Below are 69,885 nucleotides of genomic sequence, written 5' to 3'. Positions count from 1 at the left end.
ACGAGGCTTACCCACAGGGCTGTCCCACGTGCCACCATGGTGGGAGGCGATCCTAAGCATGAACGTCGAGGCAGTGTAGGGAAAACAGGTTCTTCTGGAATGGACTGAGACATCTGGGGGACCCTTGGTATGGTAGCCCGACACTGGATTTCCTCTCGCCTTTCCTGTGGAGAGCGCCTCCTCATGAGATGGGACGGGAATGCCCAGAATTCTTTCCCGAAAAAGCAGCGAAAGGATCCCTCATCTCGAGCTACCAGGCGGATATGGTGCTCCTCTGCATGTGGGCGAGACCCTCGTGCTTCCTCTGGAGGGGATAAGGGTATGTCGGGGAACTTCTTGAGTTGCAGCCAGGGTGTTATGGACCCTTTGGATGTTCCAGAGGTTCGATGTGATTAGCCTCGAGACGCCTCAGCTGAAATTGTCCTCATCTAACCTGAGGGGAAAAACCTCCTGGATTTTCTGGAGTTGTGGCAGGTGTTCTGGTCTTACAACGGTGACTTAAGGACCCGCTCTGGTGGCCTCAGGACTGGCCAGGCCCCATTCGATTTGTTCGGGGGCCTCTCGGGATTTCTCTCCCGTCGATGCCGGGGCCTAAGACCTTGTGTTGAGTCGGAGCCAGAACCTGAGGTTTCCTCTCCAGTGGTGACATGGATTTTGGGGTACTTTTGGAGTCTCCCCAGGGGAGCGAGTCGTCGTCTCGAGAGGGGGCATGCACGTGCGCTTTCCTCCCGATTTGTAGCAGCAGTGTCACGCTTCCCATCTAGTGAGTCATGGGGTCTGTGGCTTTCCCTCGAGGATTTTCCACGAGGCTTTCCCACGAGGCTTTCCCACAGGGCTGTCCCAGGTGCCACCGTGGTGTGAGTCTATCCTCGGCATGAAAGTCGAGTCAGTGCAGGGAAAACAGGTTCCTCTGGTATTTTCTGAGACATCTGGCAGACTCTGGGAATGGTGGCACGACCCTGGAGTTCCTCTCGCCTTTCCTATGGAGAGCGCCTCCTCTTGAGATGCGACTAGAACGCCGGGAATTCTTTTCTGACCAAACGGGGAAAGGATCCCTCATCTCGAGCTACGAGGCGGAAACGGCGCTCCTGTGGATTTTCCTGGGATTCTCGTGCTTCCTTTAGAGTGGAGACGGGTATATCAGGGAACTTCTTGAGTTGCAGCAAGGGTGTGAAGGACCTTTTGGAAGTTCCAGAGGTTAGGTGTGATTAGCCTCGAGAAGCCTCAACGGAAATGGGCCTCATCTCGCCTGGAGAGCAAAACCTCCTGGATTTTCTCGAGTTGCGGCAGGTGCTCTCGACTTACGACGGGGACCTCAGGGACCCGCTCTGGTGGCCTCAGGAAAGGCCAGTCCCCATGCGAGTTGCTCGGGGACCTCTCGGGATTCCTCTCCCGTCGATGCCGGGGCCTAAGTCCTTGTGTGGAGTCGAGGCCGGAACCTGAGGATTCCTCTCCAGTGCTGACATGGATCTTGGGGTACTTCTGGAGTCTCCCCAGGGGAGTAAGTCCTCGTCTCAAATGGCGGCATGCACGTCTGCTTTCCTCCAGAACTGTAGCAGCAGTGTCACGCTTCCCATTGCCTGGATCAAGGGATCTGTGGCTTTCCCTCGAGGATTTCCCACGAGGCTTTCCCACAGGGATGTCCCTCGTACCACCGTGGTGTGTGTCGATCCTCGGCGTGAAAGTCGAGGCAGTGCAGGGAAAACAGTTTCCTCTAGAATGGACTGAGACATCTGGGGGACTCTTGGAATGGTGGCACGACGCTGGAGTTCCTCTTGCCTTTCCGGTGGAGAGCGCCTCCTCTGAGGTGAGACGGGAACGCCAGGAATTCTTTCCCGACCTAGCGGCGAAAGCATCCCTCATCTCGAGCTACGAGGCGGAAACGGGGCTCCTCTGGATGTGGTCGGGACCCTCGTGCTTCCTCTCGCGAGGAGACGGGTATGTCGGGGAACTTCGTGAGTTGCAGCAAGGGTGTGAAGTGCCTTTTGGAAGTTCCAGACGCTAGATGTGATTAGCCTCGAGAAGTTTCAGCCGAAATGGGCCTCATCACGCCTGGAGGGGAGAATCTCCTGGATTTTCTCGAGTTGCGGCAGGTGCTCTCGACTTAGGACAGGGACCTCAGGGACCCTCTCTGGTGGCCTCAGGAAAGGCCAGTCCCCGTGTGAGTTGCTCGCGGGCCTCTCAGGAAACCTGTCCCTTCGGTGTCGGTGCCTAAGACCTTGTTTGGAGTCGGGCCCGGAACCTGAGGATTCCTCTCCAGTGCTGACATGGATCTTGGGGTACTTCTGGAGTCTCGCCAGGGGAGTAAGTCCTCGTCTCAAATGGGGCATGCACGTGCGCTTTCCTCCCGAACTGTAGCAGCAGTGTCACGCTTCCCATCGCCTGGATGAAGGGATCTGTGACTTTCCCTCCAGGCTTTCCCTCGAGGCTTTCCCACAGGGCTGTCCCACGTGCCACCGTGGTGGCAGTCGATCCTCGCAATCAAAGTCCAGGCAGTGCAGGGAAAACAGGTTCCTCTGGAATGGACTGAGATATCTGGGGACTCTTGGAATGGTGGCACGAGGCTGGAATTCCTCTCGCCTATCCTGTGGAGAGCACCTCCCCTTGAGATGCGACAGGAACGCCCAAAATTCTTTCCCGACAGAGCAGTGACAATATCCCTCATCTCGAGCTGCGAAGCGGAAACGGTGCTCCTCTGGATGTGGGCGGGACCCTCGTGCTTCCTCTAGAGTGGACACGGGTATGTCGGGGAAATTCTTGAGTTGCAACAAGGGTGTGAAGGACCTTTTTGAAGTTCCATAAGTTAGGCGTGATTAGCCTCGAGAAGCCTTAGCGGAAATGGGCCTCATCTCGCCTGGAGGGCAAAGCCTCCTGGATTTTCTCGAGTTGTGACAGGTGCACTCCACTTACGACAGGGAATTGAGGGACCCGCTCTGGTGGCCTCAGGACTGGCCAGTCCCCATGCGAGTTGCGCGGGGGCCTCTCGGGATTCCTCTCCCGTCGATGCCGGGGCCTTAGACCTGGTGTGGAGTCGGGCCCGGAACCTGAGGATTCCTCTCCAGTGCTGACATGGATCTTGGGGTACTTTTGGAGTCTCCCCAGGGGATAAGTTCTCGTCTCGAATGGGAGCATGCACGTCCGCTTTCCTCCAGAGGGGTAGCAGCAGTGTCACGCTTCCCGTCGCGTGAATCAAGGGATCTGTGGCTTTCCCTCGAGGCTTTCCCATGAGGCTTTCCCAGGAGGATTTTCCACAGTGCTATCCCAACTGCCACCGTGGTGGGAGTGGATCCTGGGCGTGAAAGTCGAGGCAGTGCAGGGAAAACAGGTTCCTCTGGAATGGAATGAGACATCTGGGGGACTCTGGGAATTGTGGCACGACCGTTGAGTTCCTCTCGCCTTTTCTGTGAGGAGCGCCTCCTCTTGACATGCGACAGGAAGACTGGGTATTCTTTTCCGACCAAGCAGGGAAAGGATCCCCTCATCTCGAGCTAGGAGGCGGAAACGGGGCTCCTCTGGATGTGGGTGGGACCATCGTGCTTCCTCTCGAGTGGAGACGGGTATGTCCGGGAACTTCTTGAGTTGCAGCAAGGGTGTGAAGGACCCTTTGGAAGTTCCAGAGGTTAGATGTGATTAGCCTCGAGACGCCTCAGCGGAAAAGGGCCTCGTCTAGCCTGGAGGGGAGAACCTCTTGGATTTTCTCGACTTGCGGAAGGTGCTCTCGTCTTACGATGGTGACCTAACGGACTGGCTCTGGTGGCCTCAGGCCTGGCCAGACCCCATTCGAGTTTCTCTGGGGCCTCTCGTGATTCCTCTCTTTTCGATGCCCGGGACGAAGACCTTGTGTGGAATCGGGCCCGGAAACTGAGGATTCCTCTCCAGTGCTGACATGGATCTTGGGGTACTTTTGGAGTCTCCCCAGGGGAGTTAGTCCTGGTCTCGAGAGGGGGCATCACGTGCGCTTTCCTCCCGAGCTGTAGCAGAAGTGTCATGCTTTTCGTCACGTCGATAATGGTATCTGTGGCTTTCCCTCGAGGATTTCGCACGAGGCTTTCCCATGAGGCTTTCCAACAGGGCTGTCCCACGTGCCACCGTGGTGTGAGTCGATCCGTGGAGTGAAAGTCGAGGCAGTGCAGGGAAAACAGTTTCCTCTGGAATGGACTGAAATATCTGGGGGACTCTGGGAATGGTGGCACTATCCTGGAGTTCCTCTCGCCTTTCCTGTGGAGAGAGCCTTCTCTTGAGATGCGCCAGGGAAGCCCAGAATTCTTTCCCGACCAAGCAGCGAAAGGATCCCTCATATGGAGTTACGAGGCGGAAATGGCGCTCCACTGGATATGGGCGGGACCCTCGTGCTTCCTCTAGAGTGGAGAGGGGTATGTCGGGTAACTTCTTGAGTTGCAGCAAGGATGTGAAGGACCTTTTGGAAGTTCCAGAGGTTAGGTGTGATTAGCCTCGAGAAGCCGCAGCGCACATGGGCCTCATCTAGCCTGGAGGGGAGATCCTCCTGGATTTTCCCGAGTTGCGGCAGGTGCTCTAGTGTTACGACGGAGACCTAAGGGACCCGCTCTGGTGGCATCAGGCATGGCCAGACCCCATTCGAGCTTCTCGGGGACCTCTTGGGATTCCTCTCCCGTCGATGCCGGGGCCTAAGACCCCGTGTGGAGTTGGGCACGGAAACTGAGGATTCCTCTCCAGTGCTGACATGGTTCTTGGGGTACTTCTGGATTCTCGCCAGGGGAGTCAGTCCTTGTCTCGAATGGGGGCATGCACGTGCGCTTTCCTCCAGAGCAGTAGTAGCATTGTCAGGCTTCTCGTCGCGTCGATCATGGGATCTGTGGCTTTCCCTCGAGGTTTTCCCACAAGGCTTTCCCATGAGGCTTTCCCACAGGGCTGTCCCATGTGCCACCGTGGTGTGAGTCGATCTGAGGCGTGAAAGTCGAGGCAGTGGAGGGAAAACAGGTTCCTCTGGAATGGACTGGGACATCTGGGGGACTCTGGGAATGGTGGCACGACCCTGGAGTTCCTCTCGCCTTTCCTGTGGAGAGCACCTCCTCTTGAGATGCGACGGGAACGCCGGGAATTCTTTCCCTAGGAAACAGGGAAAGGATCCCTCATCTCGAGCTAGGAGGCGGAAACGGTTCTCCCCTGGATGTGTGCGGGACCCTCGTGCTTCCTCTCGAGTGGAGACGGGTATGTCGGGGAACTTCTTGAGTTGCAGCAAGGGTGTGAAGAACCCTTTGGAAGTTCCAGTGGTTAGATGTGATTAGCCTCGAGAGGCCTCAGCGGAAATGGGCCTCATCTCGCCTGGAAGGCAAAACCTCCTGGATTTTCTCGAGTTGCAGCAGGTGCTCTGGACGTACGACGGGTACCTCAGGGGCCTGCTCTGGTGGCCTCAGGAAAGGCCAGTCCCCATGCGAGTTCCTCGGGGGCCTCTCGGGATTCCTCTCCCGTCGATGCCGGGGCCTAAGACCTTGTGTGGAGTCGGGGCCGGAACCTGAGGATTCCTCTCCAGTGCTGACATGGATCTTGGGGTACTTCTGGAGTCTCCCCAGGGGAGTCAGTCCTCGTCTCGAATGCGGTCATGCACTTGCGCTTTCCTCCAGAGCGGTAGCAGCAGTGTCACGCAGTCCGCCGCGTGGATCAAAGGATCTATGTTTTTCCCTCGAGTCTTTCCCACGAGGCTTTCCCACGAGGCTTTCCCACAGGGCTGTCCCACGTGCACACGTGGTGGGAGTCGATCCTCGGCTTGAACGCCAAGGCAGTGCAGGGAAAACTGGTTCCTCTGGAATGGACTGACACATCTGGGGGACTCTTGGAATGGTGGCACGACCCTGGAGTTCCTCTCGCCTTTCCTGTGGAGAGCGCCTCCTCTTGAGATGCGACGGGAACGCCGGGAATTCTTTCCCTACGAAACAGGGAAAGGATCCCTCATCTCGAGCTAGGAGGCGGAAACAGGGCTCCCCTGGATGTGTGCGGAACCCTCGTGCTTCCTCTCGAGTGGAGACAGGTATGTCGGGAGCTTCTTGAGTTGCAGCAAGGGTGTGAAGGACCCTTTGGAAGTTCCAGTGGTTAGATGTGATTAGCGTCGAGAAGCCTCAGCGGAAATGGGCCTCATCTCGCCTGGAGGGCAAAACCTCCTGGATTTTCTCGAGTTGCGGCAGGTGCTCTCGACTTACGACGGGGACCTCGGGGACCCGCTCTGGTGGCCTCAGGAAAGGCCAGTCCCCATGCGACTTGCTCGGTGGTCTCTCGGGATTCCTCTCCCTTCGATGCCGGGGCCTTACACCTTGTGTGGAGTCGAGGCCAGAACCTGAGGATTCCTCTCCAGTGCTGACATGGATCTTGGGGTAATTCTGGAGTCTCCCCAGGGGAGTCAGTCCTCGTCTCGAATGCGGGCATGCACGTGCGCTTTCCTCCAGAGAGGTAGCAGCAGTGTCACGCTTCCTGTCGAGTGGATCAAGGGATCTGTTGCTTTCCCTCGAGGTTTTCCCACGAGGCTTACCCACAGGGCTGTCCCACATGCCACCATGGTGGGAGGCGATCCTAAGCATGAACGTCGAGGCAGTGTAGGGAAAACAGGTTCTTCTGGAATGGACTGAGACATCTGGGGGACCCTTGGTATGGTAGCCCGACACTGGATTTCCTCTCGCCTTTCCTGTGGAGAGCGCCTCCTCATGAGATGGGACGGGAATGCCCAGAATTCTTTCCCGAAAAAGCAGCGAAAGGATCCCTCATCTCGAGCTACGAGGCGGATATGGTGCTCCTCTGCATGTGGGCGAGACCCTCGTGCTTCCTCTGGAGGGGATAAGGGTATGTCGGGGAACTTCTTGAGTTGCAGCCAGGGTGTTATGGACCCTTTGGATGTTCCAGAGGTTCGATGTGATTAGCCTCGAGACGCCTCAGCTGAAATTGTCCTCATCTAACCTGAGGGGAAAAACCTCCTGGATTTTCTGGAGTTGTGGCAGGTGTTCTGGTCTTACAACGGTGACCTAAGGACCCGCTCTGGTGGCCTCAGGACTGGCCAGGCCCCATTCGATTTGTTCGGGGGCCTCTCGGGATTTCTCTCCCGTCGATGCCGGGGCCTAAGACCTTGTGTTGAGTCGGAGCCAGAACCTGAGGTTTCCTCTCCAGTGGTGACATGGATTTTGGGGTACTTTTGGAGTCTCCCCAGGGGAGCGAGTCGTCGTCTCGAGAGGGGGCATGCACGTGCGCTTTCCTCCCGATTTGTAGCAGCAGTGTCACGCTTCCCATCTAGTGAGTCATGGGGTCTGTGGCTTTCCCTCGAGGATTTTCCACGAGGCTTTCCCACGAGGCTTTCCCACAGGGCTGTCCCAGGTGCCACCGTGGTGTGAGTCTATCCTCGGCATGAAAGTCGAGTCAGTGCAGGGAAAACAGGTTCCTCTGGTATTTTCTGAGACATCTGGCAGACTCTGGGAATGGTGGCACGACCCTGGAGTTCCTCTCGCCTTTCCTATGGAGAGCGCCTCCTCTTGAGATGCGACTAGAACGCCGGGAATTCTTTTCTGACCAAACGGGGAAAGGATCCCTCATCTCGAGCTACGAGGCGGAAACGGCGCTCCTGTGGATTTTCCTGGGATTCTCGTGCTTCCTTTCGAGTGGAGACGGGTATATCAGGGAACTTCTTGAGTTGCAGCAAGGGTGTGAAGGACCTTTTGGAAGTTCCAGAGGTTAGGTGTGATTAGCCTCGAGAAGCCTCAACGGAAATGGGCCTCATCTCGCCTGGAGAGCAAAACCTCCTGGATTTTCTCGAGTTGCGGCAGGTGCTCTCGACTTACGACGGGGACCTCAGGGACCCGCTCTGGTGGCCTCAGGAAAGGCCAGTCCCCATGCGAGTTGCTCGGGGACCTCTCGGGATTCCTCTCCCGTCGATGCCGGGGCCTAAGTCCTTGTGTGGAGTCGAGGCCGGAACCTGAGGATTCCTCTCCAGTGCTGACATGGATCTTGGGGTACTTCTGGAGTCTCCCCAGGGGAGTAAGTCCTCGTCTCAAATGGCGGCATGCACGTCTGCTTTCCTCCAGAACTGTAGCAGCAGTGTCACGCTTCCCATTGCCTGGATCAAGGGATCTGTGGCTTTCCCTCGAGGATTTCCCACGAGGCTTTCCCACAGGGATGTCCCTCGTACCACCGTGGTGTGTGTCGATCCTCGGCGTGAAAGTCGAGGCAGTGCAGGGAAAACAGTTTCCTCTAGAATGGACTGAGACATCTGGGGGACTCTTGGAATGGTGGCACGACGCTGGAGTTCCTCTTGCCTTTCCGGTGGAGAGCGCCTCCTCTGAGGTGAGACGGGAACGCCAGGAATTCTTTCCCGACCTAGCGGCGAAAGCATCCCTCATCTCGAGCTACGAGGCGGAAACGGGGCTCCTCTGGATGTGGTCGGGACCCTCGTGCTTCCTCTCGCGAGGAGACGGGTATGTCGGGGAACTTCGTGAGTTGCAGCAAGGGTGTGAAGTGCCTTTTGGAAGTTCCAGACGCTAGATGTGATTAGCCTCGAGAAGTTTCAGCCGAAATGGGCCTCATCACGCCTGGAGGGGAGAATCTCCTGGATTTTCTCGAGTTGCGGCAGGTGCTCTCGACTTAGGACAGGGACCTCAGGGACCCTCTCTGGTGGCCTCAGGAAAGGCCAGTCCCCGTGCGAGTTGCTCGCGGGCCTCTCAGGAAACCTGTCCCTTCGGTGTCGGTGCCTAAGACCTTGTTTGGAGTCGGGCCCGGAACCTGAGGATTCCTCTCCAGTGCTGACATGGATCTTGGGGTACTTCTGGAGTCTCGCCAGGGGAGTAAGTCCTCGTCTCAAATGGGGCATGCACGTGCGCTTTCCTCCCGAACTGTAGCAGCAGTGTCATGCTTCCCATCGCCTGGATGAAGGGATCTGTGACTTTCCCTCCAGGCTTTCCCTCGAGGCTTTCCCACAGGGCTGTCCCACGTGCCACCGTGGTGGCAGTCGATCCTCGCAATCAAAGTCCAGGCAGTGCAGGGAAAACAGGTTCCTCTGGAATGGACTGAGATATCTGGGGACTCTTGGAATGGTGGCACGAGGCTGGAATTCCTCTCGCCTATCCTGTGGAGAGCACCTCCCCTTGAGATGCGACAGGAACGCCCAAAATTCTTTCCCGACAGAGCAGTGACAATATCCCTCATCTCGAGCTGCGAAGCGGAAACGGTGCTCCTCTGGATGTGGGCGGGACCCTCGTGCTTCCTCTAGAGTGGACACGGGTATGTCGGGGAAATTCTTGAGTTGCAACAAGGGTGTGAAGGACCTTTTTGAAGTTCCATAAGTTAGGCGTGATTAGCCTCGAGAAGCCTTAGCGGAAATGGGCCTCATCTCGCCTGGAGGGCAAAGCCTCCTGGATTTTCTCGAGTTGTGACAGGTGCACTCCACTTACGACAGGGAATTGAGGGACCCGCTCTGGTGGCCTCAGGACTGGCCAGTCCCCATGCGAGTTGCGCGGGGGCCTCTCGGGATTCCTCTCCCGTCGATGCCGGGGCCTTAGACCTGGTGTGGAGTCGGGCCCGGAACCTGAGGATTCCTCTCCAGTGCTGACATGGATCTTGGGGTACTTTTGGAGTCTCCCCAGGGGATAAGTTCTCGTCTCGAATGGGAGCATGCACGTCCGCTTTCCTCCAGAGGGGTAGCAGCAGTGTCACGCTTCCCGTCGCGTGAATCAAGGGATCTGTGGCTTTCCCTCGAGGCTTTCCCATGAGGCTTTCCCAGGAGGATTTTCCACAGTGCTATCCCAACTGCCACCGTGGTGGGAGTGGATCCTGGGCGTGAAAGTCGAGGCAGTGCAGGGAAAACAGGTTCCTCTGGAATGGAATGAGACATCTGGGGGACTCTGGGAATTGTGGCACGACCGTTGAGTTCCTCTCGCCTTTTCTGTGAGGAGCGCCTCCTCTTGACATGCGACAGGAAGACTGGGTATTCTTTTCCGACCAAGCAGGGAAAGGATCCCCTCATCTCGAGCTAGGAGGCGGAAACGGGGCTCCTCTGGATGTGGGTGGGACCATCGTGCTTCCTCTCGAGTGGAGACGGGTATGTCCGGGAACTTCTTGAGTTGCAGCAAGGGTGTGAAGGACCCTTTGGAAGTTCCAGAGGTTAGATGTGATTAGCCTCGAGACGCCTCAGCGGAAAAGGGCCTCGTCTAGCCTGGAGGGGAGAACCTCTTGGATTTTCTCGACTTGCGGAAGGTGCTCTCGTCTTACGATGGTGACCTAACGGACTGGCTCTGGTGGCCTCAGGCCTGGCCAGACCCCATTCGAGTTTCTCTGGGGCCTCTCGTGATTCCTCTCTTTTCGATGCCCGGGACGAAGACCTTGTGTGGAATCGGGCCCGGAAACTGAGGATTCCTCTCCAGTGCTGACATGGATCTTGGGGTACTTTTGGAGTCTCCCCAGGGGAGTTAGTCCTGGTCTCGAGAGGGGGCATCACGTGCGCTTTCCTCCCGAGCTGTAGCAGAAGTGTCATGCTTTTCGTCACGTCGATAATGGTATCTGTGGCTTTCCCTCGAGGATTTCGCACGAGGCTTTCCCATGAGGCTTTCCAACAGGGCTGTCCCACGTGCCACCGTGGTGTGAGTCGATCCGTGGAGTGAAAGTCGAGGCAGTGCAGGGAAAACAGTTTCCTCTGGAATGGACTGAAATATCTGGGGGACTCTGGGAATGGTGGCACTATCCTGGAGTTCCTCTCGCCTTTCCTGTGGAGAGAGCCTTCTCTTGAGATGCGCCAGGGAAGCCCAGAATTCTTTCCCGACCAAGCAGCGAAAGGATCCCTCATATGGAGCTATGAGGCGGAAATGGCGCTCCACTGGATATGGGCGGGACCCTCGTGCTTCCTCTAGAGTGGAGAGGGGTATGTCGGGTAACTTCTTGAGTTGCAGCAAGGATGTGAAGGACCTTTTGGAAGTTCCAGAGGTTAGGTGTGATTAGCCTCGAGAAGCCGCAGCGCACATGGGCCTCATCTAGCCTGGAGGGGAGATCCTCCTGGATTTTCCCGAGTTGCGGCAGGTGCTCTAGTGTTACGACGGAGACCTAAGGGACCCGCTCTGGTGGCATCAGGCATGGCCAGACCCCATTCGAGCTTCTCGGGGACCTCTTGGGATTCCTCTCCCGTCGATGCCGGGGCCTAAGACCCCGTGTGGAGTTGGGCACGGAAACTGAGGATTCCTCTCCAGTGCTGACATGGTTCTTGGGGTACTTCTGGATTCTCGCCAGGGGAGTCAGTCCTTGTCTCGAATGGGGGCATGCACGTGCGCTTTCCTCCAGAGCAGTAGTAGCATTGTCAGGCTTCTCGTCGCGTCGATCATGGGATCTGTGGCTTTCCCTCGAGGTTTTCCCACAAGGCTTTCCCATGAGGCTTTCCCACAGGGCTGTCCCATGTGCCACCGTGGTGTGAGTCGATCTGAGGCGTGAAAGTCGAGGCAGTGGAGGGAAAACAGGTTCCTCTGGAATGGACTGGGACATCTGGGGGACTCTGGGAATGGTGGCACGACCCTGGAGTTCCTCTCGCCTTTCCTGTGGAGAGCACCTCCTCTTGAGATGCGACGGGAACGCCGGGAATTCTTTCCCTACGAAACAGTGAAAGGATCCCTCATCTCGAGCTAGGAGGCGGAAACGGGGCTCCCCTGGATGTGTGCGGGACCCTCGTGCTTCCTCTCGAGTGGAGACAGGTATGTCGGGAGCTTCTTGAGTTGCAGCAAGGGTGTGAAGGACCGTTTGGAAGTTCCAGTGGTTAGATGTGATTAGCCTCGAGATGCCTCAGCGGAAATGGCCCTCATATCGCGTGGAGGGCAAAACCTCCTGGATTTTCTCGAGTTGCACCAGGTGCTCTCGACTTACGACGGGGCCCTCAGGGACCCGCTCTGGTGGCCTCAGGAAAGGCCAGTCCCCATGCGAGTTCCTCGGGGGCCTCTCGGTATTCCTCTCCCGTCGATGCCGGGGCCTAAGTCCTTGTGTGGAGTCGGGGCCGGAACCTGAGGATTCCTCTCCAGTGCTGACATGGATCTTGGGGTACTTCTGGAGTCTCTCCAGGGGAGTCAGTCCTCAACTCCAATGCGGGCATGCACTTTGCTTTCCTACAGAGCGGTAGCAGCAGTGTCACTCAGTCCGCCGCGTGGATCAAAGGATCTATGGTTTTCCCTCGAGTCTTTCCCACGAGGCTTTCCCACGAGGCTTTCCCACAGGGCTGTCCCAAGTGCACACGTGATGGGAGTCGATCCTCGGCTCGAACGTCAAGGCAGTGCAGGGAAAACAGGTTCCTATGGAATGGACTGACACATCTGGGGGACTCTTGGAATGGTGGCAGGACCCTGGAGTTCCTCTCGCCTTTCCTGTGGAGAGCGCCTCCTCTTGAGATGCGACGGGAATGCCGGGAATTCTTTCTCTACGAAACAGTGAAAGGGTCCCTCATCTCGAGCTAGGAGGCGGAAACGGGGCTCCCCTGGATGTGTGCGGGACCCTCGTGCTGCCGCTCGAGTGGAGCCGGGTATGTCTATGTCGGGGAACTTCTTGAGTTGCAGCAAGGGTGTGAAGGACCCTTTGGAAGTTCCAGTGGTTAGATGTGATAAGCCTCGAGAAGCTTCAGCGGAAATGGGCCTCATCTCGCGAGGAGGGCAAAACCTCCTGGATTTTCTCGAGTTGCGGCAGGTGCTCTCGACGTATGACGGGGACGTCAGGGACCTGCTCTGGTGGCCTCAGGAAAGGCCAGTCCCCATGCGATTTCCTCGGGGGCCTCTCGGAATTCCTCTCCCGTCGATGCCGGGGCCTAAGACCTTGTGTGGAGTCGGGGCCGGAACCTGAGGATTCCTCTCCAGTGCTGACATGGATCTTGGGGGACTTCTGGAGTCTACCCAGGGGAGTCAGTCCTCGTCTCGAATGCGGGTATGCACTTGGCTTTCGTCCAGAGCGGTAGCAGCAGTGTCTCGCATTCTGCCGCGTGAATAAAGATTCTATGTTTTCCCTCGAGTCCTTCCCACGAGGCTTTCCCACGAGGCTTTACCACAGGGCTGTCCCCCGTGCTCACGTTGTGGGAGTCGATCCTCGGCTTGAACGTCAAGGCAGTGCAGGGAAAACAGGTTCCTCTGCAAAGGACTGACACATCTGGGGGACTCTTGGAATGGTGGCACGACCCTGGAGTTCCTCTCGCCTTTCCTGTGGAGAACACCTCCTCTTGAGATGCGACGGGAATGCCGGGAATTCTTTCCCTACGAAACAGGGAAAGGATCCCACATCTCGAGCTAGGAGGCGGAAACGGTTTTCCCCTGGATGTGTGCGGGACCCTCGTGCTTTCTCTCGAGTGGAGACGGGTATGTCGGGGAACTTCTTGAATTGCAGCAAGGGTGTGAAGGACCCTTTGGAAGTTCCAGTGGTTAGATGTGATTAGCCTCGAGAAGCTTCAGAGGAAATGGGCCTCATCTCGCCTGGAGGGCATAATCTCCTGGATTTTCTCCAGTTGTGGCAGGTGCTCTCGACTTAAGACGGGGACCTCAGGGACCCGCTCTGGTGGCCGCAGGAGAGGCCAGTCCCCATGCGAGTTCCTCGGGGGCCTCTCGGGATTCCTCTCCCGTCGATGCCGGGGCCTAAGACCTTGTGTGGAGTAGGGGGCCGGAACCTGAGGATTCCTCTCCACTGCTGACATGTATCTTGGGGTACTTCTGGAGTCTCCCCAGGGGAGTCAGTCCTCGTCTCGAATGCGGGCATGCACTTGGCTTTCGACCAGAGCGGTAGCAGCAGTGTCACGCATTCCGGCACGTGAATACAGATTCTATGGTTTTCCCTCGAGTCTTTCCCACGAGGCTTTCCCACAGGGCTGTCCCACGTGCTCACGTGGTGGAAGTCGATCCTCGGCTTGAACGTCAAAGCAGTGCAGGGAAAACAGGATCCTCTGGAATGGACTGACACATCTGGGGGACTCTTGGAATGGTGGCACGACCCTGGAGTTCCTCTCGCCTTTCCTGTGGAGAGCGCCTCCTCTTGAGGTGCGACGGGAACTCCGGGAATTCTTTCCCTACGAAACAGGGAAAGGATCCCTCATCTCGAACTAGGAGGAGGAAACGGGGCTCCCCTGGATGTGTGCGGGACCCTCGTGCTTCCTCTCGAGTGGAGACGGGTATGTCGGGGAACTTCTTGAGTTGCAGCAAGCTTGTGAAGGACCCTTTGGAAGTTCCAGTGGTTAGATGTGATTAGCCTAGAGAAGCCTCAGTTGAAATGGGCCTCAACTCGCCTGGAGGGCAAAACCTCCTGGATTTTCTCGAGTTGCGGCAGGTGCTCTCGACTTACAACAGGGACCTCAGGGGCCCCCTCTGGTGGCCTCAGGAAAGGCCAGTCCCCATGCGAGTTCCTGGGGGGCCTCTCGGGATTCCTCTCCCGTCGATGCCGGGGCATTAGACCTTATGTGGAGTCGGGGCCGGAACCTGAGGATTCCTCTCCAGTGCTGACATGGATCTTGGGGTACTTCTGGAGTCTCCCCAGGGGAGTCAGTCCTCGTCTCGAAAGCGGGCAAGCACTTGGCTTTCGTCCAGAGGGGTAGCAGCAGTTTCACTCAGTCCGCCGCGTGGATCAAAGGATCTATATTTTTCCCTCGAGTCTTTCCCACGAGGCTTTCCCACGAGGCTTTCCCACAGGGCTGTCCCACGTGCACACGTGGTGGTAGTCGATCCTCGGCTGGAACGTCAAGGCAGTGCAGGGAAAACAGGTTCCTCTGGAATGGACTGACACATCCGGGGGACTCTTGGAATGATGGCAGGACCCTGGACTTCCTCTCGCCTTTCCTGTGGAGAGCGCCTCCTCTTGAGATGCGATGGGAACGCCGGGAATTCTTTCCCTACGAAACAGGGAAAGGATCCCTCATCTCGAGCTAGGAGGCGGAAACGGGGCTCCCCTGGATGTGTGCGGAACCCTCGTGCTTTCTCTCGAGTGGAGACGGGTATGTCGGGGAAGTTCTTGAGTTGCAGCAAGGGTGTGAAGGACCCTTTGGAAGTTCCAGTGGTTACATGTGATTAGCCTCGAGAAGCTTCAGCGGAAATGGGCCTCATCTCGCCAGGAGGGCAAAACCTCCTGGATTTTCTCTAGTTGCGGCAGGTGCTCTCGACGTATGACGGGACCTCAGGGACCCGCTCTGGTGGCCTCAGGAAAGGCCAGTCCCCATGCGAGTTCCTCGGGGGCCTCTCGAGATTCCTCTCCCGTCGATGCCGGGGCCTAAGACCTTGTGTGGAATCGGGGCCGGAACCTGAGGATTCCTCTCCAGTGCTGACATGGATCTTGGGGTACTTCTGGAGTCTCCCCAGGGGAAAAGCCCTCATTTCGAATGCGGGCATGCACTTGCGCTTTCCTCCAAAGCGGTAGCAGCAGTGTCACGCATTCCACTGCGTGGATCAAGGGATCTATGGCTTTCCCTCGAGGCCTTCCCAGGAGGCTTTCCCACGAGGCCCTCCCACAGGGCTGTCCCACGTGCACAGGTGGTGGGAGTCGATCCTCGGCTTGAACGTCAAGGCAGTGCAGGGAAAACAGGTTCCTCTGGAATGGACTGACACATCTGGGGGACTCTTGGAATGGTGGCACGACCCTGGAGTTCCTCTCGCATTCCTGTGGAGAGCGCCTCCTCTTGATATGCGACGGGAACGCCGGGAATTCTTTCCCTAGGAAACAGGGAAAGGATCCCTCATCTCGAGCTAGGAGGCGGAAACGGGGCTCCCCTGGATGTGTGCGGGACCCTCCTGCTTCCTCTCGAGTGGAGACGGGTATGTCGGGGAACTTCTTGAGTTGCAGCAAGGGTGTGAAGGACCCTTTGGAAGTTCCAGTGGTTACATGTGATTAGCCTCGAGAAGCCTCAGCGGAAATGGGCCTCATCTCGCCTGGAGGGCAAAACCTCCTGGAGTTTCTCGAGTTGCGGCAGGTGCTCTCGACTTACGACGGGGACGACAGGGACCCGCTCTGGTGGCCTCAGGAAAGGCCAGTCCCCATGCGAGTTCCTCGGGGGCCTCTCGGGATTCCTCTCCCGTCGATGCCGGGGCCTAAGACCTTGTGTGGAGTCGGGGCCGGAACCTGAGGATTCCTCTCCAGTGCTGACATGGATCTTGGGGTACTTCTGGAGTCTCCCCAGGGGAGTCAGTCCTCGTCTCGAATGCGGGCATGCACTTGCGCTTTCCTCCAGAGCGGTAGCAGCAGTGTCACGCATTCCGGCGCGTGAATAAAGATTCTATGGTTTTCCCTCGAGTCTTTCCCACGAGGCTTTCCCACAGGGCTGTCCCACGTGCTCACGTGGTGGGAGTCGATCCTCGGCTTGAACGTCAAGGCAGTGGAGGGAAAACAGGTTCCTCTGGAATGGACTGACACATCTGGGGTACTCTTGGAATGGTGTCACGACCCTGGAGTTCCTCTCGCCTTTCCTGTGGAGAGCGCCTCCTCTTGAGATGCGACGGGAACGCCGGGAATTCTTTCCGTACGAAACAGGGAAAGGATCCCTCCTCTCGAGCTAGGAGGCCGACACGGGGCTCTCCTGGATGTGTGCGGGACCCTCGTGCTTCCTCTCGAGTGGAGACGGTATGTCTATGTCGGGGAACTTCTTGAGTTGCAGCAAGGGTGTGAAGGACCCTTTGGAAGTTCCAGTGGTTAGATGTGATTAGCCTCGAGAAGCTTCAGCGGAAATGTGCCTCATCTCGCCAGGAGGGCAAAACCTCCTGGATTTTCTCGAGTTGCGGCAGGTGATCTCGACGTATGACGGGGACGTCAGGGACCCGCTCTGGTGGCCTCAGGAAAGGCCAGTCCCCATGCGAGTTCCTCGGGGGCCTCTCGGAATTCCTCTCCCGTCGATGCCGGGGCCTAAGACCTTGTGTGGAGTCGGGTCCGGAACCTGAGGATTCCTCTCCAGTGTTGACATGGATCTTCGGGTACTTCTGGAGTCTCCTCAGGGGAGTCACTCCTCGTCTCGAATGCGGGCATGCACTTGCGCCTTCCTCCAGAGCGGTAGCAGCAGTGTCACGCTTTCCGCCTCGTGGATCAAGGGATCTATGGCTTTCCCTCGAGGCCTTCCCACGAGGCTTTCCCACGAGGCTTTCCCACAGGGCTGTCCCACGTGCACACGTGGTGGGAGTCGATCCTCGGCTTGAACGTCAAAGCAGTGCAGGGAAAACAGGATCCTCTGGAATGGACTGACACATCTGGGGGACTCTTGGAATGGTGGCACGACCCTGGAGTTCCTCTCGCATTTCCTGTGGAGAGCGCCTCCTCTTGAGATCCGACGGGAATGCCGGGAATTCTTTCCCTACGAAACAGGGAAAGGATCCCTTATCTCGAACTAGGAGGAGGAAACGGGGCTCCCCTGGATGTGTGCGGGACCCTCGTGCTTCCTCTCGAGTGGAGACGGGTATGTCGGGGAACTTCTTGAGTTGCAGCAAGCTTGTGAAGGACCCTTTGGAAGTTCCAGTGGTTAGATGTGATTAGCCTAGAGAAGCCTCAGTGGAAATGGGCCTCATCTCGCCTGGAGGGCAAAACCTCCTGGATTTTCTCGAGTTGCGGCAGGTGCTCTCGACTTACAACAGGGACCTCAGGGGCCCCCTCTGGTGGCCTCAGGAAAGGCCAGTCCCCATGCGAGTTCCTGGGGGGCCTCTCGGGATTCCTCTCCCGTCGATGCCGGGGCATAAGACCTTATGTGGAGTCGGGGCGGGAACCTGAGGATTCCTCTCCGGTGCTGACATGGATCTTGGGGTACTTCTGGAGTCTCCCCAGGGGAGTTAGTCCTCGTCTCGAAAGCGGGCAAGCACTTGGCTTTCGTCCAGAGCGGTAGCAGCAGTGTCTCGCATTCCGCCGTGTGAATAAAAATTCTATGGTTTTCCCTCGAGCCTTTCCCACGAGGCTTTCCCACGAGGCTTTCCCACAGGGCTGTCCCCCGTGCTCACGTTGTGGGAGTCGATCCTCGGCTTGAACGTCAAGGCAGTGCAGGGAAAACAGGTTCCTCTGCAATGGACTGACACATATGGGGGACTCTTGGAATGGTGGCACGACCCTGGACTTCCTCTCGCCTTTCCTGTGGAGAACGCCTCCTCTTGAGATGTGACGGGAACGCCGGGAATTCTTTCCCTACGAAACAGGGAAAGGATCCCTCATCTCGAGCTAGGAGGCGGAAACGAGGCTCCCCTGGATATGTGCGGGACCCTCGTGCTTCCTCTCGTGTGGAGACGGGTATGTCGGGGAACTTCTTGAATTGCAGCAAGGGTGTGAAGGACCTTTGGAAGTTCCAGTGGTTAGATGTGATTAGCCTGGAGAACCCTCAGCGGAAATGGGCCTCATCTCGCCTGGAGGGCAAAATCTCCTGGATTTTCTCCAGTTGCGGCAGGTGCTCTCGACTTACGACGGGGACCTCAGGGACCCGCTCTGGTGGCCTCAGGAAAGGCCAGTCCCCATGCGAGTTCCTCGGGGGCCTCTCGGGATTCCTCTCCCGTCGATGCCGGGGCCTAAGACCTTGTGTGGAATCGGGGCCGGAACCTGAGGATTCCTCTCCAGTGCTGACATGGATCTTGGGGTAGTTCTGGAGTCTCCCCAGGGGAAAAGCCCTCATTTCGAATGCGGGCATGCACTTGCGCTTTCCTCCAGAGCGGTAGCAGCAGTGTCACGCATTCCGCCGCGTGGTCAAAGGATCTATGGTTTTCCCTCGAGTCTTTCCCACTAGGTTTTCCCACGAGGCTTTCCCACATGGCTGTCCCACGTACTCACGTGGTGGGAGTCGATCCTCGGCTTGAACGCCAAGGCCGTGCAGGGAAAACAGGTTCCTCTGCAATGGATTGACACATCTGGGGGACTCTTGGAATGGTGGCACGACCCTGGAGTTCCTCTCGCCTTTCCTGTGGAGAGCGCCTCCTCTTGAGATGCGACGGGAACGCCGGGAATTATTTCCCAACGAAACAGGGAAAGGATCCCTCATCTCGAGCTAGGAGGCGGAAACGGGGCTCCCCTGGATGTGTGCGGGACCCTCGTGTTGCCGCTCGAGTGGAGCCGGGTATGTCTATGTCGGGGAACTTCTTGAGTTGCAGCAAGGGTGTGAAGGACCCTTTGGAAGTGCCAGTGGTTATATGTGATTTGCCTCGAGAAGCCTCATCGGAAATGGGCATCATCTCGCCTAGAGGGCAAAACCTCCTGGATTTTCTCGAGTTGCGGCAGGTGCTCTCGACTTACGACGGGGACCTCAGGGGCCCGCTCTGGTGGCCTCAGGAAAGGCCAGTCCCCATGAGAGTTCCTCGGGGGCCTCTCGGGATTCCTCTCCCGTCGATGCCGGGGCCTAAGACCTTGTGTGGAGTCGGGGCCGGAACCTGAGGATTCCTCTCCAGTGCTGACATGGATCTTGGGGTACTTCTGGAGTCTCCCCAGGGGAGTCAGTCCTCGTCTCGAATGCGGGCATGCACTTGCGCTTTCCTCCAGAGCGGTAGCAGCAGTGTCACGCATTCCGGCGCGTGAATAAAGATTCTATGGTTTTCCCTCGAGTCTTTCCCACGAGGCTTTCCCACAGGGCTGTCCCACGTGCTCACGTGGTGGGAGTCGATCCTCGGCTTGAACGTCAAGGCAGTGGAGGGAAAACAGGTTCCTCTGGAATGGACTGACACATCTGGGGTACTCTTGGAATGGTGTCACGACCCTGGAGTTCCTCTCGCCTTTCCTGTGGAGAGCGCCTCCTCTTGAGATGCGACGGGAACGCCGGGAATTCTTTCCGTACGAAACAGGGAAAGGATCCCTCCTCTCGAGCTAGGAGGCCGACACGGGGCTCTCCTGGATGTGTGCGGGACCCTCGTGCTTCCTCTCGAGTGGAGACGGTATGTCTATGTCGGGGAACTTCTTGAGTTGCAGCAAGGGTGTGAAGGACCCTTTGGAAGTTCCAGTGGTTAGATGTGATTAGCCTCGAGAAGCTTCAGCGGAAATGTGCCTCATCTCGCCAGGAGGGCAAAACCTCCTGGATTTTCTCGAGTTGCGGCAGGTGATCTCGACGTATGACGGGGACGTCAGGGACCCGCTCTGGTGGCCTCAGGAAAGGCCAGTCCCCATGCGAGTTCCTCGGGGGCCTCTCGGAATTCCTCTCCCGTCGATGCCGGGGCCTAAGACCTTGTGTGGAGTCGGGGCCGGAACCTGAGGATTCCTCTCCAGTGCTGACATGGATCTTGGGGTACTTCTGGAGTCTCCCCAGGGGAGTGAGTCCTCGTCTCGAATGCGGGCATGCACTTGGCTTTCGTCCAGAGCGGTAGCAGCAGTGTCTTGCATTCTGCCGCGTGAATAATGATTCTATGTTTTCCCTCGAGTCTTTCCCACGAGGCTTTCCCACGAGGCTTTCCCACAGGGCTGTCCCCCGTGCTCACGTTGTGGGAGTCGATCCTCGGCTTGAACGTCAAGGCAGTGCAGGGAAAACAGGTTCCTCTGCAAAGGACTGACACATCTGGGGGACTCTGGGAATGGTGGCACGACCCTGGAGTTCCTCTCGCCTTTCCTGTGGAGAACGCCTCCTCTTGAGATGCGACGGGAACGCCGGGAATTCTTTCCCTACGAAACAGGGAAAGGATCCCTCATCTCGAGCTAGGAGGCGGAAACGGTTCTCCCCTGATTGTGTGCGGGACCCTCGTGCTTCCTCTCGAGTGGAGACGGGTATGTCGGGGAACTTCTTGAATTGCAGCAAGGGTGTGAAGGACCCTTTGGAAGTTCCAGTGGTTAGATGTGATTAGCCTCGAGAAGCTTCAGCGGAAATGGGCCTCATCTCGCCTGGAGGGCAAAACCCCCTGGATTTTCTCCATTTGCGGCAGGTGCTCTCGACTTACGACGGGGACCTCAGGGACCCGCTCTGGTGGCCACAGGAGAGGCCAGTCCCCATGCGAGTTCCTGGGGGGCCTCTCGGGATTCCTCTCCCGTCGATGCCGGGGCCTAAGACCTTGTGTGGAGTAGGGGGCCGGAACCTGAGGATTCCTCTCCACTGCTGACATGTATCTTGGGGTACTTCTGGAGTCTCCCCAGGGGAGTCAGTCCTCGTCTCGAATGCGGGCATGCACTTGGCTTTCGACCAGAGCGGTAGCAGCAGTGTCACGCATTCCGGCGCGTGAATAAAGATTCTATGGTTTTCCCTCGAGTCTTTCCCACGAGGCTTTCCCACAGGGCTGTCCCACGTGCTCACGTGGTGGGATTCGATCCTCGGCTTGAACGTCAAAGCAGTGCAGGGAAAACAGGATCCTCTGGAATGGACTGAGACATCTGGGGGACTCTTGGAATGGTGGCACGACCCTGGAGTTCCTCTCGCCTTTCCTGTGGAGAGCGCCTCCTCTTGAGGTGCGACGGGAACGCCGGGAATTCTTTCCGTACGAAACAGGGAAAGGATCCCTCATCTCGAACTAGGAGGAGGAAACGGGGCTCCCCTGGATGTGTGCGGGTCCCTCGTGCTTCCTCTCGAGTGGAGACGGGTATGTCGGGGAACTTCTTGAGTTGCAGCAAGCTTGTGAAGGACCCTTTGGAAGTTCCAGTGGTTAGATGTGATTAGCCTAGAGAAGCCTCAGTGGAAATGGGCCTCATCTCGCCTGGAGGGCAAAACCTCCTGGATTTTCTCGAGTTGCGGCAGGTGCTCTCGACTTACAACAGGGACCTCAGGGGCCCCCTCTGGTGGCCTCAGGAAAGGCCAGTCCCCATGCGAGTTCCTGGGGGGCCTCTCGGGATTCCTCTCCCGTCGATGCCGGGGCATTAGACCTTATGTGGAGTCGGGGCCGGAACCTGAGGATTCCTCTCCAGTGCTGACATGGATCTTGGGGTACTTCTGGAGTCTCCCCAGGGGAGTCAGTCCTCGTCTCGAAAGCTGGCAAGCACTTGGCTTTCGTCCAGAGCGGTACCAGCAGTGTCTCGCATTCCGCCGCGTGAATAAAAATTCTATGGTTTTCCCTCGAGCCTTTCCCACGAGGCTTTCCCACGAGGCTTTCCCACAGGGCTGTCCCCCGTGCTCACGTTGTGGGAGTCGATCCTCGGCTTGAACGTCAAGGCAGTGCAGGGAAAACAGGTTCCTCTGCAATGGACTGACACATATGGGGGACTCTTGGAGTGGTGGCACGACCCTGGACTTCCTCTCGCCTTTCCTGTGGAGAGCGCCTCCTCTTGAGATGCGATGGGAACGCCGGGAATTCTTTCCCTACGAAACAGGGAAAGGATCCCTCATCTCGAGCTAGGAGGCGGAAACGAGGCTCCCCTGGATGTGTGCGGGACCCTCGTGCTTCCTCTCGTGTGGAGACGGGTATGTCGGGGAACTTCCTGAATTGCAGCAAGGGTGTGAAGGACCCTTTGGAAGTTCCAGTGGTTAGATGTGATTAGCCTGGAGAAGCCTCAGCGGAAATGGGCCTCATCTCGCCTGGAGGGCAAAATCTCCTGGATTTTCTCCAGTTGCGGCAGTTGCTCTCGACTTACGACGGGGACCTCAGGGACCCGCTCTGGTGGCCTCAGGAAAGGCCAGTCCCCATGCGAGTTCCTCGGGGGCCTCTCGGGATTCCTCTCCCGTCGATGCCGGGGCCTAAGACCTTGTGTGGAATCGGGGCCGGAACCTGAGGATTCCTCTCCAGTGCTGACATGGATCTTGGGGTACTTCTGGAGTCTCCCCAGGGGAGTCAGTCCTCGTATCGAATGCGGGCATGCACTTGCTCTTTCCTCCAGAGCGGTAGCAGCAGTGTCACGCAGTCCGCCGCGTTGATCAACGGATCTATGGTTTTCCCTCGAGTCTTTCCTACGAGGCTTTCCCACGAGGCTTTCCCACTGGGCTGTCCTACGTGCACACGTGGTGGGAGTCGATCCTCGGCTTGAACGTCAAGGCAGTGCAGGGAAAACAGGTTCCTCTGGAATGGACTGACACATCTGGGGGACTCTGGGAATGGTGGCACGACCCTGGAGTTCCTCTCGCCTTTCCTGTGGAGAGCGCTTCCTCTTGATATGCGACAGGAACGCCGGGAATTCTTTCCCTACGAAACAGGGAAAGGATCCCTCATCTCGAGCTAGGAGGCGGAAACGGGGCTCCCCTGGATGTGTCCGGGACCCTCGTGCTTCCTCTCGAGTGGAGACGGGTATGTCGGGGAACTTCTTGAGTTGCAGCAAGGGTGTGAAGGACCCTTTGGAAGTTCCAGTGGTTACATGTGATTAGCCTCGAGAAGCCTCAGCGGAAATGGGCCTCATCTCGCCTGGAGGGCAAAACCCCCTGGATATTCTCGAGTTGCGGCAGGTGCTCTCGACGTATGATGGGGACCTCAGGGACCCGCTCTGGTGGCCTTAGGAAAGGCCAGTCCCCATGCGAGTTCCTCGGGGGCCTCTCGGGATTCCTCTCCCGTCGATGCCGGGGCCTAAGACCTTGTGTGGAGTAGGGGGCCGGAACCTGAGGATTCCTCTCCACTGCTGACATGTATCTTGGGGTACTTCTGGAGTCTCCCCAGGGGAGTCAGTCCTCGTCTCGAATGCGGGCATGCACTTGGCCTACGACCAGAGCGGTAGCAGCAGTGTCACGCATTCCGGCGCGTGAATAAAGATTCTATGGTTTTCCCTCGAGTCTTTCCCACGAGGCTTTCCCACAGGGCTGTCCCACGTGCTCACGTGGTGGGAGTCGATCCTCGGCTTGAACGTCAAAGCAGTGCAGGGAAAACAGGATCCTCTGGAATGGACTGACACATCTGGGGGACTCTTGGAATGGTGGCACGACCCTGGAGTTCCTCTCGCATTTCCTGTGGAGAGCGCCTCCTCTTGAGATCCGACGGGAATGCCGGGAATTCTTTCCCTACGAAACAGGGAAAGGATCCCTTATCTCGAACTAGGAGGAGGAAACGGGGCTCCCCTGGATGTGTGCGGGACCCTCGTGCTTCCTCTCGAGTGGAGACGGGTATGTCGGGGAACTTCTTGAGTTGCAGCAAGCTTGTGAAGGACCCTTTGGAAGTTCCAGTGGTTAGATGTGATTAGCCTAGAGAAGCCTCAGTGGAAATGGGCCTCATCTCGCCTGGAGGGCAAAACCTCCTGGATTTTCTCGAGTTGCGGCAGGTGCTCTCGACTTACAACAGGGACCTCAGGGGCCCCCTCTGGTGGCCTCAGGAAAGGCCAGTCCCCATGCGAGTTCCTGGGGGGCCTCTCGGGATTCCTCTCCCGTCGATGCCGGGGCATAAGACCTTATGTGGAGTCGGGGCGGGAACCTGAGGATTCCTCTCCGGTGCTGACATGGATCTTGGGGTACTTCTGGAGTCTCCCCAGGGGAGTTAGTCCTCGTCTCGAAAGCGGGCAAGCACTTGGCTTTCGTCCAGAGCGGTAGCAGCAGTGTCTCGCATTCCGCCGTGTGAATAAAAATTCTATGGTTTTCCCTCGAGCCTTTCCCACGAGGCTTTCCCACGAGGCTTTCCCACAGGGCTGTCCCCCGTGCTCACGTTGTGGGAGTCGATCCTCGGCTTGAACGTCAAGGCAGTGCAGGGAAAACAGGTTCCTCTGCAATGGACTGACACATATGGGGGACTCTTGGAATGGTGGCACGACCCTGGACTTCCTCTCGCCTTTCCTGTGGAGAACGCCTCCTCTTGAGATGTGACGGGAACGCCGGGAATTCTTTCCCTACGAAACAGGGAAAGGATCCCTCATCTCGAGCTAGGAGGCGGAAACGAGGCTCCCCTGGATATGTGCGGGACCCTCGTGCTTCCTCTCGTGTGGAGACGGGTATGTCGGGGAACTTCTTGAATTGCAGCAAGGGTGTGAAGGACCTTTGGAAGTTCCAGTGGTTAGATGTGATTAGCCTGGAGAACCCTCAGCGGAAATGGGCCTCATCTCGCCTGGAGGGCAAAATCTCCTGGATTTTCTCCAGTTGCGGCAGGTGCTCTCGACTTACGACGGGGACCTCAGGGACCCGCTCTGGTGGCCTCAGGAAAGGCCAGTCCCCATGCGAGTTCCTCGGGGGCCTCTCGGGATTCCTCTCCCGTCGATGCCGGGGCCTAAGACCTTGTGTGGAATCGGGGCCGGAACCTGAGGATTCCTCTCCAGTGCTGACATGGATCTTGGGGTAGTTCTGGAGTCTCCCCAGGGGAAAAGCCCTCATTTCGAATGCGGGCATGCACTTGCGCTTTCCTCCAGAGCGGTAGCAGCAGTGTCACGCATTCCGCCGCGTGGTCAAAGGATCTATGGTTTTCCCTCGAGTCTTTCCCACTAGGTTTTCCCACGAGGCTTTCCCACATGGCTGTCCCACGTACTCACGTGGTGGGAGTCGATCCTCGGCTTGAACGCCAAGGCCGTGCAGGGAAAACAGGTTCCTCTGCAATGGATTGACACATCTGGGGGACTCTTGGAATGGTGGCACGACCCTGGAGTTCCTCTCGCCTTTCCTGTGGAGAGCGCCTCCTCTTGAGATGCGACGGGAACGCCGGGAATTATTTCCCAACGAAACAGGGAAAGGATCCCTCATCTCGAGCTAGGAGGCGGAAACGGGGCTCCCTTGGATGTGTGCGGGACCCTCGTGTTGCCGCTCGAGTGGAGCCGGGTATGTCTATGTCGGGGAACTTCTTGAGTTGCAGCAAGGGTGTGAAGGACCCTTTGGAAGTGCCAGTGGTTATATGTGATTTGCCTCGAGAAGCCTCATCGGAAATGGGCATCATCTCGCCTAGAGGGCAAAACCTCCTGGATTTTCTCGAGTTGCGGCAGGTGCTCTCGACTTACGACGGGGACCTCAGGGGCCCGCTCTGGTGGCCTCAGGAAAGGCCAGTCCCCATGAGAGTTCCTCGGGGGCCTCTCGGGATTCCTCTCCCGTCGTTGCCGGGGCCTAAGACCTTATGTGGAGTCGGGGCCGGAACCTGAGGATTCCTCTCCAGTGCTGACATGGATCTAGGGGTACTTCTGGAGTCTCCCCAGGGGAGTCAGTCCTCGTCTCGAATGCGGGCATGCACTTGGCTTTCGTCCAGAGCGGTAGCAGCAGTGTCACGCATTCCGGCGTGTGAATAAAGATTCTATGGTTTTCCCTCGAGTCTTTCCCACGAGGCTTTCCCACAGGGCTATCCCACGTGCTCACGTGGTGTGAGTCGATCCTCGGCTTGAACGTCAAGGCAGTGCTGGGAAAACAGGTTCCTCTGGAATGGACTGACACATCTGGGGGAGTCTTGGAATGGTGGCACGACCCTGGAGTTCCTCTCGACTTTCCTGTGGAGAGCGCCTCCTCTTGAGATGCGACGGGAATGCCGGGAATTCTTTCTCTACGAAACAGTGAAAGGGTCCCTCATCTCGAGCTAGGAGGCGGAAACGGGGCTCCCCTGGATGTGTGCGGGACCCTCGTGCTGCCGCTCGAGTGGAGCCGGGTATGTCTATGTCGGGGAACTTCTTGAGTTGCAGCAAGGGTGTGAAGGACCCTTTGGAAGTTCCAGTGGTTAGATGTGATAAGCCTCGAGAAGCTTCAGCGGAAATGGGCCTCATCTCGCGAGGAGGGCAAAACCTCCTGGATTTTCTCGAGTTGCGGCAGGTGCTCTCGACGTATGACGGGGACGTCAGGGACCCGCTCTGGTGGCCTCAGGAAAGGCCAGTCCCCATGCGAGTTCCTCGGGGGCCTCTCGGAATTCCTCTCCCGTCGATGCCGGGGCCTAAGACCTTGTGTGGAGTCGGGGCCGGAACCTGAGGATCCCTCTCCAGTGCTGACATGGATCTTGGGGTACTTCTGGAGTCTCCCCAGGGGAGTGAGTCCTCGTCTCGAATGCGGGCATGCACTTGGCTTTCGTCCAGAGCGGTAGCAGCAGTGTCTCGCATTCTGCCGCGTGAATAATGATTCTATGTTTTCCCTCGAGTCTTTCCCACGAGGCTTTCCCACGAGGCTTTCCCACAGGGCTGTCCCCCGTGCTCACGTTGTGGGAGTCGATCCTCGGCTTGAACGTCAAGGCAGTGCAGGGAAAACAGGTTCCTCTGCAAAGGACTGACACATCTGGGGGACTCTGGGAATGGTGGCACGACCCTGGAGTTCCTCTCGCCTTTCCTGTGGAGAACGCCTCCTCTTGAGATGCGACGGGAACGCCGGGAATTCTTTCCCTACGAAACAGGGAAAGGATCCCTCATCTCGAGCTAGGAGGCGGAAACGGTTCTCCCCTGATTGTGTGCGGGACCCTCGTGCTTCCTCTCGAGTGGAGACGGGTATGTCGGGGAACTTCTTGAATTGCAGCAAGGGTGTGAAGGACCCTTTGGAAGTTCCAGTGGTTAGATGTGATTAGCCTCGAGAAGCTTCAGCGGAAATGGGCCTCATCTCGCCAGGAGGGCAAAACCTCCTGGATTTTCTCGAGTTGCGGCAGGTGATCTCGACGTATGACGGGGACGTCAGGGACCCGCTCTGGTGGCCTCAGGAAAGGCCAGTCCCCATGCGAGTTCCTCGGGGGCCTCTCGGAATTCCTCTCCCGTCGATGCCGGGGCCTAAGACCTTGTGTGGAGTCGGGTCCGGAACCTGAGGATTCCTCTCCAGTGTTGACATGGATCTTCGGGTACTTCTGGAGTCTCCTCAGGGGAGTCACTCCTCGTCTCGAATGCGGGCATGCACTTGCGCCTTCCTCCAGAGCGGTAGCAGCAGTGTCACGCTTTCCGCCTCGTGGATCAAGGGATCTATGGCTTTCCCTCGAGGCCTTCCCACGAGGCTTTCCCACGAGGCTTTCCCACAGGGCTGTCCCACGTGCACACGTGGTGGGAGTCGATCCTCGGCTTGAACGTCAAAGCAGTGCAGGGAAAACAGGATCCTCTGGAATGGACTGACACATCTGGGGGACTCTTGGAATGGTGGCACGACCCTGGAGTTCCTCTCGCATTTCCTGTGGAGAGCGCCTCCTCTTGAGATCCGACGGGAATGCCGGGAATTCTTTCCCTACGAAACAGGGAAAGGATCCCTTATCTCGAACTAGGAGGAGGAAACGGGGCTCCCCTGGATGTGTGCGGGACCCTCGTGCTTCCTCTCGAGTGGAGACGGGTATGTCGGGGAACTTCTTGAGTTGCAGCAAGCTTGTGAAGGACCCTTTGGAAGTTCCAGTGGTTAGATGTGATTAGCCTAGAGAAGCCTCAGTGGAAATGGGCCTCATCTCGCCTGGAGGGCAAAACCTCCTGGATTTTCTCGAGTTGCGGCAGGTGCTCTCGACTTACAACAGGGACCTCAGGGGCCCCCTCTGGTGGCCTCAGGAAAGGCCAGTCCCCATGCGAGTTCCTGGGGGGCCTCTCGGGATTCCTCTCCCGTCGATGCCGGGGCATAAGACCTTATGTGGAGTCGGGGCGGGAACCTGAGGATTCCTCTCCGGTGCTGACATGGATCTTGGGGTACTTCTGGAGTCTCCCCAGGGGAGTTAGTCCTCGTCTCGAAAGCGGGCAAGCACTTGGCTTTCGTCCAGAGCGGTAGCAGCAGTGTCTCGCATTCCGCCGTGTGAATAAAAATTCTATGGTTTTCCCTCGAGCCTTTCCCACGAGGCTTTCCCACGAGGCTTTCCCACAGGGCTGTCCCCCGTGCTCACGTTGTGGGAGTCGATCCTCGGCTTGAACGTCAAGGCAGTGCAGGGAAAACAGGTTCCTCTGCAATGGACTGACACATATGGGGGACTCTTGGAATGGTGGCACGACCCTGGACTTCCTCTCGCCTTTCCTGTGGAGAACGCCTCCTCTTGAGATGTGACGGGAACGCCGGGAATTCTTTCCCTACGAAACAGGGAAAGGATCCCTCATCTCGAGCTAGGAGGCGGAAACGAGGCTCCCCTGGATATGTGCGGGACCCTCGTGCTTCCTCTCGTGTGGAGACGGGTATGTCGGGGAACTTCTTGAATTGCAGCAAGGGTGTGAAGGACCTTTGGAAGTTCCAGTGGTTAGATGTGATTAGCCTGGAGAACCCTCAGCGGAAATGGGCCTCATCTCGCCTGGAGGGCAAAATCTCCTGGATTTTCTCCAGTTGCGGCAGGTGCTCTCGACTTACGACGGGGACCTCAGGGACCCGCTCTGGTGGCCTCAGGAAAGGCCAGTCCCCATGCGAGTTCCTCGGGGGCCTCTCGGGATTCCTCTCCCGTCGATGCCGGGGCCTAAGACCTTGTGTGGAATCGGGGCCGGAACCTGAGGATTCCTCTCCAGTGCTGACATGGATCTTGGGGTAGTTCTGGAGTCTCCCCAGGGGAAAAGCCCTCATTTCGAATGCGGGCATGCACTTGCGCTTTCCTCCAGAGCGGTAGCAGCAGTGTCACGCATTCCGCCGCGTGGTCAAAGGATCTATGGTTTTCCCTCGAGTCTTTCCCACTAGGTTTTCCCACGAGGCTTTCCCACATGGCTGTCCCACGTACTCACGTGGTGGGAGTCGATCCTCGGCTTGAACGCCAAGGCCGTGCAGGGAAAACAGGTTCCTCTGCAATGGATTGACACATCTGGGGGACTCTTGGAATGGTGGCACGACCCTGGAGTTCCTCTCGCCTTTCCTGTGGAGAGCGCCTCCTCTTGAGATGCGACGGGAACGCCGGGAATTATTTCCCAACGAAACAGGGAAAGGATCCCTCATCTCGAGCTAGGAGGCGGAAACGGGGCTCCCCTGGATGTGTGCGGGACCCTCGTGTTGCCGCTCGAGTGGAGCCGGGTATGTCTATGTCGGGGAACTTCTTGAGTTGCAGCAAGGGTGTGAAGGACCCTTTGGAAGTGCCAGTGGTTATATGTGATTTGCCTCGAGAAGCCTCATCGGAAATGGGCATCATCTCGCCTAGAGGGCAAAACCTCCTGGATTTTCTCGAGTTGCGGCAGGTGCTCTCGACTTACGACGGGGACCTCAGGGGCCCGCTCTGGTGGCCTCAGGAAAGGCCAGTCCCCATGAGAGTTCCTCGGGGGCCTCTCGGGATTCCTCTCCCGTCGATGCCGGGGCCTAAGACCTTGTGTGGAGTCGGGGCCGGAACCTGAGGATTCCTCTCCAGTGCTGACATGGATCTTGGGGTACTTCTGGAGTCTCCCCAGGGGAGTCAGTCCTCGTCTCGAATGCGGGCATGCACTTGCGCTTTCCTCCAGAGCGGTAGCAGCAGTGTCACGCATTCCGGCGCGTGAATAAAGATTCTATGGTTTTCCCTCGAGTCTTTCCCACGAGGCTTTCCCACAGGGCTGTCCCACGTGCTCACGTGGTGGGAGTCGATCCTCGGCTTGAACGTCAAGGCAGTGGAGGGAAAACAGGTTCCTCTGGAATGGACTGACACATCTGGGGTACTCTTGGAATGGTGTCACGACCCTGGAGTTCCTCTCGCCTTTCCTGTGGAGAGCGCCTCCTCTTGAGATGCGACGGGAACGCCGGGAATTCTTTCCGTACGAAACAGGGAAAGGATCCCTCCTCTCGAGCTAGGAGGCCGACACGGGGCTCTCCTGGATGTGTGCGGGACCCTCGTGCTTCCTCTCGAGTGGAGACGGTATGTCTATGTCGGGGAACTTCTTGAGTTGCAGCAAGGGTGTGAAGGACCCTTTGGAAGTTCCAGTGGTTAGATGTGATTAGCCTCGAGAAGCTTCAGCGGAAATGTGCCTCATCTCGCCAGGAGGGCAAAACCTCCTGGATTTTCTCGAGTTGCGGCAGGTGATCTCGACGTATGACGGGGACGTCAGGGACCCGCTCTGGTGGCCTCAGGAAAGGCCAGTCCCCATGCGAGTTCCTCGGGGGCCTCTCGGAATTCCTCTCCCGTCGATGCCGGGGCCTAAGACCTTGTGTGGAGTCGGGGCCGGAACCTGAGGATTCCTCTCCAGTGCTGACATGGATCTTGGGGTACTTCTGGAGTCTCCCCAGGGGAGTGAGTCCTCGTCTCGAATGCGGGCATGCACTTGGCTTTCGTCCAGAGCGGTAGCAGCAGTGTCTTGCATTCTGCCGCGTGAATAATGATTCTATGTTTTCCCTCGAGTCTTTCCCACGAGGCTTTCCCACGAGGCTTTCCCACAGGGCTGTCCCCCGTGCTCACGTTGTGGGAGTCGATCCTCGGCTTGAACGTCAAGGCAGTGCAGGGAAAACAGGTTCCTCTGCAAAGGACTGACACATCTGGGGGACTCTGGGAATGGTGGCACGACCCTGGAGTTCCTCTCGCCTTTCCTGTGGAGAACGCCTCCTCTTGAGATGCGACGGGAACGCCGGGAATTCTTTCCCTACGAAACAGGGAAAGGATCCCTCATCTCGAGCTAGGAGGCGGAAACGGTTCTCCCCTGATTGTGTGCGGGACCCTCGTGCTTCCTCTCGAGTGGAGACGGGTATGTCGGGGAACTTCTTGAATTGCAGCAAGGGTGTGAAGGACCCTTTGGAAGTTCCAGTGGTTAGATGTGATTAGCCTCGAGAAGCTTCAGCGGAAATGGGCCTCATCTCGCCTGGAGGGCAAAACCCCCTGGATTTTCTCCATTTGCGGCAGGTGCTCTCGACTTACGACGGGGACCTCAGGGACCCGCTCTGGTGGCCACAGGAGAGGCCAGTCCCCATGCGAGTTCCTGGGGGGCCTCTCGGGATTCCTCTCCCGTCGATGCCGGGGCCTAAGACCTTGTGTGGAGTAGGGGGCCGGAACCTGAGGATTCCTCTCCACTGCTGACATGTATCTTGGGGTACTTCTGGAGTCTCCCCAGGGGAGTCAGTCCTCGTCTCGAATGCGGGCATGCACTTGGCTTTCGACCAGAGCGGTAGCAGCAGTGTCACGCATTCCGGCGCGTGAATAAAGATTCTATGGTTTTCCCTCGAGTCTTTCCCACGAGGCTTTCCCACAGGGCTGTCCCACGTGCTCACGTGGTGGGATTCGATCCTCGGCTTGAACGTCAAAGCAGTGCAGGGAAAACAGGATCCTCTGGAATGGACTGAGACATCTGGGGGACTCTTGGAATGGTGGCACGACCCTGGAGTTCCTCTCGCCTTTCCTGTGGAGAGCGCCTCCTCTTGAGGTGCGACGGGAACGCCGGGAATTCTTTCCGTACGAAACAGGGAAAGGATCCCTCATCTCGAACTAGGAGGAGGAAACGGGGCTCCCCTGGATGTGTGCGGGTCCCTCGTGCTTCCTCTCGAGTGGAGACGGGTATGTCGGGGAACTTCTTGAGTTGCAGCAAGCTTGTGAAGGACCCTTTGGAAGTTCCAGTGGTTAGATGTGATTAGCCTAGAGAAGCCTCAGTGGAAATGGGCCTCATCTCGCCTGGAGGGCAAAACCTCCTGGATTTTCTCGAGTTGCGGCAGGTGCTCTCGACTTACAACAGGGACCTCAGGGGCCCCCTCTGGTGGCCTCAGGAAAGGCCAGTCCCCATGCGAGTTCCTGGGGGGCCTCTCGGGATTCCTCTCCCGTCGATGCCGGGGCATTAGACCTTATGTGGAGTCGGGGCCGGAACCTGAGGATTCCTCTCCAGTGCTGACATGGATCTTGGGGTACTTCTGGAGTCTCCCCAGGGGAGTCAGTCCTCGTCTCGAAAGCTGGCAAGCACTTGGCTTTCGTCCAGAGCGGTACCAGCAGTGTCTCGCATTCCGCCGCGTGAATAAAAATTCTATGGTTTTCCCTCGAGCCTTTCCCACGAGGCTTTCCCACGAGGCTTTCCCACAGGGCTGTCCCCCGTGCTCACGTTGTGGGAGTCGATCCTCGGCTTGAACGTCAAGGCAGTGCAGGGAAAACAGGTTCCTCTGCAATGGACTGACACATATGGGGGACTCTTGGAGTGGTGGCACGACCCTGGACTTCCTCTCGCCTTTCCTGTGGAGAGCGCCTCCTCTTGAGATGCGATGGGAACGCCGGGAATTCTTTCCCTACGAAACAGGGAAAGGATCCCTCATCTCGAGCTAGGAGGCGGAAACGAGGCTCCCCTGGATGTGTGCGGGACCCTCGTGCTTCCTCTCGTGTGGAGACGGGTATGTCGGGGAACTTCCTGAATTGCAGCAAGGGTGTGAAGGACCCTTTGGAAGTTCCAGTGGTTAGATGTGATTAGCCTGGAGAAGCCTCAGCGGAAATGGGCCTCATCTCGCCTGGAGGGCAAAATCTCCTGGATTTTCTCCAGTTGCGGCAGTTGCTCTCGACTTACGACGGGGACCTCAGGGACCCGCTCTGGTGGCCTCAGGAAAGGCCAGTCCCCATGCGAGTTCCTCGGGGGCCTCTCGGGATTCCTCTCCCGTCGATGCCGGGGCCTAAGACCTTGTGTGGAATCGGGGCCGGAACCTGAGGATTCCTCTCCAGTGCTGACATGGATCTTGGGGTACTTCTGGAGTCTCCCCAGGGGAGTCAGTCCTCGTATCGAATGCGGGCATGCACTTGCTCTTTCCTCCAGAGCGGTAGCAGCAGTGTCACGCAGTCCGCCGCGTTGATCAAAGGATCTATGGTTTTCCCTCGAGTCTTTCCTACGAGGCTTTCCCACGAGGCTTTCCCACTGGGCTGTCCTACGTGCACACGTGGTGGGAGTCGATCCTCGGCTTGAACGTCAAGGCAGTGCAGGGAAAACAGGTTCCTCTGGAATGGACTGACACATCTGGGGGACTCTGGGAATGGTGGCACGACCCTGGAGTTCCTCTCGCCTTTCCTGTGGAGAGCGCTTCCTCTTGATATGCGACAGGAACGCCGGGAATTCTTTCCCTACGAAACAGGGAAAGGATCCCTCATCTCGAGCTAGGAGGCGGAAACGGGGCTCCCCTGGATGTGTCCGGGACCCTCGTGCTTCCTCTCGAGTGGAGACGGGTATGTCGGGGAACTTCTTGAGTTGCAGCAAGGGTGTGAAGGACCCTTTGGAAGTTCCAGTGGTTACATGTGATTAGCCTCGAGAAGCCTCAGCGGAAATGGGCCTCATCTCGCCTGGAGGGCAAAACCCCCTGGATATTCTCGAGTTGCGGCAGGTGCTCTCGACGTATGATGGGGACCTCAGGGACCCGCTCTGGTGGCCTTAGGAAAGGCCAGTCCCCATGCGAGTTCCTCGGGGGCCTCTCGGGATTCCTCTCCCGTCGATGCCGGGGCCTAAGACCTTGTGTGGAGTAGGGGGCCGGAACCTGAGGATTCCTCTCCACTGCTGACATGTATCTTGGGGTACTTCTGGAGTCTCCCCAGGGGAGTCAGTCCTCGTCTCGAATGCGGGCATGCACTTGGCCTACGACCAGAGCGGTAGCAGCAGTGTCACGCATTCCGGCGCGTGAATAAAGATTCTATGGTTTTCCCTCGAGTCTTTCCCACGAGGCTTTCCCACAGGGCTGTCCCACGTGCTCACGTGGTGGGAGTCGATCCTCGGCTTGAACGTCAAAGCAGTGCAGGGAAAACAGGATCCTCTGGAATGGACTGACACATCTGGGGGACTCTTGGAATGGTGGCACGACCCTGGAGTTCCTCTCGCATTTCCTGTGGAGAGCGCCTCCTCTTGAGATCCGACGGGAATGCCGGGAATTCTTTCCCTACGAAACAGGGAAAGGATCCCTTATCTCGAACTAGGAGGAGGAAACGGGGCTCCCCTGGATGTGTGCGGGACCCTCGTGCTTCCTCTCGAGTGGAGACGGGTATGTCGGGGAACTTCTTGAGTTGCAGCAAGCTTGTGAAGGACCCTTTGGAAGTTCCAGTGGTTAGATGTGATTAGCCTAGAGAAGCCTCAGTGGAAATGGGCCTCATCTCGCCTGGAGGGCAAAACCTCCTGGATTTTCTCGAGTTGCGGCAGGTGCTCTCGACTTACAACAGGGACCTCAGGGGCCCCCTCTGGTGGCCTCAGGAAAGGCCAGTCCCCATGCGAGTTCCTGGGGGGCCTCTCGGGATTCCTCTCCCGTCGATGCCGGGGCATAAGACCTTATGTGGAGTCGGGGCGGGAACCTGAGGATTCCTCTCCGGTGCTGACATGGATCTTGGGGTACTTCTGGAGTCTCCCCAGGGGAGTTAGTCCTCGTCTCGAAAGCGGGCAAGCACTTGGCTTTCGTCCAGAGCGGTAGCAGCAGTGTCTCGCATTCCGCCGTGTGAATAAAAATTCTATGGTTTTCCCTCGAGCCTTTCCCACGAGGCTTTCCCACGAGGCTTTCCCACAGGGCTGTCCCCCGTGCTCACGTTGTGGGAGTCGATCCTCGGCTTGAACGTCAAGGCAGTGCAGGGAAAACAGGTTCCTCTGCAATGGACTGACACATATGGGGGACTCTTGGAATGGTGGCACGACCCTGGACTTCCTCTCGCCTTTCCTGTGGAGAACGCCTCCTCTTGAGATGTGACGGGAACGCCGGGAATTCTTTCCCTACGAAACAGGGAAAGGATCCCTCATCTCGAGCTAGGAGGCGGAAACGAGGCTCCCCTGGATATGTGCGGGACCCTCGTGCTTCCTCTCGTGTGGAGACGGGTATGTCGGGGAACTTCTTGAATTGCAGCAAGGGTGTGAAGGACCTTTGGAAGTTCCAGTGGTTAGATGTGATTAGCCTGGAGAACCCTCAGCGGAAATGGGCCTCATCTCGCCTGGAGGGCAAAATCTCCTGGATTTTCTCCAGTTGCGGCAGGTGCTCTCGACTTACGACGGGGACCTCAGGGACCCGCTCTGGTGGCCTCAGGAAAGGCCAGTCCCCATGCGAGTTCCTCGGGGGCCTCTCGGGATTCCTCTCCCGTCGATGCCGGGGCCTAAGACCTTGTGTGGAATCGGGGCCGGAACCTGAGGATTCCTCTCCAGTGCTGACATGGATCTTGGGGTAGTTCTGGAGTCTCCCCAGGGGAAAAGCCCTCATTTCGAATGCGGGCATGCACTTGCGCTTTCCTCCAGAGCGGTAGCAGCAGTGTCACGCATTCCGCCGCGTGGTCAAAGGATCTATGGTTTTCCCTCGAGTCTTTCCCACTAGGTTTTCCCACGAGGCTTTCCCACATGGCTGTCCCACGTACTCACGTGGTGGGAGTCGATCCTCGGCTTGAACGCCAAGGCCGTGCAGGGAAAACAGGTTCCTCTGCAATGGATTGACACATCTGGGGGACTCTTGGAATGGTGGCACGACCCTGGAGTTCCTCTCGCCTTTCCTGTGGAGAGCGCCTCCTCTTGAGATGCGACGGGAACGCCGGGAATTATTTCCCAACGAAACAGGGAAAGGATCCCTCATCTCGAGCTAGGAGGCGGAAACGGGGCTCCCTTGGATGTGTGCGGGACCCTCGTGTTGCCGCTCGAGTGGAGCCGGGTATGTCTATGTCGGGGAACTTCTTGAGTTGCAGCAAGGGTGTGAAGGACCCTTTGGAAGTGCCAGTGGTTATATGTGATTTGCCTCGAGAAGCCTCATCGGAAATGGGCATCATCTCGCCTAGAGGGCAAAACCTCCTGGATTTTCTCGAGTTGCGGCAGGTGCTCTCGACTTACGACGGGGACCTCAGGGGCCCGCTCTGGTGGCCTCAGGAAAGGCCAGTCCCCATGAGAGTTCCTCGGGGGCCTCTCGGGATTCCTCTCCCGTCGTTGCCGGGGCCTAAGACCTTATGTGGAGTCGGGGCCGGAACCTGAGGATTCCTCTCCAGTGCTGACATGGATCTAGGGGTACTTCTGGAGTCTCCCCAGGGGAGTCAGTCCTCGTCTCGAATGCGGGCATGCACTTGGCTTTCGTCCAGAGCGGTAGCAGCAGTGTCACGCATTCCGGCGTGTGAATAAAGATTCTATGGTTTTCCCTCGAGTCTTTCCCACGAGGCTTTCCCACAGGGCTATCCCACGTGCTCACGTGGTGTGAGTCGATCCTCGGCTTGAACGTCAAGGCAGTGCTGGGAAAACAGGTTCCTCTGGAATGGACTGACACATCTGGGGGAGTCTTGGAATGGTGGCACGACCCTGGAGTTCCTCTCGACTTTCCTGTGGAGAGCGCCTCCTCTTGAGATGCGACGGGAATGCCGGGAATTCTTTCTCTACGAAACAGTGAAAGGGTCCCTCATCTCGAGCTAGGAGGCGGAAACGGGGCTCCCCTGGATGTGTGCGGGACCCTCGTGCTGCCGCTCGAGTGGAGCCGGGTATGTCTATGTCGGGGAACTTCTTGAGTTGCAGCAAGGGTGTGAAGGACCCTTTGGAAGTTCCAGTGGTTAGATGTGATAAGCCTCGAGAAGCTTCAGCGGAAATGGGCCTCATCTCGCGAGGAGGGCAAAACCTCCTGGATTTTCTCGAGTTGCGGCAGGTGCTCTCGACGTATGACGGGGACGTCAGGGACCCGCTCTGGTGGCCTCAGGAAAGGCCAGTCCCCATGCGAGTTCCTCGGGGGCCTCTCGGAATTCCTCTCCCGTCGATGCCGGGGCCTAAGACCTTGTGTGGAGTCGGGGCCGGAACCTGAGGATTCCTCTCCAGTGCTGACATGGATCTTGGGGTACTTCTGGAGTCTCCCCAGGGGAGTGAGTCCTCGTCTCGAATGCGGGCATGCACTTGGCTTTCGTCCAGAGCGGTAGCAGCAGTGTCTCGCATTCTGCCGCGTGAATAATGATTCTATGTTTTCCCTCGAGTCTTTCCCACGAGGCTTTCCCACGAGGCTTTCCCACAGGGCTGTCCCCCGTGCTCACGTTGTGGGAGTCGATCCTCGGCTTGAACGTCAAGGCAGTGCAGGGAAAACAGGTTCCTCTGCAAAGGACTGACACATCTGGGGGACTCTGGGAATGGTGGCACGACCCTGGAGTTCCTCTCGCCTTTCCTGTGGAGAACGCCTCCTCTTGAGATGCGACGGGAACGCCGGGAATTCTTTCCCTACGAAACAGGGAAAGGATCCCTCATCTCGAGCTAGGAGGCGGAAACGGTTCTCCCCTGATTGTGTGCGGGACCCTCGTGCTTCCTCTCGAGTGGAGACGGGTATGTCGGGGAACTTCTTGAATTGCAGCAAGGGTGTGAAGGACCCTTTGGAAGTTCCAGTGGTTAGATGTGATTAGCCTCGAGAAGCTTCAGCGGAAATGGGCCTCATCTCGCCTGGAGGGCAAAACCCCCTGGATTTTCTCCATTTGCGGCAGGTGCTCTCGACTTACGACGGGGACCTCAGGGACCCGCTCTGGTGGCCACAGGAGAGGCCAGTCCCCATGCGAGTTCCTGGGGGGCCTCTCGGGATTCCTCTCCCGTCGATGCCGGGGCCTAAGACCTTGTGTGGAGTAGGGGGCCGGAACCTGAGGATTCCTCTCCACTGCTGACATGTATCTTGGGGTACTTCTGGAGTCTCCCCAGGGGAGTCAGTCCTCGTCTCGAATGCGGGCATGCACTTGGCTTTCGACCAGAGCGGTAGCAGCAGTGTCACGCATTCCGGCGCGTGAATAAAGATTCTATGGTTTTCCCTCGAGTCTTTCCCACGAGGCTTTCCCACAGGGCTGTCCCACGTGCTCACGTGGTGGGATTCGATCCTCGGCTTGAACGTCAAAGCAGTGCAGGGAAAACAGGATCCTCTGGAATGGACTGACACATCTGGGGGACTCTTGGAATGGTGGCACGACCCTGGAGTTCCTCTCGCCTTTCCTGTGGAGAGCGCCTCCTCTTGAGGTGCGACGGGAACGCCGGGAATTCTTTCCGTACGAAACAGGGAAAGGATCCCTCATCTCAACTAGGAGGAGGAAACGGGGCTCCCCTGGATGTGTGCGGGTCCCTCGTGCTTCCTCTCGAGTGGAGACGGGTATGTCGGGGAACTTCTTGAGTTGCAGCAAGCTTGTGAAGGACCCTTTGGAAGTTCCAGTGGTTAGATGTGATTAGCCTAGAGAAGCCTCAGTGGAAATGGGCCTCATCTCGCCTGGAGGGCAAAACCTCCTGGATTTTCTCGAGTTGCGGCAGGTGCTCTCGACTTACAACAGGGACCTCAGGGGCCCCCTCTGGTGGCCTCAGGAAAGGCCAGTCCCCATGCGAGTTCCTGGGGGGCCTCTCGGGATTCCTCTCCCGTCGATGCCGGGGCATTAGACCTTATGTGGAGTCGGGGCCGGAACCTGAGGATTCCTCTCCAGTGCTGACATGGATCTTGGGGTTCTTCTGGAGTCTCCCCAGGGGAGTCAGTCCTCGTCTCGAAAGCTGGCAAGCACTTGGCTTTCGTCCAGAGCGGTAGCAGCAGTGTCTCGCATTCCGCCGCGTGAATAAAAATTCTATGGTTTTCCCTCGAGCCTTTCCCACGAGGCTTTCCCACGAGGCTTTCCCACAGGGCTGTCCCCCGTGCTCACGTTGTGGGAGTCGATCCTCGGCTTGAACGTCAAGGCAGTGCAGGGAAAACAGGTTCCTCTGCAATGGACTGACACATATGGGGGACTCTTGGAGTGGTGGCACGACCCTGGACTTCCTCTCGCCTTTCCTGTGGAGAGCGCCTCCTCTTGAGATGCGATGGGAACGCCGGGAATTCTTTCCCTACGAAACAGGGAAAGGATCCCTCATCTCGAGCTAGGAGGCGGAAACGAGGCTCCCCTGGATGTGTGCGGGACCCTCGTGCTTCCTCTCGTGTGGAGACGGGTATGTCGGGGAACTTCCTGAATTGCAGCAAGGGTGTGAAGGACCCTTTGGAAGTTCCAGTGGTTAGATGTGATTAGCCTGGAGAAGCCTCAGCGGAAATGGGCCTCATCTCGCCTGGAGGGCAAAATCTCCTGGATTTTCTCCAGTTGCGGCAGTTGCTCTCGACTTACGACGGGGACCTCAGGGACCCGCTCTGGTGGCCTCAGGAAAGGCCAGTCCCCATGCGAGTTCCTCGGGGGCCTCTCGGGATTCCTCTCCCGTCGATGCCGGGGCCTAAGACCTTGTGTGGAGTAGGGGGCCGGAACCTGAGGATTCCTCTCCAGTGCTGACATGGATCTTGGGGTACTTCTGGAGTCTCCCCAGGGGAGTCAGTCCTCGTATCGAATGCGGGCATGCACTTGCGCTTTCCTCCAGAGCGGTAGCAGCAGTGTCACGCAGTCCGCCGCGTTGATCAAAGGATCTATGGTTTTCCCTCGAGTCTTTCCTACGAGGCTTTCCCACGAGGCTTTCCCACTGGGCTGTCCTATGTGCACACGTGGTGGGAGTCGATCCTCGGCTTGAACGTCAAGGCAGTGCAGGGAAAACAGGTTCCTCTGGAATGGACTGACACATCTGGGGGACTCTGGGAATGGTGGCACGACCCTGGAGTTCCTCTCGCCTTTCCTGTGGAGAGCGCTTCCTCTTGATATGCGACAGGAACGCCGGGAATTCTTTCCCTACGAAACAGGGAAAGGATCCCTCATCTCGAGCTAGGAGGCGGAAACGGGGCTCCCCTGGATGTGTCCGGGACCCTCGTGCTTCCTCTCGAGTGGAGACGGGTATGTCGGGGAACTTCTTGAGTTGCAGCAAGGGTGTGAAGGACCCTTTGGAAGTTCCAGTGGTTACATGTGATTAGCCTCGAGAAGCCTCAGCGGAAATGGGCCTCATCTCGCCTGGAGGGCAAAACCCCCTGGATATTCTCGAGTTGCGGCAGGTGCTCTCGACGTATGATGGGGACCTCAGGGACCCGCTCTGGTGGCCTTAGGAAAGGCCAGTCCCCATGCGAGTTCCTCGGGGGCCTCTCGGGATTCCTCTCCCGTCGATGCCGGGGCCTAAGACCTTGTGTGGAGTAGGGGGCCGGAACCTGAGGATTCCTCTCCACTGCTGACATGTATCTTGGGGTACTTCTGGAGTCTCCCCAGGGGAGTCAGTCCTCGTCTCGAATGCGGGCATGCACTTGGCCTACGACCAGAGCGGTAGCAGCAGTGTCACGCATTCCGGCGCGTGAATAAAGATTCTATGGTTTTCCCTCGAGTCTTTCCCACGAGGCTTTCCCACAGGGCTGTCCCACGTGCTCACGTGGTGGGAGTCGATCCTCGGCTTGAACGTCAAAGCAGTGCAGGGAAAACAGGATCCTCTGGAATGGACTGACACATCTGGGGGACTCTTGGAATGGTGGCACGACCCTGGAGTTCCTCTCGCCTTTCCTGTGGAGAGCGCCTCCTCTTGAGGTGCGACGGGAACGCCGGGAATTCTTTCCCTACGAAACAGGGAAAGGATCCCTCATCTCGAACTAGGAGGAGGAATCGGGGCTCCCCTGGATGTGTGCGGGACCCTCGTGCTTCCAGTCGAGTGGAGACGGGTATGTCGGGGAACTTCTTGAGTTGCAGCAAGCTTGTGAAGGACCCTTTGGAAGTTCCAGTGGTTAGACGTGATTAGCCTAGAGAAGCCTCAGTGGAAATGGGCCTCATCTCGCCTGGAGGGCAAAACCTCCTGGATTTTCTCGAGTTGCGGCAGGTGCTCTCGACTTACAACAGGGACCTCAGGGGCCCCCTCTGGTGGCCTCAGGAAAGGCCAGTCCCCATGCGAGTTCCTGGGGGGCCTCTCGGGATTCCTCTCCCGTCGATGCCGGGGCATTAGACCTTATGTGGAGTCGGGGCTGGAACCTGAGGATTCCTCTCCAGTGCTGACATGGATCTTGGGGTACTTCTGGAGTCTCCCCAGGGGAGTCAGTCCTCGTCTCGAAAGCGGGCAAGCACTTGGCTTTCGTCCAGAGCGGTAGCAGCAGTGTCTCGCATTCCGCCGCGTGAATAAAAATTCTATGGTTTTCCCTCGAGCCTTTCCCACGAGGCTTTCCCACGAGGCTTTCCCACAGGGCTGTCCCCCGTGCTCACGTTGTGGGAGTCGATCCTCGGCTTGAACGTCAAGGCAGTGCAGGGAAAACAGGTTCCTCTGCAATGGACTGACACATATGGGGGACTCTTGGAGTGGTGGCACGACCCTGGACTTCCTCTCGCCTTTCCTGTGGAGAGCGCCTCCTCTTGATATGCGACGGGAACGCCGGGAATTCTTTCCCTACGAAACAGGGAAAGGATCCCTCATCTCGAGCTAGGAGGCGGAAACGAGGCTCCCCTGGATGTGTGCGGGACCCTCGTGCTTCCTCTCGTGTGGAGACGGGTATGTCGGGGAACTTCTTGAATTGCAGCAAGGGTGTGAAGGACCCTTTGGAAGTTCCAGTGGTTACATGTGATTAGCCTCGAGAAGCCTCAGCGGAAATGGGCCTCATCTCGCCTGGAGGGCAAAATCTCCTGGATTTTCTCCAGTTGCGGCAGTTGCTCTCGACTTAGGACGGGGACCTCAGGGACCCGCTCTGGTGGCCTCAGGAAAGGCCAGTCCCCATGCGAGTTCCTCGGGGGCCTCTCGGGATTCCTCTCCCGTCGATGCCGGGGCCTAAGACCTTCTGTGGAATCGAGGCCGGAACCTGAGGATTCCTCTCCAGTGCTGACATGGATCTTGGGGTACTTCTGGAGTCTCCCCAGGGGAAAAGCCCTCATTTCGAATGCGGGCATGCACTTGCGCTTTCCTCCAGAGCGGTAGCAGCAGTGTCACGCATTCCGCCGCGTGGATCAAAGGATCTATGGTTTTCCCTCGAGTCTTTCCCACGAGGCTTTCCCACGAGGCTTTCCCACATGGCTGTCCCACGTGCTCACGTGGTGGGAGTCGATCCTCGGCTTGAACGTCAAGGCAGTGCAGGGAAAACAGGTTCCTCTGCAATGGATTGACACATCTGGGGGACTCTTGTAATGGTGGCACGACCCTGGAGTTCCTCTCGACTTTCCTGTGGAGAGCGTCTCCTCTTGAGATGCGACGGGAACGCCGGGAATTATTTCCCAACGAAACAGGGAAAGGATCCCTCATCTCGAGCTAGGAGGCGGAAACGGGGCTCCCCTGGATGTGTGCGGGACCCTCGTGCATCCTCTCGGGTGGAGACGGTATGTCTATGTCGTGGAACTTCCTGAGTTGCAGCAAGGGTGTGAAGGACCCTTTGGAAGTTCCAGTGGTTAGATGTGATTAGCCTAGAGAAGCCTCAGCAGAAATGGGCCTCATCTCGCCTGGGGGCAAAACCTCCTGGATTTTCTCGAGTTGTGGCAGGTGCTCTCGACTCACGACGGGGACCTCGGGGACCCGCTCTGGTGGCCTCAGGAAAGGCCAGTCCCCATGCGAGTTCCACGGGGGCCTCTCGGGATTCCTCTCCCGTCTCTGCCGGGGCCTAAGACCTTGTGTGGAGTCGGGGCCGGAACCTGAGGATTCCTCTCCAGTGCGGACATGGATCTTGGGGTACTTCTGGAGTCTCCCCAGGGGAGTCAGTCCTCGCCTCGAATGCGGGCATGCAATTGCGCTTTCCTCTAAAGCGGTAGCAGCAGTGTCACCCATTCCACCGCGTGGATCAAGGGATCTATGGCTTTCCCTCGAGGCCTTCCCACGAGGCTTTCCCACGAGGCCCTCCCACAGGGCTGTCCCACGTGCACACGTGGTGGGAGTCGATCCTCGGCTTGAACGTCAAGGCAGTGCAGGGAAAACAGGTTCCTCTGGTATGGACTGACACATCTGGGGGACTCTTGGAATGGTGGCATGACCCTGGACTTCCTCTCGCCTTTCCTGTGGAGAGCGCCTCCTCTTGAGATGCGACGGGAACGCCGGGAATTCTTTCCCTACGAAACAGTGAAAGGATCCCTCATCTCGAGCTAGGAGGCGGAAACGGGGCTCCCCTGGATGTGTGCGGGACCCTCGTGCTTCCTCTCGAGTGGAGACGGGTATGTCGGGGAACTTCTTGAGTTGCAGCAAGGGTGTGAAGGACCCTTTGGAAGTTCCAGTGGTTAGATGTGATTAGCCTCGAGAAGCCTCAGCGGAAATGGGCCTCATCTCGCCTGGAGGGCAAAACCTCCTGGATTTTCTCCAGGTGCGGCAGGTGCTCTCGACTTACGACGGGGACCTCAGCGACCCGCTCTGGTGGCCTCAGGAAAGGCCAGTCCCCATGCGAGTTCCTCGGGGGCCTCTCGGAATTCCTCTCCCGTCGATGCCGGGGCCTAAGACCTTGTGTGGAGTCGGGGCCGGAACCTGAGGATTCCTCTCCAGTGCTGACATGGATCTTGGGGTACTTCTGGAGTCTCCCCAGGGGAGTCAGTCCTCGTCTCGAATGCGGGCATGCACTTGCGCCTTCCTCCAGAGCGGTAGCAGCAGTGTCACGCTTTCCGCCTCGTGGATCAAGGGATCTATGGCTTTCCCTCGAGGCCTTCTCACGAGGCTTTCCCACGAGGCTTTCCCACAGGGCTGTCCCACGTGCACACGTGGTGGGAGTCGATCCTCGGCTTGAACGTCAAAGCAGAGCAGGGAAAACAGGATCCTCTGGAATGGACTGACACATCTGGGGGACTCTTGGAATGGTGGCACGACCCTGGAGTTCCTCTCGCCTTTCCTGTGCAGATCGCCTCCTCTTGAGATCCGACGGGAATGCCGAGAATTCTTTCCCTACGAAACAGGGGAAAGGATCCCTCATCTCGAACTAGGAGGAGGAAACGGGGCTCCCCTGGATGTGTGCGGGACCCTCGTGCTTCCTCTCGAGTGGAGATGGGTATGTCGGGGAACTTCTTGAGTTGCAGCAAGGGTGTGAAGGACCCTTTGGAAGTTCCAGTGGTTAGATGTGATTAGCCTAGAGAAGCCTCAGTGGAAATGGGCCTCATCTCGCCTGGAGGGCAAAACCTCCTGGATTTTCTCGAGTTGCGGCAGGTGCTCTCGACTTACAACAGGGACCTCAGGGGCCCCCTCTGGTGGCCTCAGGAAAGGCCAGTCCCCATGCGAGTTCCTGGGGGGCCTCTCGGGATTCCTCTCCCGTCGATGCCAGGGCATAAGACCTTATGTGGAGTCGGGGCCGGAACCTGAGGATTCCTCTCCAGTGCTGACATGGATCTTGGGGTACTTCTGGAGTCTCCCCAGGGGAGTCAGTCCTCGTCTCGAAAGCGGGCAAGCACTTGGCTTTCGTCCAGAGCGGTAGCAGCAGTGTCTCGCATTCCACCGCGTGAATAAAAATTCTATGGTTTTCCCTCGAGCCTTTCCCACGAGGCTTTCCCACGAGGCTTTCCCACAGGGCTGTCCCCCGTGCTCACGTTGTGGGAGTCGATCCTCGGCTTGAACGTCAAGGCAGTGCAGGGAAAACAGGTTCCTCTGCAATGGACTGACACATATGGGGGACTCTTGGAATGGTGGCACGACCCTGGACTTCCTCTCGCCTTTCCTGTGGAGAGCGCCTCCTCTTGAGATGCGACGGGAACGCCGGGAATTCGTTCCCTACGAAACAGGGAAAGGATCCCTCATCTCGAGCTAGGAGGCGGAAACGAGGCTCCCCTGGATGTGTGCGGGACCCTCGTGCTTCCTCTCGTGTGGAGATGGGTATGTCGGGGAACTTCTTGAATTGCAGCAAGGGTGTGAAGGACCTTTGGAAGTTCCAGTGGTTAGATGTGATTAGCCTGGAGAAGCCTCAGCGGAAATGGGCCTCATCTCTCCTGGAGGGCAAAATCTCCTGGATTTTCTCCAGTTGCGGCAGGTGCTCTCGACTTACGACGGGGACCTCAGGGACCCGTTCTGGTGGCCTCAGGAAAGGCCAGTCCCCATGCGAGTTCCTCGGGGGCCTCTCGGGATTCCTCTCCCGTCGATTCCGGGGCCTAAGACCTTGTGTGGAATCGGGGCCGGAACCTGAGGATTCCTCTCCAGTGCTGACATGGATCTTGGGGTACTTCTGGAATCTCCCCAGGGGAAAAGCCCTCATTTCGAATGCGGGCATGCACTTGCGCTTTCCTCCAGAGCGGTAGCAGCAGTGTCACGCATTCCGCCGCGTGGTCAAAGGATCTATGGTTTTCCCTCGAGTCTTTCCCACGAGGTTTTCCCACGAGGTTTTCCCACATGGCTGTCCCACGTACTCACGTGGTGGGAGTCGATCCTCGGCTTCAACGTCAAGGCAGTGCAGGGAAAACAGGTTCCTCTGCAATGGATTGACACATCTGGGGGACTCTTGGAATGGTGGCACGACCCTGGAGTTCCTCTCGCCTTTCCTGTGGAGAGCGCCTCCTCTTGAGATGCGACGGGAACGCCGGGAATTATTTCCCAACGAAACAGGGAAAGGATCCCTCATCTCGAGCTAGGAGGCGGAAACGGGTCTCCCCTGGATGTGTTCGGTACCCTCGTGCATCCTCTCGAGTGGAGACGGTATGTCTATGTGGTGGAACTTCCTGAGTTGCAGCAAGGGTGTGAAGGACCCTTTGGAAGTTCCAGTGGTTAGATGTGATTAGCCTAGAGAAGCCTCAGCAGAAATGGGCCTCATCTCTCCTGGGGGCAAAACCTCCTGGATTTTCTCGAGTTGGGGCAGGTGCTCTCGACTCACGACGGGGACCTCGGGGACCCGCTCTGGTGGCCTCAGGAAAGGCCAGTCCCCATGCGAGTTCCACGGGGGCCTCTCGGGATTCCTCTCCCGTCTATGCCGGGGCTAAGACCTTGTGTGGAGTCGGGGCCGGAACCTGAGGATTCCTCTCCACTGCTGACATGTATCTTGGGGTACTTCTGGAGTCTCCCCAGGGGAGTCAGTCCTCGTCTCGAATGCGGGCATGCACTTGGCCTACGACCAGAGCGGTAGCAGCAGTGTCACGCATTCCGGCGCGTGAATAAAATTCTATGGTTTTCCCTCGAGTCTTTCCCACGAGGCTTTCCCACAGGGCTGTCCCACGTGCTCACGTGGTGGGAGTCGATCCTCGGCTTGAACGTCAAAGCAGTGCAGGGAAAACAGGATCCTCTGGAATGGACTGACACATCTGGGGGACTCTTGGAATGGTGGCACGACCCTGGAGTTCCTCTCGCCTTTCCTGTGGAGAGCGCCTCCTCTTGAGGTGCGACGGGAACGCCGGGAATTCTTTCCCTACGAAACAGGGAAAGGATCCCTCATCTCGAACTAGGAGGAGGAAACGGGGCTCCCCTGGATGTGTGCGGGACCCTCGTGCTTCCAGTCGAGTGGAGACGGGTATGTCGGGGAACTTCTTGAGTTGCAGCAAGCTTGTGAAGGACCCTTTGGAAGTTCCAGTGGTTAGACGTGATTAGCCTAGAGAAGCCTCAGTGGAAATGGGCCTCATCTCGCCTGGAGGGCAAAACCTCCTGGATTTTCTCGAGTTGCGGCAGGTGCTCTCGACTTACAACAGGGACCTCAGGGGCCCCCTCTGGTGGCCTCAGGAAAGGCCAGTCCCCATGCGAGTTCCTGGGGGGCCTCTCGGGATTCCTCTCCCGTCGATGCCGGGGCATTAGACCTTATGTGGAGTCGGGGCTGGAACCTGAGGATTCCTCTCCAGTGCTGACATGGATCTTGGGGTACTTCTGGAGTCTCCCCAGGGGAGTCAGTCCTCGTCTCGAAAGCGGGCAAGCACTTGGCTTTCGTCCAGAGCGGTAGCAGCAGTGTCTCGCATTCCGCCGCGTGAATAAAAATTCTATGGTTTTCCCTCGAGCCTTTCCCACGAGGCTTTCCCACGAGGCTTTCCCACAGGGCTGTCCCCCGTGCTCACGTTGTGGGAGTCGATCCTCGGCTTGAACGTCAAGGCAGTGCAGGGAAAACAGGTTCCTCTGCAATGGACTGACACATATGGGGGACTCTTGGAGTGGTGGCACGACCCTGGACTTCCTCTCGCCTTTCCTGTGGAGAGCGCCTCCTCTTGAGATGCGACGGGAACGCCGGGAATTCTTTCCCTACGAAACAGGGAAAGGATCCCTCATCTCGAGCTAGGAGGCGGAAACGAGGCTCCCCTGGATGTGTGCGGGACCCTCGTGCTTCCTCTCGTGTGGAGACGGGTATGTCGGGGAACTTCTTGAATTGCAGCAAGGGTGTGAAGGACCCTTTGGAAGTTCCAGTGGTTAGATGTGATTAGCCTGGAGAAGCCTCAGCGGAAATGGGCCTCATCTCGCCTGGAGGGCAAAATCTCCTGGATTTTCTCCAGTTGCGGCAGTTGCTCTCGACTTACGACGGGGACCTCAGGGACCCGCTCTGGTGGCCTCAGGAAAGGCCAGTCCCCATGCGAGTTCCTCGGGGGCCTCTCGGGATTCCTCTCCCGTCGATGCCGGGGCCTAAGACCTTCTGTGGAATCGAGGCCGGAACCTGAGGATTCCTCTCCAGTGCTGACATGGATCTTGGGGTACTTCTGGAGTCTCCCCAGGGGAAAAGCCCTCATTTCGAATGCGGGCATGCACTTGCGCTTTCCTCCAGAGCGGTAGCAGCAGTGTCACGCATTCTGCCGCGTGGATCAAAGGATCTATGGTTTTCCCTCGAGTCTTTCCCACGAGGCTTTCCCACGAGGCTTTCCCACATGGCTGTCCCACGTGCTCACGTGGTGGGAGTCGATCCTCGGCTTGACGTCAAGGCAGTGCAGGGAAAACAGGTTCCTCTGCAATGGATTGACACATCTGGGGGACTCTTGGAATGGTGGCACGACCCTGGAGTTCCTCTCGACTTTCCTGTGGAGAGCGCCTCCTCTTGAGATGCGACGGGAACGCCGGGAATTATTTCCCAACGAAACAGGGAAAGGATCCCTCATCTCGAGCTAGGAGGCAGAAACGGGGCTCCCCTGGATGTGTGCGGGACCCTCGTGCATCCTCTCGGGTGGAGACGGTATGTCTATGTCGTGGAACTTCCTGAGTTGCAGCAAGGGTGTGAAGGACCCTTTGGAAGTTCCAGTGGTTAGATGTGATTAGCCTAGAGAAGCCTCAGCAGAAATGGGCCTCATCTCGCCTGGGGGCAAAACCTCCTGGATTTTCTCGAGTTGTGGCAGGTGCTCTCGACTCACGACGGGGACCTCGGGGACCCGCTCTGGTGGCCTCAGGAAAGGCCAGTCCCCATGCGAGTTCCACGGGGGCCTCTCGGGATTCCTCTCCCGTCTATGCCGGGGCCTAAGACCTTGTGTGGAGTCGGGGCCGGAACCTGAGGATTCCTCTCCAGTGCGGACATGGATCTTGGGGTACTTCTGGAGTCTCCCCAGGGGAGTCAGTCCTCGCCTCGAATGCGGGCATGCAATTGCGCTTTCCTCCAAAGCGGTAGCAGCAGTGTCACGCATTCCACCGCGTGGATCAAGGGATCTATGGCTTTCCCTCGAGGCCTTCCCACGAGGCTTTCCCACGAGGCCCTCCCACAGGGCTGTCCCACGTGCACACGTGGTGGGAGTCGATCCTCGGCTTGAACGTCAAGGCAGTGCAGGGAAAACAGGTTCCTCTGGTATGGACTGACACATCTGGGGGACTCTTGGAATGGTGGCATGACCCTGGACTTCCTCTCGCCTTTCCTGTGGAGAGCGCCTCCTCTTGAGATGCGACGGGAACGCCGGGAATTCTTTCCCTACGAAACAGTGAAAGGATCCCTCATCTCGAGCTAGGAGGCGGAAACGGGGCTCCCCTGGATGTGTGCGGGACCCTCCTGCTTCCTCCCGTGTGGAGACGGGTATGTCGGGGAACTTCTTGAGTTGCAGCAAGGGTGTGAAGGACCCTTTGGAAGTTCCAGTGGTTAGATGTGATTAGCCTCGAGAAGCCTCAGCGGAAATGGGCCTCATCTCGCCTGGAGGGCAAAACCTCCTGGATTTTCTCCAGGTGCGGCAGGTGCTCTCGACTTACGACGGGGACCTCAGCGACCCGCTCTGGTGGCCTCAGGAAAGGCCAGTCCCCATGCGAGTTCCTCGGGGGCCTCTCGGGATTCCTCTCCCGTCGATGCCGGGGCCTAAGACCTTGTGTGGAGTCGGGGCCGGAACCTGAGGATTCCTCTCCAGTGCTGACATGGATCTTGGGGTACTTCTGGAGTCTCCCCAGGGGAGTCAGTCCTCGTCTCGAATGCGGGCATGCACTTGCGCTTTCCTCCAGAGCGGTAGCAGCAGTGTCACGCATTCCGGCGCGTGAATAAAGATTCTATGGTTTTCCCTCGAGTCTTTCCCACGAGGCTTTCCCACAGGGGTGTCCCACGTGCTCACGTGGTGGGAGTCGATCCTCGGCTTGAACGTCAAGGCAGTGGAGGGAAAACAGGTTCCTCTGGAATGGACTGACACATCTGGGGTACTCTTGGAATGGTGGCACGACCCTGGAGTTCCTCTCGCCTTTCCTGTGGAGAGCGCCTCCTCTTGAGATGCGACGGGAACGCCGGGAATTCTTTCCGTAAGAAACAGGGAAAGGATCCCTCCTCTCGAGCTAGGAGGCCGACACGGGGCTCTCCTGGATGTGTGCGGGACCGTCGTGCTTCCTCTCGAGTGGAGACGGTATGTCTATGTCGGGGAACTTCTTGAGTTGCAGCAAGGGTGTGAAGGACCCTTTGGAAGTTCCAGTGGTTAGATGTGATTAGCCTCGAGAAGCTTCAGCGGAAATGTGCCTCATCTCGCCAGGAGGGCAAAACCTCCTGGATTTTCTCGAGTTGTGGCAGGTGATCTCGACGTATGACGGGGACGTCAGGGACCCGCTCTGGTGGCCTCAGGAAAGGCCAGTCCCCATGCGAGTTCCTCGGGGGCCTCTCGGAATTCCTCTCCCGTCGATGCCGGGGCCTAAGACCTTGTGTGGAGTCGGGTCCGGAACCTGAGGATTCCTCTCCAGTGCTGACATGGATCTTGGGGTACTTCTGGAGTCTCCCCAGGGGAGTCAGTCCTCGTCTCGAATGCGGGCATGCACTTGCGCCTTCCTCCAGAGCGGTAGCAGCAGTGTCACGCTTTCCGCCTCGTGGATCAAGGGATCTATGGCTTTCCCTCGAGGCCTTCTCACGAGGCTTTCCCACGAGGCTTTCCCACAGGGCTGTCCCACGTGCACACGTGGTGGGAGTCGATCCTCGGCTTGAACGTCAAAGCAGAGCAGGGAAAACAGGATCCTCTGGAATGGACTGACACATCTGGGGGACTCTTGGAATGGTGGCACGACCCTGGAGTTCCTCTCGCCTTTCCTGTGCAGATCGCCTCCTCTTGAGATCCGACGGGAATGCCGGGAATTCTTTCCCTACGAAACAGGGGAAAGGATCCCTCATCTCGAACTAGGAGGAGGAAACGGGGCTCCCCTGGATGTGTGCGGGACCCTCGTGCTTCCTCTCGAGTGGAGACGGGTATGTCGGGGAACTTCTTGAGTTGCAGCAAGGGTGTGAAGGACCCTTTGGAAGTTCCAGTGGTTAGATGTGATTAGCCTAGAGAAGCCTCAGTGGAAATGGGCCTCATCTCGCCTGGAGGGCAAAACCTCCTGGATTTTCTCGAGTTGCGGCAGGTGCTCTCGACTTACAACAGGGACCTCAGGGGCCCCCTCTGGTGGCCTCAGGAAAGGCCAGTCCCCATGCGAGTTCCTGGGGGGCCTCTCGGGATTCCTCTCCCGTCAATGCCAGGGCATAAGACCTTATGTGGAGTCGGGGCCGGAACCTGAGGATTCCTCTCCAGTGCTGACATGGATCTTGGGGTACTTCTGGAGTCTCCCCAGGGGAGTCAGTCCTCGTCTCGAAAGCGGGCAAGCACTTGGCTTTCGTCCAGAGCGGTAGCAGCAGTGTCTCGCATTCCGCCGCGTGAATAAAAATTCTATGGTTTTCCCTCGAGCCTTTCCCACGAGGCTTTCCCACGAGGCTTTCCCACAGGGCTGTCCCCCGTGCTCACGTTGTGGGAGTCGATCCTCGGCTTGAACGTCAAGGCAGTGCAGGGAAAACAGGTTCCTCTGCAATGGACTGACACATATGGGGGACTCTTGGAATGGTGGCACGACCCTGGAGTTCCTCTCGCCTTTCCTGTGGAGAGCGCCTCCTCTTGAGATGCGACGGGAACGCCGGGAATTCGTTCCCTACGAAACAGGGAAAGGATCCCTCATCTCGAGCTAGGAGGCGGAAACGAGGCTCCCCTGGATGTGTGCGGGACCCTCGTGCTTCCTCTCGTGTGGAGATGGGTATGTCGGGGAACTTCTTGAATTGCAGCAAGGGTGTGAAGGACCTTTGGAAGTTCCAGTGGTTAGATGTGATTAGCCTGGAGAAGCCTCAGCGGAAATGGGCCTCATCTCGCCTGGAGGGCAAAATCTCCTGGATTTTCTCCAGTTGCGGCAGGTGCTCTCGACTTACGACGGGGACCTCAGGGACCCGCTCTGGTGGCCTCAGGAAAGGCCAGTCCCCATGCGAGTTCCTCGGGGGCCTCTCGGGATTCCTCTCCCGTCGATGCCGGGGCCTAAGACCTTGTGTGGAATCGGGGCCGGAACCTGAGGATTCCTCTCCAGTGCTGACATGGATCTTGGGGTACTTCTGGAGTCTCTCCAGGGGAAAAGCCCTCATTTCGAATGCCGGCATGCACTTGCGCTTTCCTCCAGAGCGGTAGCAGCAGTGTCACGCATTCCGCCGCGTGGTCAAAGGATCTATGGTTTTCCCTCGAGTCTTTCCCACGAGGTTTTCCCACGAGGCTTTCCCACATGGCTGTCCCACGTACTCACGTGGTGGGAGTCGATCCTCGGCTTGAACGTCAAGGCAGTGCAGGGAAAACAGGTTCCTCTGCAATGGATTGACACATCTGGGGGACTCTTGGAATGGTGGCACGACCCTGGAGTTCCTCTCGCCTTTCCTGTGGAGAGCGCCTCCTCTTGAGATGCGACGGGAACGCCGGGAATTATTTCCCAACGAAACAGGGAAAGGATCCCTCATCTCGAGCTAGGAGGCGGAAACGGGTCTCCCCTGGATGTGTTCGGTACCCTCGTGCATCCTCTCGAGTGGAGACGGTATGTCTATGTCGTGGAACTTCCTGAGTTGCAGCAAGGGTGTGAAGGACCCTTTGGAAGTTCCAGTGGTTAGATGTGATTAGCCTAGAGAAGCCTCAGCAGAAATGGGACTCATCTCTCCTGGGGGCAAAACCTCCTGGATTTTCTCGAGTTGGGGCAGGTGCTCTCGACTCACGACGGGGACCTCGGGGACCCGCTCTGGTGGCCTCAGGAAAGGCCAGTCCCCATGCGAGTTCCACGGGGGCCTCTCGGGATTCCTCTCCCGTCTATGCCGGGGCTAAGACCTTGTGTGGAGTCGGGGCCGGAACCTGAGGATTCCTCTCCAGTGCTGACATGGATCTTGGGGTAATTCTGGAGTCTCCCCAGGGGAGTCAGTCCTCGCCTCAAATGCGGGCATGCACTTGCGCTTTCCTCCAAAGCGGTAGCAGCAGTGTCACGCATTCCGCCGCGTGGATCAAGGGATCTATGGCTTTCCCTCGAGGCCTTCCCAAGAGGCTTTCCCACGAGGCTTTCCCACAGGGCATTCCCACGTGCACACGTGGTGGGAGTCGATCCTCGGCTTGAACGTCGAGGCAGTGTAGGGAAAACAGGTTCCTCTGGAATTGACTGACACATCTGGGGGACTCTTGGAATGGTGGCACGACCCTGGAGTTGCTCTCGCCTTTCCTGTGGAGAGTGCCTCCCCTTGAAATGCGACGGGAATGCCGGGAATTCTTTCCCTACGAAACAGGGAAAGGATCCCTCATCTCGAGCTAGGAGGCGGAAACGGGGCTCCCCTGGATGTGTGCGGGACCCTCGTGCTTCCTTTCGAGTGGAGACAGGTATGTCGGGAGCTTCTTGAGTTGCAGCAAGGGTGTGAAGGACCGTTTGGAAGTTCCAGTGGTTAGATGTGATTAGCCTCGAGATGCCTCAGCGGAAATGGCCCTCATCTCGCGTGGAGGGCAAAACCTCCTGGATTTTCTCGAGTTGCACCAGGTGCTCTCGACTTACGACGGGGCCCTCAGGGACCCGCTCTGGTGTCCTCAGGAAAGGCCAGTCCCCATGCGAGTTCCTCGGGGGCCTCTCGGTATTCCTCTCCCGTCGATGCCGGGGCCTAAGTCCTTGTGTGGAGTCGGGGCCGGAACCTGAGGATTCCTCTCCAGTGCTGACATGGATCTTGGGGTACTTCTGGAGTCTCCCCAGGGGAGTCAGTCCTCGTCTCGAATGCGGGCATGCACTTGCGCTTTCCTCCAGAGCGGTAGCAGCAGTGTCACGCATTCCGGCGCGTGAATAAAGATTCTATGGTTTTCCCTCGAGTCTTTCCCACGAGGCTTTCCCACAGGGCTGTCCCACGTGCTCACGTGGTGGGAGTCGATCCTCGGCTTGAACGTCAAGGCAGTGGAGGAAAAACAGGTTCCTCTGGAATGGACTGACACATCTTGGGTACTCTTGGAATGGTGGCACGACCCTGGAGTTCCTCTCGCCTTTCCTGTGGAGAGCGCCTCCTCTTGAGATGCGACGGGAACGCCGGGAATTCTTTCCGTAAGAAACAGGGAAAGGATCCCTCCTCTCGAGCTAGGAGGCCGACACGGGGCTCTCCTGGATGTGTGCGGGACCGTCGTGCTTCCTCTCGAGTGGAGACGGTATGTCTATGTCGGGGAACTTCTTGAGTTGCAGCAAGGGTGTGAAGGACCCTTTGGAAGTTCCAGTGGTTAGATGTGATTAGCCTCGAGAAGCTTCAGCGGAAATGTGCCTCATCTCGCCAGGAGGGCAAAACCTCCTGGATTTTCTCGAGTTGTGGCAGGTGATCTCGACGTATGACGGGGACGTCAGGGACCCGCTCTGGTGGCCTCAGGAAAGGCCAGTCCCCATGCGAGTTCCTCGGGGGCCTCTCGGAATTCCTCTCCCGTCGATGCCGGGGCCTAAGACCTTGTGTGGAGTCGGGTCCGGAACCTGAGGATTCCTCTCCAGTGCTGACATGGATCTTGGGGTACTTCTGGAGTCTCCCCAGGGGAGTCAGTCCTCGTCTCGAATGCGGGCATGCACTTGCGCCTTCCTCCAGAGCGGTAGCAGCAGTGTCACGCTTTCCGCCTCGTGGATCAAGGGATCTATGGCTTTCCCTCGAGGCCTTCTCACGAGGCTTTCCCACGAGGCTTTCCCACAGGGCTGTCCCACGTGCACACGTGGTGGGAGTCGATCCTCGGCTTGAACGTCAAAGCAGAGCAGGGAAAACAGGATCCTCTGGAATGGACTGACACATCTGGGGGACTCTTGGAATGGTGGCACGACCCTGGAGTTCCTCTCGCCTTTCCTGTGCAGATCGCCTCCTCTTGAGATCCGACGGGAATGCCGGGAATTCTTTCCCTACGAAACAGGGGAAAGGATCCCTCATCTCGAACTAGGAGGAGGAAACGGGGCTCCCCTGGATGTGTGCGGGACCCTCGTGCTTCCTCTCGAGTGGAGACGGGTATGTCGGGGAACTTCTTGAGTTGCAGCAAGCTTGTGAAGGACCCTTTGGAAGTTCCAGTGGTTAGATGTGATTAGCCTAGAGAAGCCTCAGTGGAAATGGGCCTCATCTCGCCTGGAGGGCAAAACCTCCTGGATTTTCTCGAGTTGCGGCAGGTGCTCTCGACTTACAACAGGGACCTCAGGGGCCCCCTCTGGTGGCCTCAGGAAAGGCCAGTCCCCATGCGAGTTCCTGGGGGGCCTCTCGGGATTCCTCTCCCGTCGATGCCAGGGCATAAGACCTTATGTGGAGTCGGGGCCGGAACCTGAGGATTCCTCTCCAGTGCTGACATGGATCTTGGGGTACTTCTGGAGTCTCCCCAGGGGAGTCAGTCCTCGTCTCGAAAGCGGGCAAGCACTTGGCTTTCGTCCAGAGCGGTAGCAGCAGTGTCTCGCATTCCGCCGCGTGAATAAAAATTCTATGGTTTTCCCTCGAGCCTTTCCCACGAGGCTTTCCCACGAGGCTTTCCCACAGGGCTTTCCCACGTGCACACGTGGTGGGAGTCGATCCTCGGCTTGAACGTCGAGGCAGTGTAGGGAAAACAGGTTCCTCTGGAATTGACTGACACATCTGGGGGACTCTTGGAATGGTGGCACGACCCTGGAGTTGCTCTCGCCTTTCCTGTGGAGAGTGCCTCCCCTTGAAATGCGACGGGAATGCCGGGAATTCTTTCCCTACGAAACAGGGAAAGGATCCCTCATCTCGAGCTAGGAGGCGGAAACGGGGCTCCCCTGGATGTGTGCGGGACCCTCGTGCTTCCTTTCGAGTGGAGACAGGTATGTCGGGAGCTTCTTGAGTTGCAGCAAGGGTGTGAAGGACCGTTTGGAAGTTCCAGTGGTTAGATGTGATTAGCCTCGAGATGCCTCAGCGGAAATGGGCCTCATCTCGCGTGGAGGGCAAAACCTCCTGGATTTTCTCGAGTTGCACCAGGTGCTCTCGACTTACGACGGGGCCCTCAGGGACCCGCTCTGGTGGCCTCAGGAAAGGCCAGTCCCCATGCGAGTTCCTCGGGGGCCTCTCGGTATTCCTCTCCCGTCGATGACGGGGCCTAAGTCCTTGTGTGGAGTCGGGGCCGGAACCTGAGGATTCCTCTCCAGTGCTGACATGGATCTTGGGGTACTTCTGGAGTCTCTCCAGGGGAGTCAGTCCTCAACTCCAATGCGGGCATGCACTTTGCTTTCCTCCAGAGCGGTAGCAGCAGTGTCACTCAGTCCGCCGCGTGGATCAAAGGATCTATGGTTTTCCCTCGAGTCTTTCCCACGAGGCTTTCCCACGAGGCTTTCCCACAGGGCTGTCCCAAGTGCACACGTGGTGGGAGTCGATCCTCGGCTCGAACTTCAAGGCAGTGCAGGGAAAACAGGTTCCTCTGGAATGGACTGACACATCTGGGGGACTCTTGGAATGGTGGCAGGACCCTGGAGTTCCTCTCGCCTTTCCTGTGGAGAGCGCCTCCTCTTGAGATGCGACGGGAACGCCGGGAATTCTTTCCCTACGAAACAGGGAAAGGATCCCTCATCTCGAGCTAGGAGGCGGAAACGGGGCTCCCCTGGATGTGTGCGGGACCCTCGTGCTTCATCTCGAGTGGATACGGGTATGTCGGGGAACTTCTTGAGTTGCAGCAAGGGTGTGAAGGACCCTTTGGAAGTTCCAGTGGTTAGATGTGATGAGCCTCGAGAAGCCTCAGCGGAAATGGGCCTCATCTCGCCTGGAGGGCAAAACCTCCTGGATTTTCTCCAGGTGCGGCAGGTGCTCTCGACTTACGACGGGGACCTCAGCGACCCGCTCTGGTGGCCTCAGGAAAGGCCAGTCCCCATGCGAGTTCCTCGGGGGCCTCTCGGAATTCCTCTCCCGTCGATGCCGGGGCCTAAGACCTTGTGTGGAGTCGGGGCCGGAACCTGAGGATTCCTCTCCAGTGCTGACATGGATCTTGGGGTACTTCTGGAGTCTCCCCAGGGGAGTCAGTCCTCGTCTCGAATGCGGGCATGCACTTGCGCCTTCCTCCAGAGCGGTAGCAGCAGTGTCACGCTTTCCGCCTCGTGGATCAAGGGATCTATGGCTTTCCCTCGAGGCCTTCTCACGAGGCTTTCCCACGAGGCTTTCCCACAGGGCTGTCCCACGTGCACACGTGGTGGGAGTCGATCCTCGGCTTGAAAGTCAAAGCAGAGCAGGGAAAACAGGATCCTCTGGAATGGACTGACACATCTGGGGGACTCTTGGAATGGTGGCACGACCCTGGAGTTCCTCTCGCCTTTCCTGTGCAGATCGCCTCCTCTTGAGATCCGACGGGAATGCCGGGAATTCTTTCCCTACGAAACAGGGGAAAGGATCCCTCATCTCGAACTAGGAGGAGGAAACGGGGCTCCCCTGGATGTGTGCGGGACCCTCGTGCTTCCTCTCGAGTGGAGACGGGTATGTCGGGGAACTTCTTGAGTTGCAGCAAGGGTGTGAAGGACCCTTTGGAAGTTCCAGTGGTTAGATGTGATTAGCCTAGAGAAGCCTCAGTGGAAATGGGCCTCATCTCGCCTGGAGGGCAAAACCTCCTGGATTTTCTCGAGTTGTGGCAGGTGCTCTCGACTTACAACAGGGACCTCAGGGGCCCCCTCTGGTGGCCTCAGGAAAGGCCAGTCCCCATGCGAGTTCCTGGGGGGCCTCTCGGGATTCCTCTCCCGTCGATGCCAGGGCATAAGACCTTATGTGGAGTCGGGGCCGGAACCTGAGGATTCCTCTCCAGTGCTGACATGGATCTTGGGGTACTTCTGGAGTCTCCCCAGGGGAGTCAGTCCTCGTCTCGAAAGCGGGCAAGCACTTGGCTTTCGTCCAGAGCGGTAGCAGCAGTGTCTCGCATTCCACCGCGTGAATAAAAATTCTATGGTTTTCCCTCGAGCCTTTCCCACGAGGCTTTCCCACGAGGCTTTCCCACAGGGCTGTCCCCCGTGCTCACGTTGTGGGAGTCGATCCTCGGCTTGAACGTCAAGGCAGTGCAGGGAAAACAGGTTCCTCTGCAATGGACTGACACATATGGGGGACTCTTGGAATGGTGGCACGACCCTGGACTTCCTCTCGCCTTTCCTGTGGAGAGCGCCTCCTCTTGAGATGCGACGGGAACGCCGGGAATTCGTTCCCTACGAAACAGGGAAAGGATCCCTCATCTCGAGCTAGGAGGCGGAAACGAGGCTCCCCTGGATGTGTGCGGGACCCTCGTGCTTCCTCTCGTGTGGAGATGGGTATGTCGGGGAACTTCTTGAATTGCAGCAAGGGTGTGAAGGACCTTTGGAAGTTCCAGTGGTTAGATGTGATTAGCCTGGAGAAGCCTCAGCGGAAATGGGCCTCATCTCTCCTGGAGGGCAAAATCTCCTGGATTTTCTCCAGTTGCGGCAGGTGCTCTCGACTTACGACGGGGACCTCAGGGACCCGTTCTGGTGGCCTCAGGAAAGGCCAGTCCCCATGCGAGTTCCTCGGGGGCCTCTCGGGATTCCTCTCCCGTCGATGCCGGGGCCTAAGACCTTGTGTGGAATCGGGGCCGGAACCTGAGGATTCCTCTCCAGTGCTGACATGGATCTTGGGGTACTTCTGGAATCTCCCCAGGGGAAAAGCCCTCATTTCGAATGCGGGCATGCACTTGCGCTTTCCTCCAGAGCGGTAGCAGCAGTGTCACGCATTCCGCCGCGTGGTCAAAGGATCTATGGTTTTCCCTCGAGTCTTTCCCACGAGGTTTTCCCACGAGGTTTTCCCACATGGCTGTCCCACGTACTCACGTGGTGGGAGTCGATCCTCGGCTTGAACGTCAAGGCAGTGCAGGGAAAACAGGTTCCTCTGCAATGGATTGACACATCTGGGGGACTCTTGGAATGGTGGCACGACCCTGGAGTTCCTCTCGCCTTTCCTGTGGAGAGCGCCTCCTCTTGAGATGCGACGGGAACGCCGGGAATTATTTCCCAACGAAACAGGGAAAGGATCCCTCATCTCGAGCTAGGAGGCGGAAACGGGTCTCCCCTGGATGTGTTCGGTACCCTCGTGCATCCTCTCGAGTGGAGACGGTATGTCTATGTGGTGGAACTTCCTGAGTTGCAGCAAGGGTGTGAAGGACCCTTTGGAAGTTCCAGTGGTTAGATGTGATTAGCCTAGAGAAGCCTCAGCAGAAATGGGCCTCATCTCTCCTGGGGGCAAAACCTCCTGGATTTTCTCGAGTTGGGGCAGGTGCTCTCGACTCACGACGGGGACCTCGGGGACCCGCTCTGGTGGCCTCAGGAAAGGCCAGTCCCCATGCGAGTTCCACGGGGGCCTCTCGGGATTCCTCTCCCGTCTATGCCGGGGCTAAGACCTTGTGTGGAGTCGGGGCCGGAACCTGAGGATTCCTCTCCACTGCTGACATGTATCTTGGGGTACTTCTGGAGTCTCCCCAGGGGAGTCAGTCCTCGTCTCGAATGCGGGCATGCACTTGGCCTACGACCAGAGCGGTAGCAGCAGTGTCACGCATTCCGGCGCGTGAATAAAATTCTATGGTTTTCCCTCGAGTCTTTCCCACGAGGCTTTCCCACAGGGCTGTCCCACGTGCTCACGTGGTGGGAGTCGATCCTCGGCTTGAACGTCAAAGCAGTGCAGGGAAAACAGGATCCTCTGGAATGGACTGACACATCTGGGGGACTCTTGGAATGGTGGCACGACCCTGGAGTTCCTCTCGCCTTTCCTGTGGAGAGCGCCTCCTCTTGAGGTGCGACGGGAACGCCGGGAATTCTTTCCCTACGAAACAGGGAAAGGATCCCTCATCTCGAACTAGGAGGAGGAAACGGGGCTCCCCTGGATGTGTGCGGGACCCTCGTGCTTCCAGTCGAGTGGAGACGGGTATGTCGGGGAACTTCTTGAGTTGCAGCAAGCTTGTGAAGGACCCTTTGGAAGTTCCAGTGGTTAGACGTGATTAGCCTAGAGAAGCCTCAGTGGAAATGGGCCTCATCTCGCCTGGAGGGCAAAACCTCCTGGATTTTCTCGAGTTGCGGCAGGTGCTCTCGACTTACAACAGGGACCTCAGGGGCCCCCTCTGGTGGCCTCAGGAAAGGCCAGTCCCCATGCGAGTTCCTGGGGGGCCTCTCGGGATTCCTCTCCCGTCGATGCCGGGGCATTAGACCTTATGTGGAGTCGGGGCTGGAACCTGAGGATTCCTCTCCAGTGCTGACATGGATCTTGGGGTACTTCTGGAGTCTCCCCAGGGGAGTCAGTCCTCGTCTCGAAAGCGGGCAAGCACTTGGCTTTCGTCCAGAGCGGTAGCAGCAGTGTCTCGCATTCCGCCGCGTGAATAAAAATTCTATGGTTTTCCCTCGAGCCTTTCCCACGAGGCTTTCCCACGAGGCTTTCCCACAGGGCTGTCCCCCGTGCTCACGTTGTGGGAGTCGATCCTCGGCTTGAACGTCAAGGCAGTGCAGGGAAAACAGGTTCCTCTGCAATGGACTGACACATATGGGGGACTCTTGGAGTGGTGGCACGACCCTGGACTTCCTCTCGCCTTTCCTGTGGAGAGCGCCTCCTCTTGAGATGCGACGGGAACGCCGGGAATTCTTTCCCTACGAAACAGGGAAAGGATCCCTCATCTCGAGCTAGGAGGCGGAAACGAGGCTCCCCTGGATGTGTGCGGGACCCTCGTGCTTCCTCTCGTGTGGAGACGGGTATGTCGGGGAACTTCTTGAATTGCAGCAAGGGTGTGAAGGACCCTTTGGAAGTTCCAGTGGTTAGATGTGATTAGCCTGGAGAAGCCTCAGCGGAAATGGGCCTCATCTCGCCTGGAGGGCAAAATCTCCTGGATTTTCTCCAGTTGCGGCAGTTGCTCTCGACTTACGACGGGGACCTCAGGGACCCGCTCTGGTGGCCTCAGGAAAGGCCAGTCCCCATGCGAGTTCCTCGGGGGCCTCTCGGGATTCCTCTCCCGTCGATGCCGGGGCCTAAGACCTTCTGTGGAATCGAGGCCGGAACCTGAGGATTCCTCTCCAGTGCTGACATGGATCTTGGGGTACTTCTGGAGTCTCCCCAGGGGAAAAGCCCTCATTTCGAATGCGGGCATGCACTTGCGCTTTCCTCCAGAGCGGTAGCAGCAGTGTCACGCATTCCGCCGCGTGGATCAAAGGATCTATGGTTTTCCCTCGAGTCTTTCCCACGAAGCTTTCCCACGAGGCTTTCCCACATGGCTGTCCCACGTGCTCACGTGGTGGGAGTCGATCCTCGGCTTGACGTCAAGGCAGTGCAGGGAAAACAGGTTCCTCTGCAATGGATTGACACATCTGGGGGACTCTTGGAATGTTGGCACGACCCTGGAGTTCCTCTCGACTTTCCTGTGGAGAGCGCCTCCTCTTGAGATGTGACGGGAACGCCGGGAATTATTTCCCAACGAAACAGGGAAAGGATCCCTCATCTCGAGCTAGGAGGCAGAAACGGGGCTCCCCTGGATGTGTGCGGGACCCTCGTGCATCCTCTCGGGTGGAGACGGTATGTCTATGTCGTGGAACTTCCTGAGTTGCAGCAAGGGTGTGAAGGACCCTTTGGAAGTTCCAGTGGTTAGATGTGATTAGCCTAGAGAAGCCTCAGCAGAAATGGGCCTCATCTCGCCTGGGGGCAAAACCTCCTGGATTTTCTCGAGTTGTGGCAGGTGCTCTCGACTCACGACGGGGACCTCGGGGACCCGCTCTGGTGGCCTCAGGAAAGGCCAGTCCCCATGCGAGTTCCACGGGGGCCTCTCGGGATTCCTCTCCCGTCTATGCCGGGGCCTAAGACCTTGTGTGGAGTCGGGGCCGGAACCTGAGGATTCCTCTCCAGTGCGGACATGGATCTTGGGGTACTTCTGGAGTCTCCCCAGGGGAGTCAGTCCTCGCCTCGAATGCGGGCATGCAATTGCGCTTTCCTCCAAAGCGGTAGCAGCAGTGTCACGCATTCCACCGCGTGGATCAAGGGATCTATGGCTTTCCCTCGAGGCCTTCCCACGAGGCTTTCCCACGAGGCCCTCCCACAGGGCTGTCCCACGTGCACACGTGGTGGGAGTCGATCCTCGGCTTGAACGTCAAGGCAGTGCAGGGAAAACAGGTTCCTCTGGTATGGACTGACACATCTGGGGGACTCTTGGAATGGTGGCATGACCCTGGACTTCCTCTCGCCTTTCCTGTGGAGAGCGCCTCCTCTTGAGATGCGACGGGAACGCCGGGAATTCTTTCCCTACGAAACAGTGAAAGGATCCCTCATCTCGAGCTAGGAGGCGGAAACGGGGCTCCCCTGGATGTGTGCGGGACCCTCCTGCTTCCTCCCGTGTGGAGACGGGTATGTCGGGGAACTTCTTGAGTTGCAGCAAGGGTGTGAAGGACCCTTTGGAAGTTCCAGTGGTTAGATGTGATTAGCCTCGAGAAGCCTCAGCGGAAATGGGCCTCATCTCGCCTGGAGGGCAAAACCTCCTGGATTTTCTCCAGGTGCGGCAGGTGCTCTCGACTTACGACGGGGACCTCAGCGACCCGCTCTGGTGGCCTCAGGAAAGGCCAGTCCCCATGCGAGTTCCTCGGGGGCCTCTCGGGATTCCTCTCCCGTCGATGCCGGGGCCTAAGACCTTGTGTGGAGTCGGGGCCGGAACCTGAGGATTCCTCTCCAGTGCTGACATGGATCTTGGGGTACTTCTGGAGTCTCCCCAGGGGAGTCAGTCCTCGTCTCGAATGCGGGCATGCACTTGCGCTTTCCTCCAGAGCGGTAGCAGCAGTGTCACGCATTCCGGCGCGTGAATAAAGATTCTATGGTTTTCCCTCGAGTCTTTCCCACGAGGCTTTCCCACAGGGGTGTCCCACGTGCTCACGTGGTGGGAGTCGATCCTCGGCTTGAACGTCAAGGCAGTGGAGGGAAAACAGGTTCCTCTGGAATGGACTGACACATCTGGGGTACTCTTGGAATGGTGGCACGACCCTGGAGTTCCTCTCGCCTTTCCTGTGGAGAGCGCCTCCTCTTGAGATGCGACGGGAACGCCGGGAATTCTTTCCGTAAGAAACAGGGAAAGGATCCCTCCTCTCGAGCTAGGAGGCCGACACGGGGCTCTCCTGGATGTGTGCGGGACCGTCGTGCTTCCTCTCGAGTGGAGACGGTATGTCTATGTCGGGGAACTTCTTGAGTTGCAGCAAGGGTGTGAAGGACCCTTTGGAAGTTCCAGTGGTTAGATGTGATTAGCCTCGAGAAGCTTCAGCGGAAATGTGCCTCATCTCGCCAGGAGGGCAAAACCTCCTGGATTTTCTCGAGTTGTGGCAGGTGATCTCGACGTATGACGGGGACGTCAGGGACCCGCTCTGGTGGCCTCAGGAAAGGCCAGTCCCCATGCGAGTTCCTCGGGGGCCTCTCGGAATTCCTCTCCCGTCGATGCCGGGGCCTAAGACCTTGTGTGGAGTCGGGTCCGGAACCTGAGGATTCCTCTCCAGTGCTGACATGGATCTTGGGGTACTTCTGGAGTCTCCCCAGGGGAGTCAGTCCTCGTCTCGAATGCGGGCATGCACTTGCGCCTTCCTCCAGAGCGGTAGCAGCAGTGTCACGCTTTCCGCCTCGTGGATCAAGGGATCTATGGCTTTCCCTCGAGGCCTTCTCACGAGGCTTTCCCACGAGGCTTTCCCACAGGGCTGTCCCACGTGCACACGTGGTGGGAGTCGATCCTCGGCTTGAACGTCAAAGCAGAGCAGGGAAAACAGGATCCTCTGGAATGGACTGACACATCTGGGGGACTCTTGGAATGGTGGCACGACCCTGGAGTTCCTCTCGCCTTTCCTGTGCAGATCGCCTCCTCTTGAGATCCGACGGGAATGCCGGGAATTCTTTCCCTACGAAACAGGGGAAAGGATCCCTCATCTCGAACTAGGAGGAGGAAACGGGGCTTCCCTTGATGTGTGCGGGACCCTCGTGCTTCCTCTCGAGTGGAGACGGGTATGTCGGGGAACTTCTTGAGTTGCAGCAAGGGTGTGAAGGACCCTTTGGAAGTTCCAGTGGTTAGATGTGATTAGCCTAGAGAAGCCTCAGTGGAAATGGGCCTCATCTCGCCTGGAGGGCAAAACCTCCTGGATTTTCTCGAGTTGCGGCAGGTGCTCTCGACTTACAACAGGGACCTCAGGGGCCCCCTCTGGTGGCCTCAGGAAAGGCCAGTCCCCATGCGAGTTCCTGGGGGGCCTCTCGGGATTCCTCTCCCGTCGATGCCAGGGCATAAGACCTTATGTGGAGTCGGGGCCGGAACCTGAGGATTCCTCTCCAGTGCTGACATGGATCTTGGGGTACTTCTGGAGTCTCCCCAGGGGAGTCAGTCCTCGTCTCGAAAGCGGGCAAGCACTTGGCTTTCGTCCAGAGCGGTAGCAGCAGTGTCTCGCATTCCGCCGCGTGAATAAAAATTCTATGGTTTTCCCTCGAGCCTTTCCCACGAGGCTTTCCCACGAGGCTTTCCCACAGGGCTGTCCCCCGTGCTCACGTTGTGGGAGTCGATCCTCGGCTTGAACGTCAAGGCAGTGCAGGGAAAACAGGTTCCTCTGCAATGGACTGACACATATGGGGGACTCTTGGAATGGTGGCACGACCCTGGAGTTCCTCTCGCCTTTCCTGTGGAGAGCGCCTCCTCTTGAGATGCGACGGGAACGCCGGGAATTCTTTCCCTACGAAACAGGGAAAGGATCCCTCATCTCGAGCTAGGAGGCGGAAACGAGGCTCCCCTGGATGTGTGCGGGACCCTCGTGCTTCCTCTCGTGTGGAGATGGGTATGTCGGGGAACTTCTTGAATTGCAGCAAGGGTGTGAAGGACCTTTGGAAGTTCCAGTGGTTAGATGTGATTAGCCTGGAGAAGCCTCAGCGGAAATGGGCCTCATCTCGCCTGGAGGGCAAAATCTCCTGGATTTTCTCCAGTTGCGGCAGGTGCTCTCGACTTACGACGGGGACCTCAGGGACCCGCTCTGGTGGCCTCAGGAAAGGCAAGTCCCCATGCGAGTTCCTCGGGGGCCTCTCGGGATTCCTCTCCCGTCGATGCCGGGGCCTAAGACCTTGTGTGGAATCGGGGCCGGAACCTGAGGATTCCTCTCCAGTGCTGACATGGATCTTGGGGTACTTCTGGAGTCTCTCCAGGGGAAAAGCCCTCATTTCGAATGCCGGCATGCACTTGCGCTTTCCTCCAGAGCGGTAGCAGCAGTGTCACGCATTCCGCCGCGTGGTCAAAGGATCTATGGTTTTCCCTCGAGTCTTTCCCACGAGGTTTTCCCACGAGGCTTTCCCACATGGCTGTCCCACGTACTCACGTGGTGGGAGTCGATCCTCGGCTTGAACGTCAAGGCAGTGCAGGGAAAACAGGTTCCTCTGCAATGGATTGACACATCTGGGGGACTCTTGGAATGGTGGCACGACCCTGGAGTTCCTCTCGCCTTTCCTGTGGAGAGCGCCTCCTCTTGAGATGCGACGGGAACGCCGGGAATTATTTCCCAACGAAACAGGGAAAGGATCCCTCATCTCGAGCTAGGAGGCGGAAACGGGTCTCCCCTGGATGTGTTCGGTACCCTCGTGCATCCTCTCGAGTGGAGACGGTATGTCTATGTCGTGGAACTTCCTGAGTTGCAGCAAGGGTGTGAAGGACCCTTTGGAAGTTCCAGTGGTTAGATGTGATTAGCCTAGAGAAGCCTCAGCAGAAATGGGACTCATCTCTCCTGGGGGCAAAACCTCCTGGATTTTCTCGAGTTGGGGCAGGTGCTCTCGACTCACGACGGGGACCTCGGGGACCCGCTCTGGTGGCCTCAGGAAAGGCCAGTCCCCATGCGAGTTCCACGGGGGCCTCTCGGGATTCCTCTCCCGTCTATGCCGGGGCTAAGACCTTGTGTGGAGTCGGGGCCGGAACCTGAGGATTCCTCTCCAGTGCTGACATGGATCTTGGGGTAATTCTGGAGTCTCCCCAGGGGAGTCAGTCCTCGCCTCAAATGCGGGCATGCACTTGCGCTTTCCTCCAAAGCGGTAGCAGCAGTGTCACGCATTCCGCCGCGTGGATCAAGGGATCTATGGCTTTCCCTCGAGGCCTTCCCAAGAGGCTTTCCCACGAGGCTTTCCCACAGGGCATTCCCACGTGCACACGTGGTGGGAGTCGATCCTCGGCTTGAACGTCGAGGCAGTGTAGGGAAAACAGGTTCCTCTGGAATTGACTGACACATCTGGGGGACTCTTGGAATGGTGGCACGACCCTGGAGTTGCTCTCGCCTTTCCTGTGGAGAGTGCCTCCCCTTGAAATGCGACGGGAATGCCGGGAATTCTTTCCCTACGAAACAGGGAAAGGATCCCTCATCTCGAGCTAGGAGGCGGAAACGGGGCTCCCCTGGATGTGTGCGGGACCCTCGTGCTTCCTTTCGAGTGGAGACAGGTATGTCGGGAGCTTCTTGAGTTGCAGCAAGGGTGTGAAGGACCGTTTGGAAGTTCCAGTGGTTAGATGTGATTAGCCTCGAGATGCCTCAGCGGAAATGGCCCTCATCTCGCGTGGAGGGCAAAACCTCCTGGATTTTCTCGAGTTGCACCAGGTGCTCTCGACTTACGACGGGGCCCTCAGGGACCCGCTCTGGTGTCCTCAGGAAAGGCCAGTCCCCATGCGAGTTCCTCGGGGGCCTCTCGGTATTCCTCTCCCGTCGATGCCGGGGCCTAAGTCCTTGTGTGGAGTCGGGGCCGGAACCTGAGGATTCCTCTCCAGTGCTGACATGGATCTTGGGGTACTTCTGGAGTCTCCCCAGGGGAGTCAGTCCTCGTCTCGAATGCGGGCATGCACTTGCGCTTTCCTCCAGAGCGGTAGCAGCAGTGTCACGCATTCCGGCGCGTGAATAAAGATTCTATGGTTTTCCCTCGAGTCTTTCCCACGAGGCTTTCCCACAGGGCTGTCCCACGTGCTCACGTGGTGGGAGTCGATCCTCGGCTTGAACGTCAAGGCAGTGGAGGAAAAACAGGTTCCTCTGGAATGGACTGACACATCTTGGGTACTCTTGGAATGGTGGCACGACCCTGGAGTTCCTCTCGCCTTTCCTGTGGAGAGCGCCTCCTCTTGAGATGCGACGGGAACGCCGGGAATTCTTTCCGTAAGAAACAGGGAAAGGATCCCTCCTCTCGAGCTAGGAGGCCGACACGGGGCTCTCCTGGATGTGTGCGGGACCGTCGTGCTTCCTCTCGAGTGGAGACGGTATGTCTATGTCGGGGAACTTCTTGAGTTGCAGCAAGGGTGTGAAGGACCCTTTGGAAGTTCCAGTGGTTAGATGTGATTAGCCTCGAGAAGCTTCAGCGGAAATGTGCCTCATCTCGCCAGGAGGGCAAAACCTCCTGGATTTTCTCGAGTTGTGGCAGGTGATCTCGACGTATGACGGGGACGTCAGGGACCCGCTCTGGTGGCCTCAGGAAAGGCCAGTCCCCATGCGAGTTCCTCGGGGGCCTCTCGGAATTCCTCTCCCGTCGATGCCGGGGCCTAAGACCTTGTGTGGAGTCGGGTCCGGAACCTGAGGATTCCTCTCCAGTGCTGACATGGATCTTGGGGTACTTCTGGAGTCTCCCCAGGGGAGTCAGTCCTCGTCTCGAATGCGGGAATGCACTTGCGCCTTCCTCCAGAGCGGTAGCAGCAGTGTCACGCTTTCCGCCTCGTGGATCAAGGGATCTATGGCTTTCCCTCGAGGCCTTCTCACGAGGCTTTCCCACGAGGCTTTCCCACAGGGCTGTCCCACGTGCACACGTGGTGGGAGTCGATCCTCGGCTTGAACGTCAAAGCAGAGCAGGGAAAACAGGATCCTCTGGAATGGACTGACACATCTGGGGGACTCTTGGAATGGTGGCACGACCCTGGAGTTCCTCTCGCCTTTCCTGTGCAGATCGCCTCCTCTTGAGATCCGACGGGAATGCCGGGAATTCTTTCCCTACGAAACAGGGGAAAGGATCCCTCATCTCGAACTAGGAGGAGGAAACGGGGCTCCCCTGGATGTGTGCGGGACCCTCGTGCTTCCTCTCGAGTGGAGACGGGTATGTCGGGGAACTTCTTGAGTTGCAGCAAGGGTGTGAAGGACCCTTTGGAAGTTCCAGTGGTTAGATGTGATTAGCCTAGAGAAGCCTCAGTGGAAATGGGCCTCATCTCGCCTGGAGGGCAAAACCTCCTGGATTTTTCGAGTTGCGGCAGGTGCTCTCGACTTACAACAGGGACCTCAGGGGCCCCCTCTGGTGGCCTCAGGAAAGGCCAGTCCCCATGCGAGTTCCTGGGGGGCCTCTCGGGATTCCTCTCCCGTCGATGCCAGGGCATAAGACCTTATGTGGAGTCGGGGCCGGAACCTGAGGATTCCTCTCCAGTGCTGACATGGATCTTGGGGTACTTCTGGAGTCTCCCCAGGGGAGTCAGTCCTCGTCTCGAAAGCGGGCAAGCACTTGGCTTTCGTCCAGAGCGGTAGCAGCAGTGTCTCGCATTCCGCCGCGTGAATAAAAATTCTATGGTTTTCCCTCGAGCCTTTCCCACGAGGCTTTCCCACGAGGCTTTCCCACAGGGCTTTCCCACGTGCACACGTGGTGGGAGTCGATCCTCGGCTTGAACGTCGAGGCAGTGTAGGGAAAACAGGTTCCTCTGGAATTGACTGACACATCTGGGGGACTCTTGGAATGGTGGCACGACCCTGGAGTTGCTCTCGCCTTTCCTGTGGAGAGTGCCTCCCCTTGAAATGCGACGGGAATGCCGGGAATTCTTTCCCTACGAAACAGGGAAAGGATCCCTCATCTCGAGCTAGGAGGCGGAAACGGGGCTCCCCTGGATGTGTGCGGGACCCTCGTGCTTCCTTTCGAGTGGAGACAGGTATGTCGGGAGCTTCTTGAGTTGCAGCAAGGGTGTGAAGGACCGTTTGGAAGTTCCAGTGGTTAGATGTCATTAGCCTCGAGATGCCTCAGCGGAAATGGGCCTCATCTCGCGTGGAGGGCAAAACCTCCTGGATTTTCTCGAGTTGCACCAGGTGCTCTCGACTTACGACGGGGCCCTCAGGGACCCGCTCTGGTGGCCTCAGGAAAGGCCAGTCCCCATGCGAGTTCCTCGGGGGCCTCTCGGTATTCCTCTCCCGTCGATGACGGGGCCTAAGTCCTTGTGTGGAGTCGGGGCCGGAACCTGAGGATTCCTCTCCAGTGCTGACATGGATCTTGGGGTACTTCTGGAGTCTCTCCAGGGGAGTCAGTCCTCAACTCCAATGCGGGCATGCACTTTGCTTTCCTCCAGAGCGGTAGCAGCAGTGTCACTCAGTCCGCCGCGTGGATCAAAGGATCTATGGTTTTCCCTCGAGTCTTTCCCACGAGGCTTTCCCACGAGGCTTTCCCACAGGGCTGTCCCAAGTGCACACGTGGTGGGAGTCGATCCTCGGCTCGAACTTCAAGGCAGTGCAGGGAAAACAGGTTCCTCTGGAATGGACTGACACATCTGGGGGACTCTTGGAATGGTGGCAGGACCCTGGAGTTCCTCTCGCCTTTCCTGTGGAGAGCGCCTCCTCTTGAGATGCGACGGGAACGGCGGGAATTCTTTCCCTACGAAACAGGGAAAGGATCCCTCATCTCGAGCTAGGAGGCGGAAACGGGGCTCCCCTGGATGTGTGCGGGACCCTCGTGCTTCATCTCGAGTGGATACGGGTATGTCGGGGAACTTCTTGAGTTGCAGCAAGGGTGTGAAGGACCCTTTGGAAGTTCCAGTGGTTAGATGTGATGAGCCTCGAGAAGCCTCAGCGGAAATGGGCCTCATCTCGCCTGGAGGGCAAAACCCCCTGGATATTCTCGAGTTGCGGCAGGTGCTCTCGACGTATGATGGGGACCTCAGGGACCCGCTCTGGTGGCCTTAGGAAAGGCCAGTCCCCATGCGAATTCCTCGGGGGCCTCTCGGGATTCCTCTCCCGTCGATGCCGGGGCCTAAGACCTTGTGTGGAGTCAGGGCCGGAACCTGAGGATTCCTCTCCAGTGCTGACATGGATCTTGGGGTACTTCTGGAGTCTCCCCAGGGGAGTCAGTCCTCGTCTCGAATGCGGGCATGCACTTGCGCTTTCCTCCAGAGCGGCAGCAGCAGTGTCACGAGT

This window comes from Ovis canadensis, chromosome 2 (assembly GCF_042477335.2).
Source record: "Ovis canadensis isolate MfBH-ARS-UI-01 breed Bighorn chromosome 2, ARS-UI_OviCan_v2, whole genome shotgun sequence".
Taxonomy (NCBI): domain Eukaryota; kingdom Metazoa; phylum Chordata; class Mammalia; order Artiodactyla; family Bovidae; genus Ovis; species Ovis canadensis.
Note: the sequence above shows the minus strand (reverse complement) of the source record.